Source organism: Panthera uncia, chromosome F1 (assembly GCF_023721935.1).
Source record: "Panthera uncia isolate 11264 chromosome F1, Puncia_PCG_1.0, whole genome shotgun sequence".
In the NCBI taxonomy this organism is placed as follows: domain Eukaryota; kingdom Metazoa; phylum Chordata; class Mammalia; order Carnivora; family Felidae; genus Panthera; species Panthera uncia.
In genome coordinates this window covers 5,735,003-5,807,091 of record NC_064813.1, presented here as the reverse complement: position 1 = coordinate 5,807,091, position 72,089 = coordinate 5,735,003, and the positions used below count along the sequence as shown (strand labels likewise).

At 40.3% G+C, this 72,089-nt stretch overlaps 1 non-coding gene across 1 annotated transcript; it reads left to right on the top strand.

The window, feature by feature from the left end:
• The first annotated feature begins 37,809 nt into the window (after positions 1 to 37,809).
• LOC125926096 (U6 spliceosomal RNA) lies at positions 37,810 to 37,913 on the top strand. The gene has a single exon (XR_007459017.1). It is a non-coding gene; the product is annotated as a U6 spliceosomal RNA (small nuclear RNA).
• The last annotated feature ends 34,176 nt before the right edge of the window (positions 37,914 to 72,089 follow it).

Here is a 72,089-nt window from a genome sequence, read left to right as displayed (position 1 = left end):
GGCCCTACTGTTCTCAGCAGGGTTTTGATAGCATTTTTGTGGTTAGGATGACGTGAGAGTTGGGGAATGTCCATGTGCCTTCTCTGCAGAGGGACAATGCTTACTGGGAAGAAGCTACATGGTAATCACATCCAGAGTGCAAAGCTGGTGACACCCAGGCTGCTGTGGCACCCCTGGTTCCAAAGCTGTTTCCTCCACATTGGTAAATGTTCAGAGGTGGGCTGTCCCTTCCTTGATGTACTTGGTGGAAGGGCTCTTGCCACTGTTCCAGGGCTCTTTGAATTCCCCTCATCCTTATTTTGTGGAGGCTCAGAGCTGAACTGGTCTGGCTCTGTGGGAGAAGCGACTCAGCCTGGCTCTGCATGGGCCAGCAGTGTGGATGGACAGATGTGATTCATGAGTGTCCCGCATTCTGGAATGGCCTGAAGAGCCTGCACTTCAGTGGGAAACAAACAAATAAACAATAAACAAAGAAGTAAATGAGAAAAATAACTGTTAGTGAGGTGAAACGCCAAGATGATTTTGAGCAGATGATCCTCAGCCCTATCAAACACAGAGCTCTTCAAAAAAGCTTATAACACTCCATTTACTATCTTGACATGAAAGTTGTGTTAATATATCAGCAAATGTAATTTTAAAAGAGCACAATATGGGGTGCCTGCGTGGCTCAGTCAGTTAAGCATCTGACTTCAGCTCAGGTCATGATCTCATGGTTCGTAGGTTTGAGCCCCATGTCAGGCTCTGTGCTGACAGAGCAGAGCCTGGAGCCTGCTTCCGATTCTGTGTCTCCCTCTCTCTCTGCCCCTCCCCCACTCACACTTTCTCTCTCAAAAATAAATAAACATTAAATTTTTTTTAAATAAAAGAACACAATATAATACACTTTATTATTTTCATTTTATTTTTTTTAAATGTTTATTTTGAGAGAGAGGGTGGGGAGGGAGAGGCAGAGAGCTAGGGAAAGAGAGAATCCCAAGCAGGCTCCATGCTCAGCGCGGAGCCTGACGCAGGGCTCAATTTCACCACTGTGAGATCATGACCTGAACCAAAATCAAGAGTTGGTGGCTTAACTGACTGAGCCACCCAGGGGCCCCTATAATGCACTTTAATAGAAATATAGTGCATTTATAAATGCATTTTATGTAAATATATACCTAGAAAATATTTTAGTTTATGGTAAATATGAAATAGATTTTTATTTATATATAAAATATACTATATTTACTAAATACAAAGAGGAAGTAAGAGGGAAGCAATTGTCAAAAAATAGTATGTATTGCAATATATATGTATATATAAACAATTGAACTCAACTATACTTGATATTGTTCTTTCTCTGGTGGTTACTTCCAACTTTATTTAGATTTTTATTTATGTTTATTTTTCACTATTAATGTTTAAAGTGTGTGCATATTTATGTCTTCCCATTGAATGAAAGAAATGCTTAGCATGCTTTCTGGTTTCTTCTTCCTCAACCCTCTCTTCCTGGCACATTGCTATTGTCTGGAGTTTTAAGTCTGAAATGCTATAGATAGTTTTTGGCAGGGGACAGGGATAGACCATTGCTTTTTTTTTTTTTTTTCCTTTAACTGACTTTCCTAGTACCTTTTTTTGAATTTATTTAAAATTTATTTTTAAAAGAGTACAATTTGGTGTGTTTTTAGTATAGTGGCAAATTCATGCACCCGTCACTACTAACTCCAGAATGTTTTCATCGCCCCCAGAAAGAAACCTTGTACCCATTAGCAGCCACTTCTCACCTTCCCCACTTAGCCCCTAGTGATAACTAATCTACTTTCTGTCCCTGGATTTCCTATTCTTAACATTTCATGTAAATAAAATCAGATAATATGTGGCCTTTTGGACTAGTTTCTTTCAGCTAGTATAATGTTTTCAAGGTTCATCCATGGTATATCATATATCAGTACTTTATTTCTTTTTATTTCCTAATATCTTAAAGTGTATACCACAAGAAGTCCTGCAAAGAGGCATAAATCTATGGCACAAATTTTTGTTAGGCTCAGGATGCTTCATAATATCCTCATTTTGTCCTCACATTTAAATATGATTGACTGAATGGAAATATTTAGGTTCAAAGTTCCTTATCTTCAACATTTGGCAGATACTTCTTTACTACTATCAAGAATCCTGATTCCAGTGTGGTTCCTGTTCCTTTGAAGGCCATCTTCTCTTTCCCTCTGTAACCTTTTAGAATGTTCTCTTGGCTTTGACGTTCCTAAATGTCACTATGATGAAAAAAACACATAATTGTGGCTTTCCCCACCATCTTTGATCTTATTTAGCACTGAATAAGACCTTGCAATGTAAACATTCTTTCTCTAATTCTGGGAAAGTATTTCATTAAATATTTTTCTCTTTATTTATTTATTTTTGCCCCTTAGAGACCTTACTATGCAGAGAGTGATGGTTTTAACTCTGCTTTCTATGCCTCTTTGCTCTCATTATTTCCTTTCCTGGTGCTTTCTCTGGGAGTTCCTCAACCTGATCTTCCAGATCATTAAGTCTTTCTTCAGCCATATCCATTCTGACATTTAATGTACCCATGGAATCCTTTACTTGGAAAATTATATGTTTCTGTATATAGTATTTCTAATAGCTTTACCTTCATAGTTACTTGTTGATGCTCCTTTATGTTGGGGGCTACTAATTATGCCTGTGTAAAATTATTGTTCTTTCTTTCCTATTAATTTTGCTCCCTCTGGAACAGTTGTTTGTTATTTTCTCTATGAGTTCATCTTTTCTTCCATTGGAACTCTGAGCTGCGTTGACGACTGATGTTTGCCTAGACGAGGGGAGAAAATCTTGCTTGTGCTTTCCAGGTTAATGTAGGTTTGGAGGGTAGGGCTGCTCCTCAAGGTATACAGACCCTTGTATTGCTGACTTGCTCAACAACTCCCTTTGTTCCCTTCTGTAGACATCATCTGTCCCCCAAGGAACCCCCCAGTACTTCTGTCCCAGGAGAGGTGTTTGCAGGTGGGTGCCACGGAGAAGATGCTCAAGCTCCTGCCTGCCCCTCTGCCATGTTTCTTATTCTGATGGGCACTAATGTTGGCCTCATGTGGCCTTTCCAGCTCCACTTTCCCAAGGTGCTGGGCTAATGTTGCTGCACAAAATGATTTCCATGGGTAAATGCAAAAGAGGGAAAGAGAACTGTAGGAAGGAAGGAATCCAGTGGTTTAGGCCCTCTCCAACTCCAGACCACACTGCTCCCATGTTAGTTGTTGAGCTTAGCTCTGGAGTCCTACAGCTTCAGCCTCTTGATCACTTCTGTGGTGTCTCCATCAAGGGTTAGATTTAGGGGAAGGGGCCAGCATGCTGTGCTACTTTGTTATTATTCAGTCTTCACATGTCATCATTTGTCTTTCCCAATATGAAAGAAACATTAATTTTACTTCAACCAAGGCTATTCCAATGTTTGAGCAACAGGACATTCGGAATAAAATGTGCAAGCCATTGGATTTTATTTGTACCCAAATAGTGTATATATACAAAAAGAGATCATTTCAAAACTTAATCAAATGTCTGATTAATATTTCATCTCAGGATCCCAGGCACTGAGCCCAACCCAGTAGTCAGTAAGGATTCAGTTGGTTGGTGCTTGGCTCCGAACTTCCAAATTCAGAAAATGGCATGCTTGTGAGGATGTTTGTCTGTACAATTGCCAGCTCTAATTTCAAAAGGCAATCTAGTAGTACAACTTTTGGAGAGGACGATTTTTGGTGGGGAAGAGTGCATTTGAATCATTTCTTCACTCAAAAAATATTTACTGATCACCTATACTGTTCCAGACTCTATGCTAATATCTTCATAAGATATTCTTCTGTGTGAGTGATAACTGGAGTTTTGAAGTATAAATTGATCATGTATTTCCTGGCAATGAACATATAGTCTGAAGAATGAGTCTTATTGTCTACTTGTTCTATTAAAATTCTGGCCTATGTTAAAATTTGGGCAAGTTATCCATGAAACTTTGTTCAACAATTTGATGGCTCAGGAAATACTGTATCAGACATATGGCTATTTCTTTAGACTGTCTAATTAGACACTGGTATAGAAAAAGTTAGCATCCAGGTCTACAGACACAGCTGAAAGCAGAGAACCAGCAGAGGACTCTTGGCAGATATGAGGGTAGGCGCAGCGGCCCAGAAGCAGCACAATAAATTATCCAGAGAGCTAGTAAGTCTGGGATCTTTCCAAGAGATACTGAACTTGTGTCTCTAGGGTTCATGACCCTGACATCCAAAAAAACCTCATGATCTTGCCTGTCTGTGGGTGTCTCCTGTAGTTCAAGGGCAGACTAGATGGCAGCCACTCATGTGAGAAGAAGACAAGGAAGGCCCGAGGAACAGGCAACATCGGTGGGCATAGGGGCCATAATAGAAAGTGAAATTGTATTCAGAAGATAGCTCAGTTATTAAGTCCTGAGAAATGAGATTGTGTGTCAAGATAAGTGCATGAGGTGACAGAATCATTGCCAGGATGGGTTGTGAAAAGGAAGCCAAGAGTTAGGTGTGAAATTAGTGTAGCAAATTGAGACTGTCCAGAAGACTGGACAGTGGTAAAACCTAACCTAACTTAGAGCTTCATGTCTGTTGTCACCCCTTGAAGATTCCACTGGTGGATAGAGAGATTATTTTTCCAAGTCCTAAGAGAAAGGTAGCTATTCACTTATTTATTCGTTCATTAATTTGTTCACTTAATCAACAGCTAGATGTGGCATATTTATTACTCAACAAATATTAAGGGTATCCTACATACCAGGCACTGTGTGGATGGTAAGATAGGAGAGGTAGGCAGAGATCAGACCGTCCAGGGCTAAGTGAAGTTCTGTCTTTATCCTAAAAGTAAATGTAAGTCATTGAAAAATTCTAAGAAGAGATGTGATGCAAACAGGTCACATGTTGAGAGGCTACTCTGCTGCAATGAAGAGGGGAGATTGGAGGGCATGGACATGGCTGCAGGGCAAGTCCAACCGGAGACTGTTGTGATTGATGCTAGACAGACTATGGGGAGGGTTTGAGGGAGAGGGATGTGCCAGGAGTCATTCCTGGATTCCTGGCTTGACCAAATAGATGGACGATGGTGCTATTCACTGAGAACAAAGGCTGAAAAAGGTAGGTTGTGAATTATGGTGCTATGCTCAAGCTATGTCCTCTGGCTACTCCTGTTGCCTCTAATGGGCCACTTGGGTTACCTCCACAGAGCACTGACTCACTGCGCTGAAGAGAAATGTTTTCTAAACTAGTTGGTGACCAGTATGGGAAGGCCATAAGGTAAAATAACTGGGAGGGTATGCAATAGTACCGGGTCCCACCCCAGCGACCGAGGGGAAGGAAGAACCTGGATGGTTTCATCTTGGAAATTCTTCACTATGGTTATGAAGCCACTGGAATCCACCTTTCTGGCTTTTGTGAGCCCTTCCACCCCCAACATTCATCAGAGTTGGCTAACAAGTACTACCTGTTTTGAATGTCCTTTCCTTTAGTTTTTTTTCTGACTCCTCTGGAGCTTGTAAACAGAAATATGTCAGAAAGGCAGACAGAAGACATTATTCAGCCAGACGATGGTATTTATTGAGCTCCCTGTGTACAAAACATTCTACTGGTTTTTCTAAGAGGTAAAGAAGAAATGGCTCCCAAGAAAAAGAAGAAGTAGAAGCAAACCATCAAGGTAGTTTGCAAACTGCACAATCAGCTCTTAAAAAAACTGAAGAGGAGGAGGTTGGTTGTCAGGAGGTTCCATGGACAGAAGCTGGGAGCTCAATAGAGGCTGGTGACTGAGCCCCTTGCTTTACTGTTTTACAAGTGGGGACCGGCAGGCAGTTTGGAACTACTGGGGTGTATTCAGGCTGGTGTGATAGACTTTGGCCACTTCTCTCTTTCTCACTTTGTCACTGGAAAGGACCCCTAAATGTGCTGCTGATGTAAATCACAAAAGTTACAAGGCGATATTCCTGGAAAACATACCCTCTGTGTGTAATTTTAGAGAAAATGGAGTTAATTCCCTCTGTCTCGTGGGTGAGTTGATCACAGAAAGCTACCAAAGTAGGAAATAATGTTTATAGAATGTTACAGTGTAAATTAAGAAAGTAATAACTTTCTCTCATTTCTAGACTCAGAAATAGGAAAGATGTCGATCCACATATGGGGTCTAGTGCCTGCATATTTTCTGAATAATGTCATAAAATGGTATGAGGAAAACTCATGGGAAACCAAGGCCGGGGAATGAAATACCATTTCTTGGCCACTTACTATAACCCTGAGTCAGGCACTGCAGGACCTTCCTCGACATTACCTCTAGGTAATTCCTGAATCTTTCCAGCCATCCTATTACATGGTTATTGTATCCCCATTTTTAGAGAAAAGGAGGCAGAAATTCAGAGACATCGATCCCGCAGCCAGTATAGGACAGAACAAGACCCAAAAGAGTTCTGTTGGACTCCATAGTCTGGGATATTATATTGTCACCTGTTCTTGGTTCCTTTCCTCACCTTTACTCTTTACTTTTAATTTTAACCTCTAGAGAATTACTCATCCCAAACTACACGAGCTACAGAGGGAGCTTCCCACACCTTCCATCTCCCCAAGGCATCAGACACTTGGAGCAGTGGCTGTGCAGGTGACCTCAGGACCAACAGCCTCGGCGTCACCTGGAACTTCTTAGTCACGCACATTTTCAGGCTGCATCCCAGAGCTACTGAGTATGAAAGTCTGGGGTGAGGGCAGCAATCTGTGTTGTTATAAGCCCTCCAGGGATTCCGAGGTAACCAGTGATGCAGAGGGATTCCCTGGGGATCTTTGCTAGGGCATCCCCACGAAGCACCCTGGAGTAATTCAAGGAAGTGAGCAAGAACTCTCCAGGGCTCCATGGGTGGCAGATCATTTCCTGGGGGCCTGCAAAGGGGTCTGTGCTTCTGGAGCTTCTGCATGGATGGAGGAGGCCACGCCTGCAGTCTTTCCCTGGCAACGTAGGAAAGCCTCCTAGAGATGTTCACTTCACAGACCATCTGGCTACAAGACAGGCCAGCCTGGTGGTCCCTTACCCTGGCAGGACGTGGCCCAGGCAAGGCTCTCTCTGGCACATTCTCCTCTGTGTTCCCGTCCTCTTTCTGGCAGGGAGGCTGGCATGGTGGCGGAGAGCAGGCTGCTTTGGAGAGAGCTCCTCTGGGCCACCGCTGGGGGGACGAGGGTCTCATATTTGAAGATATTGTGATCCCACCCCTGGGGAAGATGTGCACCTGCTGAGAAACAGGTAGGGATCCAAAAATGGTAAGCTAGAGAAGAGACTCAGGGCAGACACCAACACGTAGGGGCTGAGAGCAAAGTGGGGCAGAGACCTGGGATGAGTATTCTGTTCCAGAAGCTGCACCACAGAATTATCTGGATAAAATGACAGATGTTACAGGCCTTCCAAGTTTTTTTAAAAAGCTTCTTGGCTGGGAGCCACCTAGGTGGCTCAGTCAGTTAAGCATCTGACTCTTGATTTCGGCTCAGGTCATGATCTTGTGGTTGGTGAGTTCGAGCCCCATGTCTGGCTCTGAGCTGACAGCACAGAGCATGTTTGGGGTTCTCTCTCTCTCCTCTTTCTGCCCCTCCTCTGCTCTGTCTCTCTCTTTCTCTAAATAAATAAAATAAAATAAAATAAAATAAAATAAAATAAAAATAAAAGGTCCTTAGCTGGCTGACTCTGAAAGAGCTGATCCATAGACCTTTATCTGGAAACCCTTGCTGACTTTCACAATACGATATGAGCCCACTCTGTGTAACATCCAGAAGTAGGGTGGGCTTCTTGGGATCTGTGTGCACTTTAATCATTGTTACAGCCTGAACTTTGTTTTTATTAGTTAGGATGTTGGCTTGGCTGTTTTCACAGAGATGAAAAACAAGAGGACTAAACCATGTAGAAGATTTACTGCCCTTCTGTATCAAAATCTGAGCTGGCAGGGCATCCGGGGTGGTACATTGACTTTGCTCCACAGTGGTATCCCAGAGCCCCAGATGCCTTCTTTCTTGCTGCCTGCCTCACCTTGGGGTGCTGTTCCCATCCACATGATCAAAACCTGCTCACAAGTGCCATGTCAGTGTTCCAGCCCTCAGGAAGAGAAGAGAAGGAAGCAGGGTGCATTAATCTGCATGGGCTGCTCTAACAAAAAACTAAACTAGAAGCCTGAGACCAGGAGGCCAGCAGGACTGGGTGCCGAGGACAGCCCTCTTCCTGGCCTGGAGATAACCACCTGCTTGCTGTATCTTCATGAGGCAGATAGAGCTCTGGTCTCTTCCTCTTCATATAAAGGCCTTAATTCCAACATGGGGTCTCCACCAACATGATCTCATCTAAACCTAATGACCTCCCAAAGGCTCCATCTCTGAGAACCATCACATGTGGTCATGCCTTCAACATAGGAATTTCAGGGGGGACACAAGCATTCAGTCGGTAACCTGGAGCAAATGGTTTCCTTTTAACAATGGAATCCAAAAGCTGCAAATGTCACTTTCACTCACAGCCCATTGGCGAGAATCTGTGCATGTGGCCTTACCTATTGCCAGGGAGGTGGGGAAATAAAATCTTTAACTGGGAAGCCATTGCCCACGTAAAATTTTGGGAGTTTGGTTATTAGAAGGCAAAGGGGATAATGGATACTGAGGGTTAATCAGATGTCTTTTTAAATGTCCTGGAGTCACTATACCTCTCTTCCCCAAGCTAACACTTTCTAGCACTATGCTCTGTCTCCTATCTTTCCCTTGTATGTCACTCTCCCATGACCTTAGCCATTATGGAGGTCCCTCGAAGGCTGTGACCAGTTCTGTATCTGCCACATGGGATGTTATATTTTAAGCTGCCTGGGGTTTTGCTTTCTAAGGAGGAAGTAGAGGTGGGAGGGGGATGGGGCTCAATAAATGGCAGGGCCAGTGGTCCTGAGCTCACTTCTAGCAGCTGCTTACGCATTGATTTAAGACTCTTCCTTCAATTCTTAAAATGGGGATTCCCAGTTTTGTTTGGCTCTTATTGGGTCAGTGCACATTTGCCTATACTTCTATATCATACACATCTATGTCACTACATAATAAAATCCTGTGTTTGCCCTACAGCACCTTATCCATCAGATATCCCTCACCCATCAAAAATCCTCAAATTTAATGGACAAACCAGTTTTTTTTTTTTTTGACAAACCAGTTTTTAAAATGTATAGGTTGTGGGATATGAAGCAAGCAGTATTTATGTTTGAGTGTTTAGCATCTAATACAAAATGGGCACGTAGTAGGTATTTTTTAAATGAGCAAATGATTAATTGTGGGGATCCGGAGGTGAAGTAAACTGTCCTGAAAGAGTTCATCATTCAGTGGGGAAAATGAACACAAGAAGACCTCATAACACCACTCTGGGAATCTTCTGGTCCCTGACTTTGCCTTCTTGTCCCAGCACACCATACCAGCTTCCCTGTGTTGGAGGGGGCATTGTCCATCCCCCAGATTGGGCCACTCACCTCCTTACACACATTGCCAAATGTCTCCTGAAAGGCAGAATCCACCCTGGTGGAAAAACTATCAGACATGTCCTTTACAAAGCGCACTGCCGACATTGACTGAGATCTTGCACAAGTACTCACAGAGGATTCAACAGTTTTTCTCAGGGACACTGGCTTTTCCCAAAGCTTTCATCTCATTGAAGAGGTTGGACTTCAGTCTGGGGGGCACAATACACATCTTATTCTTAAACTTTCCACAACAGAATGATAACTCTTTTCTCACATCTGGTTTTAAGTCATATGGTTCTTGTTCCAACCGAGACACCAAATATTTGCACGGAGGCAGTGGGTAGAAATTCATTCCACTCACATGTGGAATTAAAGAAACAAAACAAACAGAGAAAAAGAGAGATAAAACAAACTGGTGGTTGCCAGAGGGGAGGTGGGTGGCGGGGTGGGGGAAATAGGTGAAGAGGATTAAGAGTGCACTTGTGATGAGCCCTGAAAATGTATAGAATTGTTGGTCACTGCACTGCACACCTGAAACTACTATGACACTGTATGTTAACTTGAATAAAAAACAATTAATGATTACCAGGGATTGCCAAGCTTTACTACAGACATCTGGTATTTGAGAGGCAGGTTAATCAACATGTTTATGTTCTTGGACACATGGTCATGCACAAACTTTACTGTGCATCAGAATCTCTTGTGGGGGGGGGAGTGTTTAAATACATGTTTTCCAAAGATTTTGATTCAGTGGTTTTGAAGTAAAACTCAGAAGCTACCTTTTCTGAAAGGCCCTTCCAGATAATCCCTGTGTTCCACTTTGAGAAATGGAATTTATTTCTCCAAGTGCTATTTCTGTGTGAAATTAGGCAGTAAGAAAGAAAAGCTCTTGAATCTTATTATCTCAGCCCCCTTAAGGGATGCCTTCAGTAACTCACACCTTCATGCTCTATGTTCAAACTTTATAATCCAAGTTGATCTAAAAATTTATCTTTAGTGCTTGTTTGTATTCAAAATCTATCCATGGTGTCCATAAAGACACACATGATGAATTTCTTCTAGGGCTTAATTTAAAAAGCATTTTTTCAGGGTGCCTGGGTGGCTCAGTTGGTTAAGCCTCCCACTTCGACTCAGGTCATGATCTTGTGGTCCTTGAGTTCGAGCCCCACGTCAGACTCTGTGCTGACAGCTCGGAGCCTGGAGCTGCTTCAGATTCTGTGCCTCCCTCTCTCTCAGCCCCTCCCCTGCTCATGCTCTGTCTGTCTCTCTCTCCCAAGAATAAACATTAAATTTTTTTTAATTTAAAAAGTATTTTTTCTACAAAAGGTGTGTGTGTATGTGTTTATATTTTTATATTTTGGTGGGGATGGGGCAAGGAAATACAACTAAAAGTTTGTAATATAACGTGTGTTCCTTTTTGCTTGAGTGTCTATCAGCCTTTTCTTGGTATTATCTGGGGTCCAGCTGACACTCCCAGATTCTCTGCTGTGCCCAAATCTAGAAACATGGAATCCCACCTTGGCAGAATATTGGAAACTACTCCTCTAACACTGAAGGAATCTGATATTGTCATAACTGAGATCCCTTAATCAGAACCCTAACTTATATCACACTTGACCTTATTGTCTCCTGCTTGGGTTTCAGCCTTCATTCCAAGTCTTACTAGGACCAAACCTGCTCCCAACCCCAGTCTGGCTTCCCTTTCACCTGCTTCTTGTGAGCTCTTCACCCTACCCTTTGGGAGCTGGTTCCTGTTTTTTTTGTTTTTTTTTTTTTTTTTTTATCATTCCAGGTGTATTACTGTCTCCAGAGTAAGATTCACTGACAACCATGAAGCTTCAATCCTGATATTCGCCAACACCAAAAATTACTATGGCCTAGTAGAAGTCCCAACAAAGCTGGGATGGAGGGCAGCACCATCTCCCTCATGAACCAAAATTTATGGAAAATTTTCAGTCATTGCAATTAATTTATAAGGTAGCAGTTTCCCCTGTGTATTAGGGTTCTCCAGAGAAACAGAACCAATAGGATGCATATTTACCTATCATCTATCTATCTATCTATCCCTATCATCTATTTATTGATTTATTATAAAGAATTGGCTTATTTGATTATGGATGCTGAGAAGTCCAAAGATCTGTGGTTACTGAGCTGGAGACCCAGAAGAGTTGATGGTCTAATCTCCAAGTCCAAGTCCAAAGGCAAAGACCCATGACCCAGCTTGAAAAGTCAGGTTGAGAGAGAACAGTTTTCCCTCACTCACTCTCTTTGTTCTATTCATGTTTTCAACAGATTGAGTGAGGCTCACCCACACTGGGGAGAGCAATTTGCTTTACTCCATCTACCGATTTAAATGTTAATCTCATCCAAAAATAGATAAATAAGTAAATGTTAACCTCATCCAGAAACACCCTCATACACATACACAAAATAATATTTCACCAAATTTCTGGGCACTCTGTGGTCCAGTCAAGCTGACACATAAAATTAACCATCATATCCAAATACTTTTAGATGATCTGCTTTTCTAATTGCCTTATTTACCAGTTTATTAAATTTTGTAAGGCACTTAATTTTTTTTCATTCATTCAGTGAACAAATATTTATTGAGCAATTATTTCACGCAAGGCAATGGAGATATAATAGTGAACAATATAACTACAGTCCTGCCCTTGAGGAGCTTATAAATTAAAAGGGAAAGCAACTTGAGGCTCCTCAAGTGTGACAAGGTAAGGGAAGAGAGACAAATGTTCAGAGGGATCACTAATCTTGTCTGAAGATGGGGAAGAAAGGACCGAAGTCAAGATTTTAGATATCTAGGGAAGATAATGGTGAGATATTTAGAGAAATGTTGAGAACACAAGATGGTCTAAAAACCAAGACATGACCAACATGGTAGGAGTTGAGATGAGTCCTGAGATACAGGCAGAAGCCAGATGGTGGGAACCCTTGTAATCATTTTGGATATCACCTTAAAGACAATTAGAAGCTACAGAAGGGTTTTAAGAAGAAGAGTGACATGATTAGATCATTCTGGATTCTGTGTCTACAGGTCCTAAATAAAAAGTGAAAAGATACTGGTCATGTACCAAAGTCCAGTTTAAGTGTAATTTTATTGAACAATAACCTTTACCTTTCTCCTAATCTCCTATCTTATTAGAACAGCAAATTGGTGCTCCATTGTAGTCATTTTTCATTAACCTTCATAATATGGGGTGATTTGATTAGCCTAATGCAACGTAGAGGGAGGGTTTGTAAAGGGCAAACCATAAAGACTACCTCTGACAGAAATGCAGATTCACCAGAATGCCTGGGTGGCTCAGTTGGTTAAGTGTCTGACTTCGGCTCAGGTCATGATCTCATGGTCTGTGAGTTTGAGCCCCACATAGGGCTCTCTGTGCTGACAGCTCAGAGCCTGGAGCCTGCTTCAGATTCTGTGTCTTCCTCTCTCTCTGCCCCTCCCCTGCTCATGCTCTGTCTCCCTTTCTCTCAAAAAATGAATAAACATTAAAAAAATTAAAAAAAAAGCAGATTCACCAAGATGCCAGTGTGCTACCTAAGATGTGTGTTACCATCTCTTTCTTCAAACACACTACTAATTTACCTCTTCTTGTCTAGCACTATTTCCTGAATCACCGCTAGGACTTCACAGCTCCAATATAAGTATTAGTCAGGACTCTTTAAGTTGCAAGTGAAGTAAGTGCCAACTCAAATGGCTGGTGCAAAGATAGGAGTTCAGATTTCACACAGGGGAGCTTGATGTCAGGTATGATGGGATTCAGGGATCAGTTGATCTCCTAAGAGCTCCTGCTTCCTTTGCTGTGGGTCAGTTTGGTTCCAGGGAAGCACTTTGGTGGCAAATGGCTGTCAGTAACTACACTCTTACCAAGTTTTACTTTCTCAAGACAGCCAGTAGGAAGAATTTTCCTTCCCCAACAGTCCCAACAGAAGTCTTGGAATTGAGTTTCATTCGTTCTAGTTGGCCTGGGTCACACACCCACCTGGAACCAAGGTGGGGCCAGTCCCACGAAACACAGGGGATCTGAGCATGAGGTGAGGGGTCAACACAGGGCAGGAATGGCTAAAAATGTCCCCATGGGCACCAAAGGGGGACCGAGGTGGCAGCCTTTCAAAGGTCAAGCCTGAGAAGATGTCACGGTGGGTCCACTCAGTGCTGTGTTTGCCCACATACTGAGCTCTGGCTCACCTGAACCCCTAGGAAACACCTAGTGTTAACAGCTTCCTGGATCCAGACCTTTGGTTTTAATAGTGATCTTCCATTTGCTCCTTTGCTGTGACTTTCAGGTTCCCTCCTGTTTTCTCTTCCAACTGTGGCTCCAGCAGCCACCCCACCATTTACTTGACATCCTTTAAGTTTTTCATACACTTCTCCCAACCTGTGTACCTACAGTTTCAAATGTAGCCACACTACACTTGTGGTGACAGTATGCAATGTGTGAGATCTGGACGCAGCTCTGCTGGGATCCAAATGCCATCAAGTGGATTCATTAAACGTTGCCACACATCTCCATGCAGAGAAAACAAAAACAAAGTGGAGATTTGGAGATTCCAGGAGAACCTTACCCACCCCACCCCCTTCTCTTTGGGTTCATTGTAGGCACATCCTGCTTTTGGAGGGCCATAATGGGAAGTGTTGTCCCAGTGGCCATGACCTTCCATTATTTTTAAATGACTGGAGCCAAACAAAAGACAAATGAAAACTTTCTCTGCTTGACATTGAAAAAATTACTGGCATGTCATATGGTAATTCATTAAAGAATTCTCATTCATCAAAACAATTCATTTTTGTTGGAAGGGCTGAATAAGCAGTTTCTTGCTGATTTCACTGTCAGCCTCTCTGGCCACATGTGGCTCCAGTTCATTTGCAGTTATTTTGTTCCTAATATTAAGAGATTTGGGGGCATATGTGGAATATTTGAAATCAAATTGGGCTATTTTACTTAGATACCTCCATGTAAGTTTGTTTCTCCCTTTTATATTCTTCTACAATTCTAATACACAGGATAGAATGTAATCATTTTTTTTCTTTAGATGGAGAGATTCACACCAACTAGATTCTTTCTTTCTCAGAAATTGAAGTATACCTGACTGATTTGAATCCACTGCTGAACTGAGCATAGGAAACTGGTCTCAGGGTAATTTTTAAAAATTTTTATTTAAACGCCAAAATTAAAAATAGATCTACCCTGTGACCCAGCAATAGCACTGCTGGGATTTACCCAAGGGATACAAGAGTGCTGATGCATAGGCACTTGTACCCCAATGTTTATAGCAGCACTTTCAACAATAGCCAAATTATGGAAAGAGCCTAAATGTCCATCAACTGATGAATGGATAAAGAAACTGTGGTTTATATACACAATGGAATACTACATGGCAATGAGAAAGAATGAAATATGGCTTTTTTGTATGTGGATGGAACTGGAGAGTGTTATGCTAAGTGAAATAAGTCATACAGAGAAAGACAGATACCATATGTTTTCACTCTTATGTGGATCCTGAGAAACTTAACAGAAGACCATGGGGGAGGGGAAGAAAAAAAAAGTTAGAGAGGGAGGGAACCAAATCATAAGAGACTTAAAAACTGAGAACAAACTGAGGGTTGATGGGGGGTGGGAGGGAAGGGAGGGTGGGTGATGGGTATTGAGGAGGGCACCTGTTGGGATGAGCACTGGGTGTTGTATGGAAACCAACTTGATAAATTTCATATTAAATACATACATACATACATACAAGTTAGTTAACGTATCGTGTAATAATGGTTTCAGGAGTAGGATTTAGTGATTCATCATTTACATATAACACCCAGTGCTCATCCCAACAAGTGCCCTCCTCAGTAGCCATCCCCCATCTAGACAATCCCCCTGCCCAATACCCCTCCAACAACCCTCAGTTTGTTCTCTCTATTTAAGAGTCTCTTATGGTTTGCCTCCCTCTCTGTTTTTATCTTATTTTTCCTTCCCTTCCCTATGTTCATCTGTTGTGTTTCTTTTTTTTTATTTAAAAAAATTTTAATGTTTATTTTTGAGAGAAAAAGAGACAGAGCACAAATGGGGGAGGGGCAGAGAGAGGGGGAGACACAGAATCCGAAGCAGGCTCCAAGCTCTGAGCTGTCAGCACAGATCCCCACGCAGGGCTTGAACACACAAACTGCAAGATAATGACTTGAACTGAAGTCAGCCGCTTAACCTACTGAGCCACCCAGGACCCCCACATTTGTTGTGTTTCTTAAATTCCACATATGAGTGAAATCATATGATATTTGTCTTTTTCTGATTGACTTATTTTGCTTAGCATAATACATTCTAGTTTCATCCACGTTGTCGCAAATGGCAAGGTTTCATTCTTTTAAAAAATTTTTTTAATGTTTATTATTTATTTTTGAGAGAGAGAAACAGTGAGAGCAGGGGAGAGGCAGAGAGAGGGAGACACAGAATTCAAAGCAGCTCCAGGCTCCGAGCTGTCAGCACAGAGCCCGATGCGGGGCTCGAACTCACATACCGTGAGATCATGACCTGAGTTGAAGTTGGAAGCTTAACCAACTGAGCCACCCAGGCACGCCCAAGATTTCATTCTTTTTGATCACCAAGTAATATTTCATTGTGTATATATACCACATCTTCTTTATCCATTCATCAGTCGATGGACGTTTGGGCTCTTTCCATAATTTGGCTGCTGTCAATAGTGCCGGTATAAACATTTGGGGTGCATGTGCCCCTTTGAATCAGCATTTTAGTATCCTTTGGATAAATCCTACTAGTGCAATTGCTGGGTCATAGGGTAGCTCTATGTTTAACTTTTTGAGGAACCTCCATACTGTTTATAATATCGCAAACTAGGGGGAATTGTTTTAAGGTTTCTCTGAGTCCTGAGCCCTAGTGAAATTTTGTAAATGAGTGCTTTATGAAATCCTTCATGACAAAGAACATCTAGTTCATTCTCTATGTTAGCCACATTTAAGCACCACAGGAAGGTAGCTGCTGGATTTGCCCCAATTTCTTCTCAGAAATTGTTAGTCAGGAGTATTTTCCAATATGGAATTCATATTATTCGTCCAAAGGATTTTATCTTTGAAAAGACTTCTGTTTCCCTTTCTTTAGCCTTTGAGCTGATCCAGCTGTGAACACAGTTCCCCTCGCCACTCTCCTCTAGCTTCCCCTTACTCTTCCTCATGGCATCTTCCCCTCCTGCAAAGAACAGGGTTGGAAGCTTAAAATGCTAACCAAGGTCACACACACAGGTATTTTAAAATACCCATTTAAATTCACCCATTTGAAAGAAGTGAATAGGTTGGGGACAATAGAAGGGTGTATCGGGACTCTGGGAAACCAGACTCTCTGGCTAAAGGAAAAGGCTACCACCATTCAGCCCCAGCTGAGTCCCCAGGAGAGAATTCAGTACTAGATTTGCCAGATCTCACACCCTTCATGAGAAGCCAGAAGTGGGTTTTATGTGAAATGTTCCAATTTTAGAAATAGCCAGTTATTTAGAAGATTTATAATAACTCCTCCCCAAAGCCTGGAAATGTCCCATAGACCACTAGAAATTATTTTTTTCGTGCTTGAACCAAACTTGCTTCCATCATAATCTGATTATGCCAAACTGACCTCGCACCTTCCCCACCCTCTTCATCCTTGGCACTGAGTTTTGCAGTAACTTGGCAAAATCCTGGTGAGGGAGAGACCTTCTCCCTAAAGGTCGTTTCAGGAGTTGCAACCAGAGTTCTTCCTGAGAGTGAGTTCTTCTTGGCTTTGCCCTTGCCACCAGACTGAACAGTGATTTCGGATGTGGTTGGGGAGGGAAGAGAAGGCTGTGCCCCTTGATCCTGGAGAATTTTATTCACCACCTGTGCACTTCTTTTTTATCACTTGTATCCCTTCCCTTATCCACTGTTAGTCTAGCACCTCCCCTGCCAGTCCATACCAGGCAAGGCTGGATATGGGCTCCTCCCTATACACCCACATCCACACATGGACTCACATAGATATGTGCGTGCCCACACACATATCCACACATCTAGTCCACACATGGACTCACACAAATGTGCACACATGCATACACATCCACACACGGACTCACACAGATACGCGCATACACACACACACATCTACACACAGACTCACACAGATATGCACACACATCCACACATGGACTCACACAGATACATGCATATGCACACACACAGACTTACACATATATGTGCTTATGCACACACATCCACACACAGACACACAGATACATGCATGTACACACCCACACCCACACATGGACTCACACAGATATGCACACAGGCACACATATCCACACACGGACTTACACAGATATGTGTACATGCACACATATCCACGCACAGACTCACACAGATACATGTGTGTGCACACACACATCCACACAGAAACTCACACTGATACACACGTGCACTCACATATCCACACACAGATACACATGTATGCACATACACATTCACACACAGATACACACACATGCACACACATGCACAACTACACAGCCATACATACCCACATACACACATACCACTGTCATTTTGTGACTTGTTTTCCCCTTCTTACCTTGAGGTTCATTTACTTGATTTTATCTGTTCAAACACTGTGGATCTGAGATTTGCTGTGCAACAAAGACTGAAGAAGTGGTAGGTACCCAATTATATCAACACCCTTGTCAGTCCACAAATTTGGATAATTGGGAATTAACTTTACTGCAATAATTACACCTCAGATTTATATAGTACTTAAATTTTTAAGAACATTTTCACAGTTATTTCATTTTTATCTTTACAAACCAACCCTGTGACTCAGTACTGAGACACGTCATTGCCTTTTCCTAGATCAGGAAACTCCTGGCAGAAAGGCCAGAGACTTGCCTGATGCTGGGGTCAGACCCATGAGGCTCTCCAAAGAAATTCTCACAGCAAATATTAAAATAGAATATTAGCTGACATGTACTTTCAATGAACTGTATCTTTTTCCCTGTGATTCCACTCTTTTTAGCAAAAGTAATTTATTACCAATGGGATCCATACATACGGTTGACTGTAGTGACCCAATTTTTGGTCTGGTTAATCTGATCACTGTAATTATGAGCCACCCAGCCAGGTAGGAGGAGGTCAAGGACCAGTATTCATTTCTTGAGTAGGATGATTTGTTGATTTTTTTCTAATTAGAACAGGCCAAGCAATACAAAAGGAAGGGTAAATGTGAAGTTTTTCAGGCAAAGTGCCTGTTTGTACATACCTTGCTAAAATTTTCAAAAGCACTACACAGCTAACTCATTGTTAGCTTGTGCTCTAGCAAGATCTTTTGGAAAGACATATCAATTAGGATTTTTTGGTTACAAACAAAAGAAAACAAAATGGAAAACCCAACTGAATACAGCTTTAAAAAACATGCTGTCTCCAGGGCACCTGGGTGGCTCAGTTGGTTAAGTGTCCAACTTCGGCTCAGGTCATGATCTCACAGTTTGTGAGTTCAAGCCTCGCGTCAGGTTCTGTGCTGACAGCTTGGAGCCTGGAGCCTATTTCAGATTCTGTGTCTCCCTGTCTCTCTGTTTCTCCCCTGCTCATGCTCTGTATCTCTTTCTCTCAAACATAAACATTAAAAGAAAAAAGCATGCTATCTCTTCCAACGGCCAAAGTTGAAAGGATCTGAGCAAAAAAATAGAGTAGTATTGGATCATAACACAAAGTATAAAATAAATATCCATGAGTCCATACTGATATAAATCAATTATTAAATAAATAAATAAATAAATAAGGTTACCAAGACAGACCTCTTGTGTGGAGGAATTCTAAATAATCAATGTAACTGCTCTACCTTCAAGGAGGGTGAGTGTAACTCTCCACTCCTTAAGTGTAGGCTGCTCATTGTGGAAAGGGGGAGAAAGTAAATCTAGAGTGGAAGAACTTTTTTTTTTTTTAGGAATTATATATTGTTTTGAGAAGTATTTCTCTTTTTTTATAAAATATAATTTACTGTCAAATTGGTTTCCATACAACACCCAGTGCTCATCCCAACAGGTGCCTTCTCAATGCCCATCACCCACTTTCCCCTTAGATACTGAGAACAAACTGAGGGTTGATGGGGGGTGGGACAGAGGGGAAAGTGGGTGATAGAATGGAGGAACTTGACAAACACTAAGTTAGGCAGATGGTCAAGGTTAGTATCAACTGGCCATGCTTCTTTACAAGCAAAAGCAAAGCCAATGACCTTCCTAGCTGGACTGTGTGAAATCTATTTCCCCAGCTTGAATATACCACTCTGCTCCCTATTAAACTCCATCCTCTTTGTGTGTCTATTTCTCTGAGTCATTTTGAAGGTTAATCCTTAAAGATTCTATGTTAAGTGACAGGCACTTACTTTTCTCTTCTCTTTTTAGTAGCTGCTGGCTGGCTTTACCATTCTTTATCGCTACTCATCTCTCAAACTAACCAGGGAAAACTGCTTGGCTCTGTTCCCTGCATTGGGCTAGATTGGGGGCTCTTAACTTGCAGTGTTTCCTGATAAGCTCTGAGAGGGCAAAAATATTTCCCCCCTGCTTTTCATCAGAAAAATGTAGATGATGTGTGCATATTGCTCCTTCCACCAGAATCCCTGAACATCTCTCCAATGCCTCAATCCCATTATCTTACTATGTCCTGCCCATTTCAGCTTCTCCAAATGGTGTAAGTGTTCTTAAGATGTTAGATTTTCTGCTTTTAGTGACATGGTTTTTAATAGGTTCTGCAATAATTATTTGTAAATAATTACTACCAGCAAATGGGGTCCCACAGTCTTTCTTCAGATGTGAGGTGGGAGGAAATCCTTAAAACAGGCAATGTTTTTACATATCCAAGTGAAGACAAGTATTGACAGAAATCAGGTTCCATCTCTCCTAAAACCAAGAAAAGGAAAGAAATAAGAATGAGAATAGGAGTTGGAGACTGAGATCCAAAAGTGTACTTTGTTCAAGAGACACAAACAAAGACATTGAAAATCATATATTTTCTGGAAAAGAGTGTAAGCTGAATGTGGTGAATAAACGTGGACCCAAGGAAACCACTAGGGTAAAATTGCTGTTTCCCCCACCCCCCACCACCTCTTACTTCTCCCCTTTATTTGTCAACGTAGACAGTAGCAAAGAATAAAACCAATAACAAACAGTTGTCTAGTGATCATTTCTGAACATTTTCTGCCCCTCTCTCTTACTGAAATCCCCAAGAGGCAACAGTGTGGGCATGAGTCTTATGCTAGTTGAGGGCTTGAATAGAACAAAAAGGCAGAGGAACAGCAAATTTGCTCTCTTTGCTTGAACTGAGACATCCATCTCTTCCTGCCCTGGACTTTGGTGCTCCTGTTTCTCGGGATTTGGGGTTCCAATTCATACTATTGGCTCCTCTGATTCTCAGACCTTGAGACTCGGACTGAATTACATTGCCAGAGTTCTTGGTTCTCCAGTTTGCAGATGGCAGATTGTGGGATTTGTGAGCCTCCACCATTGTGTGAACCAATTCCTATAATAAATCTCATATATGCATCTGTGTACATATATCCTGTTGATTTTATTTCTCTGGAGAATTCTGACTAATACAGATTTTGGTACCAAGAGTGGTTTTAAAGGAACAGAATTTTAAGGAAGAGCTTTCTGAATTAGTCTGTTGTTTCTGAAACTGGATCTCTATTCTAATTAAAAATGTCAAATAAATCTGTTTATAAAAATATGGAAAATGTTTGCATTGGATACTCCTGATTGGCCACTTATAAGAAACAAGGGGCTAAGTAACTCTGTATATGATCCTTTAGAACATTTTTGGAAGACTGTGGAATGACATCTGTTGGTTTTTCTTAGTATTTCTGGACAGAATAGTGAAAGAAAAGGATGAACCCAGCTCAAGTACCACAGAGATGACCTAAGAACTTCTGTGTCCTAAAGGAGAGTTTTATCTCCTATAGCAGCAAGACTCAAGTTACTAAAAATAAAATGTAGGATCTCATCCCATAACCACTGAAATTACCATGCAAGATGAATTCTCAGCCTTGCAGTGTATTTACTGTTAAAGGCAGGGAATTGGTTGGGAAAGAATGAGATCCTATAAGTTGGTGTGGCAATGTGTGGGAGGACCTTGATGAAGCTGGAAACATTGAGCTTCTAAATCCTGATGAGTCTCCTTGCCAGTGAAAGAGGTCTCCCCAACCGCAGAGGAAGTGGCCTTCCCATAGTGAGTCCCTTGATCAGAAGCAATGCTTTGTGTGTGATCAGAAGTAAAGGAAAAAATATGAAGATATTTGTGTGTCATGTGAATACTCACCAAAGGATGATCTCAGCAGAAGAGGATTTTAATAATCAAGTAGATGATTTGACCCATTCTGTTGATACTGGTCAACCTCTTTCCCTAGCTACCCTATCATTGCTCAATAAGATCATGAACAAAGTGGCCACCATGGTAGCAGGGATGGAGGCTGTGCATGGGCTCAGCACAATAGACTACCACTTACCAAGGCTGGCCTGACTATGACCACTGCTGAGTGCCCAATCTATCAGCGGCAGAGGCCAATACTGAGCCTTCAATATGACATCAATCCCTGGGTTGACCAGCAGGTTGAGTACGTTAACTGCTTCTATCATGAAAGGGCCAGTGTTTTCTTCTTACTGGAATAGATTCTTATTTTAGATACACATTTGCTTACCCTGCACACAATATTTGTGCCCAAACTACCATTTGTGTACTTACAGAATGCCTTACCCTCTATCATAGTGTTCCACACTGCATTACTTCTGATCAAGGAACTGATTTCACTGCAAAAGAACTGTGGCAATGGGCCCATGCTTATGGAATTCACTGATCTTCCCACCATCTTGAAGCAGCTGGCTTGACAGAATGTTTTAATAGCCTTTTAAAGATTCAGTTTCAGTACCAGATACATGGTAATATCTTGCTAGTCTGGGGCAAGGTTTTCTAGAAAGCTGTATATGCCCTGAATCAGAATTCAATATATGGTGCTTTTCTCCAATATCCATGATTCACAGGTCCAGGAATCAAAGGGTGGCAATAGGAATAGCATCATTCACTATTATTTCTAGTGACCACTAGCAAAATTTTTGCTTCCTGTTCCCATGACTTTATGCTCTGCTGGGCTAGAGGTCTCAGTTCCAGAGGAAGAAATGCTTCCACCAAGAAATATAACAATGATTCCACTGAAGTAGATGGTAAAACTGCTACACAGCCACTATGGGCTCCTCAGACCTTTGAATTAACAGGCAAAGAAGGAAGTTATGGTGCTGGCCTGACTACCAAGGGAACATTCAACTACTACTCCACAATGGAGGTAAGGAAGAGTATGCAGGAAATACAGGAGATCGTCTAGGGCATCTCTTAGTCTTACATGTCCTATGATTAAGGTTAATAAAAAACTACAACAACAAAATCTAGACAGGATTAATAAGGTTCAGACCCTTCAGAAAAGTTTGGGCCACCCGAAAGAAATAAAGAACCATGAGCAGCTGAGGTATTTGCTGAAGAAAAAGGGAATATAGAATGGATAGTGGAAGAAGGTGGTTATAAATACCAGCTATGACAATGTGACCAGTGATAGAAAGGAGGACTGTAATTGTGAGGAGTATTTACTTTTTATTTTGTTATGAATATATTTGTGTGTGTGTGAATATATATATATATATATATACACACACACATATATACACACATATATATATGTACATGTACATATATAAAGTAGATATCTTTGTTTTCTTTCCTCTTTTAGTCCCATATCATGTAACATAATTTTATATCAATATTAAATATTGTTAATGTTAAACAATAACATTTAAGTTATGGGATATCAGAAGAAGAGTAAACATCACTCAATGACTACTTTCTTCTGGGGAAGGGATTAACAATTTTCAGTTGTACATAGGATAGTGGTATCATGTTAGGTGAGATTATGACTTTCACACTGTCTTTATTTGAAGATTAAGTATGGTTTAAGGAAATATGTATAGGTGCCAAGTTGACAAAGTGTGGACTTGTGATGGTTAATTTTATATGCCAGCTTTACTGGGCTAAGAGATGCCCAGGTAGCTGGTGAAACACTGTTTCTGGGTGTGTCTGTGAGAGTGTTTCCAGAAGAGATTAACATTTGAATCAATAGACTGAATAAAGAAAATTTTCCTTACCAATGTGTGTAGGTATCATTCAATCCTTTGAGGGCTGGAACACAATAAAAAGACAGAAGAAGGGCACATCTGCTCACTTTGCTTGAGCTGGAACATCGATCTTACCCTGCCATTGGACATTTGTGCTCCTCGTTCTTGGGTTTTCAGACTCAGATCAGAACTTTCATCACTGAACCTTCTGCTCTTGGGCCTTTGGACTCAGACTTACACCATTGGCTCCCCTGGTTCTCAGCTCTTCAGACTCAGACTGAGTAACACTGCCAACTTTCCTTGTTTTCCAGTTTGTTCCTCAGCCTCCATAATTGCATAAACCAATTCCTATAATAAATATATTATTGTCTATCTATCTACTGATTCTACTTCTTAGGAGAACCCTACCTAATACAGTATATATGAGCCTGGACCCTAAAGTGTTAGATAGAGAGGAATAGAATCACAGTTGGATAAGGGGGAGTTTGTTGATATGGGAATGTTCTCCCATGCTGCAGAATTATATACCCTGTCAAGGACCCTGAGAGAATATATTTTGGGATACACCATCAGGTTGGCTCTCAAAATCATGGGAAGAGTGATGAGCCGTACTAAGCAAAGTAAAACCATGAGAATGTCCATGGAAAATGATGGAGGAGGGGATCAAAAGGAACTAGAAAGTGGGCATGCTAGAGTGGATACACTATGAAAAGCCCCAAAACCCAGTGTTACCTGAAGTGCCTTGGGGGACAGTCTATAGAGTAGGAGATAAATCTTATGATAATCCAAATCCACATCAATGGATATATAAAAGTCTACTCTGAAACATGCCAGGACATCCTCTGAAAGCAACACAGAAGAGGGGAAGGCGGTGGCAGAGTAGAAAGACAAGGCTTCCCTTGTCCCATAGATACAACTAGTTAACTATAAAATCACCCTAAATACCCCAGAAATTGACCTGAAGACAAAACTCCACAACTAAACGTAGGGAAGAGGCCACATCAAAGAAGGTAGGAAGTGTGGAGATGTGGTTTGGAAGAGAAATGGATTGTGGCCACTGCAGTGGGGAGGGAGCCATAGTCACAGAGAAGGGCCAGAGACAGACTAACACACAGGGGAGTGCACAGGAAAAATGAATCCCCATAGCAATTGGCTTGGGAAGTGAGAGGGTCTGAATTTCATGAGTTCTTGAAACCAGTGGGAGGATTAATGCCTGAAGTTTTAAAGGTCAGTGTGCTTGGCTCAGGGAGAGCTCAGAAGACATTGGGGTTGCTCTTGGAGAGAAGACAGACAAACAGCTGGTAGACATACAGTGTGGTAACAGCGATCTGAGGGCCCCTCACCTGGGTGACACACAATGGGGAGGTTAGTTGCTCTTCTTAGAGCATGTCCCAGAGAAGTAGCATGCATGGAGAGACCCCTCCAGGAACAAGGAACTGGCAGGCAACATTTCACTCCCTCATTCTTCAGCATAAGCACAGAGCCAACTGTGGGAACAAGTGCAGTGCCCATACTCACTACCTACCTTGCTTACACTAAGCTCTACCCACCCATGTTCCAGTGGAACTGCCCCTCCAAGTCACACTTGCCTCAGTCCCAGTGCAGTGCTGCCCACCCCCACCCCACCCCCCAGAAGACTGGCCCAAACCCCTGCATAGACTATTTCCAGACTTGGGAGTTTTATGAGGCCTAGATTCCAGTGGTTGTGGCAAGAAGTCCCATTTCACAAGTAGACCAGAGCACATTTACTTAAAATGCACTACATTCAGCCTGGGAACAAAACATTGCCCACAATAGGCAAAGAGAGTTTCTGCAGATGACTAGCCTGAAGGATAAAGTGGCTAAGGCACAATAGCACATGTATAGCACACACTGGAGACACTCCCAGAAGTACTAAGCCCCAGGAACCAAGGACACTACACTGCAGGGCACTACAGGACCTCTTCTTCATAAAGCCATTACCCTCAAGAACAAGAGTTGTAAATGACTTTCCTAACACAGAGAAACAGGCACAGAGACTTAGACAAAATGAGAAGACAGAGGAATTTGTTCCAAACGAAAGAACAGGACAAGGCCATGGCCAGAGACCTAAGCAAAACAGATATAAGTAACACTTATGTAACACTCTCCATAACCTGATGGAGAATTTAAAACAATAATAATAAATACACTCACTGGACCTGACACAACAGTGGAAGACATCAGTGAGACCATTAACACAGAAATTAGGAATAACATAGCAGAGATAAAAGGACTCAAAAAACAAAATAAGAAACACCCTTGATAGAATGAACAGCAGGCTGGGAGAAGAGAGGAACAAATTAATGACCTAGAGGACAGAGCAATGGAAAGCAATCAAGCTGAAAGAAAAAGAGAGAGAATAAAGAATCATGCAAAATATAAACAGACTTAGGAAACTCAGTGACTCTGCCAAATGTAATAAATAACATTTGTATTATAGGAGTACTAGAAGAGGAAGAGAGAGAAAAAGGGGCAGAGAATTTATTTAAAGAAATAATAGCTGAAAATTTCCCTAATCTGGAGTAGGAAACAGATATCTAAATCCAGGAGGCAAAGAGAACCCCCAACAACGTCAACAAAAGCAGATCCACACTAAGAGATATTGTAATTAAAATGGCATCCTATAGTAGTAAAGAAAAATATTAAAAACAGCAAGACAGAAGAATAGTTATGTAGAGAGGAAACCCCATAAAGTTATCAGTGAATTTTTCAGCAGAAATGTTCCAAACCAGAAAGGAGTGGCATGATATATTCAAAGTACTGAATGTGAAAAATCCAAGAAAACTCTATTCAGCAAGGCCATCATTCAGAATATAAGGGGACATAAAGAGTTTCCCAAACAAAAACTGAACTAGCCCTGAAAAAAATATTAAAGGGGACTCTTTAAGTGGAAAGGAAAGACCAAATGTGACAGTATGATGGTAGGAAATGTGAAATGAATGTTTCTGTAAAAAAAATCAGTCAAGAAACTCACAAAATAGAAGAATGTAAAATATGATACCATATACCTAAAACATAGAGAGGACAGGAGAGGAAAGGAGTAAGGAATGGATTAAAACTTAAACAATCATCAACTTAATATAGACTGCTGTATGCAGAAGATGTTATACATAAACTTAATGGTAACAACAAATCAAAACTACGAATAAATAAAGAATAAAGAGAAAGAAATCCAAATATATCAGTAAAGAAAACCAGCAAATGATGAAAGAGAGAAAGACAAGAAAGTATCAGAGAAAATCTTCAGAAACAACAACAAAATAAGTATTAAAATGGCAATAAATATGTACCTATCAATAATTACTTTGAATGTAAATTGGCTAAATGCTCCAACCAAAAAACAGAGAATGACAGAATAGATTAAAAAAAAACAAGACCAGGGGCGCCTGGGTGGCTCAGTCGGTTAAGCGGCCAACTTCGGCTCAGGTCATGATCTCGCGGTCCGTGAGTTCGAGCCCCGCATCAGGGTCTGTGCTGACAGCTCAGAGCCTGGAGCCTGTTTCAGATTCTGTGTCTCCCTCTCTCTGACCCTCCCCCGTTCATGCTTTGTCTCTCTCTGTCTCAAAAATAAATAAACATTAAAAAAAAAACAAAAAAAAAAAAACAAAAAAAAACCCAAGACCCATCTGGGGCACCTGGGTGGCTCAATTGGTTAAGTGTCCAACTTTGGCGTAGGTCATTATCTCACAGTTCATGGGTTTGAGCCCCACGTTGGGCTCTGTGCTGACAGCTCAGCTCCTGGAGTCGGCTTCAGATCCTGTGTCTCCCTTTCTCTCTGCCCCTCCCCTGCTCATGCCCTCTCTCTCTCAAAATTATACATTAAAAAAAAAAAAAGACCGATCTATATGCTTCCTACAAGATACCCTTTTTAGACCTAAAAATACCTGAAGGTTGCAAGGGAGGTAATGGAGACACATTTATTATGCAAATGGATGTCAAAAGAAAGCCAGAATAGCAATACTTACATCAGACAAAATAGACTATAAAACAAAGACTGTAACAACAGACAAAAGACATTATATGATAATAAAGGAAGCAATCCAACAAAAAAGATACAATTGTAAATACTTATGCACCCAATATAAAGCACTCAAATACATAAAACAGTAACAAACATAAAGGAACTAACTGATAATAATACAGTAATAATAGGGGAACTTAATGTCCCACTTACATCAATGGAGAGATCATCTAAATAGAAAATCAACAAGGAAACAATGACTTTGAATAACACATGGCACCACATGGACTTACCAGGTGTATTCAGAACATTCCATACTAAAACAGGAGAATAGACATTTTTTTCAAGTGCACATGGAACATTCTCCAGAATAGATCACGTTAGATCAGAAAACAAGCCTCAACAAATTCAAGAAGATCCAAGTCATACCATGCATCTTTTCTGACCACAATGCTATGAAACTAGAAATCGACCATAAAAAAAAAATCTGGAAAGAGCACAAATACATGGAGGTTACACACATGTTAGTAAACAATGAGTGAGTCAACCAGAAAATCAAAGAAGAAAGAATAATTACATGGACAAAAATGAAAATGAAAACACAACAATCCCAAACCTTTGGGATGCAGCAAAAGTGGTTCTGAAAGAGAAGTTTATAGAAATACAAGCCTACCTCAAGCAGCAAGAAAAATCTCAAATAATGATCCTAAATGTACCCCTACAGGAGCTAGAAAAAGAGTAAGCAAAATCCAAATCCAGCAGAAGGAAGGAAAAAATAAAGATTAGAGAAGAAATAAATGCTACAGGAGCCCCCCCCCCCAAAAAAAATAATCCCCAAAACCAAAGCAATAGAAGATATTGATGAAACCAGGAGCTGGTTCTTTGAAAAGATCAACAAAATTGATATATCTCTAGCCAGACTCATCAAATAAACTCATCAAATAATAGATAAATCAGACATGAAAGTAGAGAAATAATAACTGAAACCACAGAAATACAGAGGAGTGTAAGAGAATATTATGAAAAATTATATGTCAACAAATTGTATAACCTAGAAGAAATGGATAAATTCCTAGGAACATACAAACTACCAAAATTGAGGCAGAAATAAATGTAAAATTTCAGTCTGTTCAATACTGATTACTAGCAATGAAACTGAATCAGTGATCAAAATCTCCTAGTGAACAAAAGTCCAGGACCAGATGGCCTCACAGGCGAATTCTACAAAACATTTAAAGAAGAGTTAATACCTATTCTTCTCAAACTATTCCAAAAAAATAAAAAAGGAAGAGAAACTTCTAAATTCATTCTGTAAGGCCAGCACTACCTTGATACCAAAACCAGATAAAGACACATGTGCGCGCGTGCACACACACACACACACACACAAAGAGAACTATATGCCAATATCTCTGATAAACATAGATACAAAAATCCTCAACAAAATATTAGCAAACTGAACCCAACAATACAATAAAAAAATATTTTACCATGATCAAGTGGGATTTATTTCTGGGTTGCAAGTGTAGTTCAATATTCACAAATCAATCAACATGATACATCACATCAATAAGAGAAGGGATGATCCTTTCAATAGATGTAGAAAAGCATTTAACAAAGTACAACATCCATTCATGATAAAAATCTTCAACAAAGTAGGTTTAGAGAGAACATACCTCAACATAATAAAGTCCATATATGAAAAATTCACAACTAATGTCATCCTCAATGGGGAAAAACTGAGAGCCTTTCTCCTAAAGTCAGGAACAAGACAAGGATATCCACTCTCACCACTTTTATTCAACATAGTACTGGAAGTCCTAGCCACAACAATCAGACAATAAAAAGAAATAAAAAGCATCTAAATCAGTAAGGAAGAAGTAAAACCTTCACTATTTGCAGATGACATGGTACTCTATACAGAAAACTCGAAGGAAAAAAAAAGAAAACTTGAAAGACTCCACCCAAAAACTGCCAGAACTGATAAAAAAATTCAGTAAAGTTGTAGGATACAAAATCAACGTACAGAGATCTGTTGCATTTCTATACACCAAAAATGAAATAGCAGAAAGAGAAATTAAGAAAACAATCCCATTTACAACTGCACCAAATATAATAGGAATAAATCTAGCCAAAGAGGTGAAAGATCTGTACTATAGAAAACTATATAGAAACACTGTTGAAAGAAATTGAAGACAACACAAAGAAATAAAAAGACATTCCATGCTCATGGGTTAAAAGAATAAATATTGTTAAAATGTCTATTACTACCCAAAGTAATATACACATTTAATGCAATCCCTATCAAAGTACCAACAGCATTTTTCACAGAACTAAAACAAATAATCCTAAAATTTGTATGGAGGCACAAAAGATTCCTAAGAGCCAGAGCAATCTTGAAAAAGAAAATCAAAGCTGGTGGTATCACAATTCTGGACTTCAAGTTATATTACAAGGCTGTAGTGATCAAAACATTATGGTACTAGAACAAAAGTAGACACATAGATCAAAGTAACAGACTAAGAAATCCAGAGATAAACTCAAACTTTCATGGTCAGTTAATCTTTAACAAAGCAGGAAAGAATATCCAATGGGAAAAAGACATTCTCTTCAACAGTGGTGTTGGGAAAACTGATCAGCTACATGCAAAAGAATGAAACTAGACCATTTTATTACACCATACATGAAAATAAACTCAAGATGGAATAAAGATCTAAATGTGAGACCTGAAATCATAAAAATCTTAGAAGACAGCACCAGCAGTAATTTCTCTAACACTAGCCACAACAACTTTTTTCTAGATATGTCTCCTGAGGCAAGGGAAGCAAAAGTGAAAATAAACTATTGGGACTAGATCAAAATAAAAAGTTTGTGTATAGCGAAGGAAACATCAACAAAACTAAGAGGCAAAGGGAGAAGATGTTTGCAAATTATATATTCCATAAAGGGTTAGTATCCAAAATATATAAAGAACTTATAAAACCCAACACTCAGAAAACAAATAATCCAATTTAAAAATGGGTACAAGGTATAAACACACATTTCTCTAAAGAAGACGTCCATATGGCTAACAGATACATGAAAAGATGCTCATTATCACTTATCAGGTAAATGCAAATCAAAACTAAATGAGATATCACCCCATACCTCTAAGAATGGCTAAAGTAAAAAACACAAGAAACAACTGGTGTTGGTGAGGATACAGAGAAAAAGGAATACTTGTGCACTTTTGGTAGGAATGCAAAATGGTGCAGCCACTGTGGAAGCAGTATGAAGGTTCCTCAAAAAGTAGAGCCATCCTACTATCATCCAGTAATTGCACTATTGGGTATTTACCCAAAGAATACAAGAACACTAATTCAAAGACATACCTGCACCCCTATGTTTATTGAAGCATTATTTACAGTAGCCAAGATATGGAAGCACCCCAAGTATCCACTCATTGATGGATGGATAAAGAAGATGTGGTGTACATAAACAATAAAATATCATTCAACCATAAAAAAAGAATGAAATCTTACCATTTGCAATGACATGGGTGGAACTAGACAATATAAGGCTAAGTAGAATAAGTCAGAGCAAGGCAAATACCATATGATTTTACTCATATATGGAATTTAACGAACAAAACAAAGAGGCAATGGGGGGAAAAAGACAGAAAGAAAAACAAAAAACCAGACTCTTAACTACAGAGAACAAACCGATGGTAACTAGTGGGGAGTTGAGTTGGGGGGAAAGGGTGAACTAGGTAATGGGGATTAAGGAGTGCCCCCTGTCATGATGAGCAATGGGTGATTAAAATAAAAAACTTTAAAAGGATTATGTCATTTACCCATTCCCCAAAAGCAACATGGAATACACCGATGTATGGGTCTTTGCGAGACACTCAGTATTGACTCTTCTCTGCAGACCGAGTGTGATGGTAGGAAATGTCACAGAACTTGGCTCCCTAATAGCAAGGATGACAATGTCCCCAAATAATACAGGCCAGGTGGTGGATTTAACCACCAGAATCAAGGTCAGTACAATTATTTTTTTTTAAGTTTATTTATTTATTTATTTTTGAGAGACAGGGAGAGACAGAGAGAGAGAGCGAGCACAAGGTGGGGGAGTGGCAGAGAGAGAGCGAGACATGGAATGCAAAGCAGGCTCCAAGCTCCTGGGTGTCAGTGCAGAGCCTGACACGGGGCTCAAACCCATGAACCATGAGATCATGACCTGAGACAAAGTCAGACACAACCAACTGAGCCACCCAGGTGCCCCAAGGTGAGTACAATTATTAAAGTGAGCATCAAGGACAGATAGGGAAAAAGATTATCTGCAGAAATTGACATTCTAGGAGCAAGGTAAATGGGCAGCCAATGAGGGTATTGTTTGATCTATACATCAAAATAATCAAGGATGGGTGATTAGGAGGCAAAGACAGCCATCCCAATAAAACATCATGATGCCTTGTCCAGTTTCTATACTGGGAATCCACTGACTAAAGAAGATAGGTCTTGAGGAGAAATGACCTAGCATTACCACAGCAATTGTATATAATGATGATTTGCTCGGTCTTTCCCCAAAGAGACCTATAGCCATTTACTCAGAAAATCATACAGCAGGGAAAGGGGAGTACCCTGGCATTTCCAGTATTATTAGCCATGGAGTCTGAGTGTACATTGATAACTGAGGATCTGAAGCATCATGATGCTCCTTCTATTAGAATAGGGCATATGGAGGCCAAGTAATAAATGGAGGCCCTGACCTGGGCTGATTCACAGTGGGTCCGCTGGGTCAGTGAACTCATCAAATGGTCATTTCCTCAGTCTCTGAATGTGTAATCGGAATGGGTATACTTTGTCATGGACGGAACCTCACGTTCTTTTCAGTTTGTGAGCTTCTGGAACAATAACTACTGTAATAGAGAAGTCTGAAGAGGGAGCTCTGAAACACTAAATGAAACACTAAATGAAAACAGTATTGTACCTGGCCGAAATACTAAATGAAGACAGTATTGTACCCTAGGGAGAACAGAAGAGATCAGCGCCACCCATAAAGACCTAAAGTAGCTGGAGAGTAGTGGCTGTAACCATAGACCTCATTTGATCCATCATTGTGGGCTCTGTGAGAACCCAACAGATTCTGGAGGATGTAAACTACTGTAAACTCAACCAAGTGACCAATTTCTACTGTTATTCCAGATTTGTTATCATTGTTGTTAGAGAAACACAACCTGGGGTACATGACATGTGGCTTGATCTAGTCTTGATTCTTTTTCATTCCCATCAGAAGAGGGTTCTAGAAACAGTTACACTCACATGGAGTGAACAACAACGTACACTCAACAGTCTTGCCCTACACCTGTTAACTCTTAGGCTCTTGGGGCGCCTGGGTGGCTCGGTCGGTTAAGCGTCCGACTTCGGCTCAGGTCATGATCTCATGGTCCGTGAGTTCAAGCCCCGCGTCAGGCTCTGGGCTGACAGCTCAGAGCCTGGAGCCTGTTTCAGATTCTGTGTCTCCCTCTCTCTCTGCCCCTCCCCTGTTCATGCTCTGTCTCTCTCTGTCTCAAAAATAAATAAATGTTAAAAAAAAATTAAAAAAAAAAGTCTTATGCTCTCGCAATAATTTAATTCAAAGGTAATGTGGATTGTCTGGGCATTTAAAGAACATCACGTTGGTCCACTAATTTGATGGCAGCAAGTTAAAAGGTCCACATGAGCAAGACATGGCAAGTAACTGAAGACCTTGATAGCACATGTGCTCTGGAGGATTCAAGAGCTTGTCATATCTATGGACATTTAGTAAAGGACAAGTTATTGCACTGCACGCCTCTCTTCACTAAGAAGGAAGTGCATCACCTGGTAAACCTCTTTGGGTTCTGGAAGCTGCATTTACCACTTGGAATACTACCCTGACATATTTATCAAGTAATATGTAGGACTGTCAACTTTGAGTGGGGGCCATGTCTGGAAAGAGCTCTGTGTCAGGTCTAGGTTGTGCTACAAGCAGCCTTGCTTCTTGGACCATATGACTAGCAGACCCTCTGTTATCAGAGGTATCTGTGGCGGGAAAAGATGCCATGTGGAGTTTATGGCAAGCCCGATAGGAGAGTCACAATGTAGACCCCTAGGGTTCTGGAACAAGGCCATGCCATCTGCAGCAGACAATGATATACCATTGAAAAAAAAGAGCTCCTGGCATGCTGATGGGCCTGGTTGAGATGGAGTGCCTGACCGTGGGACATTGAATGACCATGTGGCCAGAACTGCCCATGATAATCTGGGTTCTGTCCAACCCACCAAGTCATAAGGTCAGGCAGGCCTAGGAGCGATCCATCATAAGATACAAATGGATTGTCTAGCATGAACAGGGAAAGTGGGCACAAGAAAGCTCCATGAGCAGGTGGCCATCCACTCCTGTCCCACCAGCTCCTCCTCAGCTTTCATCTGTTATGATCACTTATATCCTCACAAGATCCCTTGTTGATCAACTAAGGAAGAAAAGTTTCAAGCTTAGCTTATGGAAGAATTAGATTAGCTTGTGGGGGTAAGTTAAGAATAGACAGTGACTGTATTATAGCCCCTCCCAGGAGTGGCCTTGAAAGAGGTAAGGGGAAGTCCTCCTCCACTGAGGATCTTTGGACTATGCATCTGATCACCTACTTTTGAGGAAAAAGAAGTGGCATGTGCAGAAACTCATGAGCAAACGCGAGGGAACCAGGAAGCGGCAAACTGGAAATATCAGAGTCAAGGACTCTGGGGAAGAGGCACATGGCTATTATGGGAGTAGGCACAACCGGTGAAGACCTTTGCGTCACCTTTTAAATGCCCGCCATAGAACACCTACCACGGGGGAGGCACCTGCCCACCCAAATACAAAATGCCTCCCCAGTGGATGCGAACGAGCCCTTACGATTGGCCACCCAAGGGCTGGAACCCTAGTGCATCAACGTCAGGGTTTGAGGCTGTGTCTGGGTTCACCAAAGCTGGAGGAAGGAGTCGCCACCCTGGAGGAAGTAATGGATCATCAGGAGGGCGGGGAGGGCTGCAGTCATACGGTGGGGCTGGGGAGAATTTGCTGGCCTCCAGGTGATCTGTGCTGATGTCTGTTGGCGCTCCCAGGGCAGATTCTGATGATGGACGCGCGCAGCAGTTAAAGCCTGAGAAGCGCAGGGTGGCCGGGAGCTGCGGGATGAGACTCAGGGTCACCCCACCAACTAAGCAGTGTGTGAATGTGGAATGGGCGGAGGGGGCGGGAGGAGGTGAGAAGCAGTTGCGGTCGAGACCACCTGCAGCCACCGGGTGGTCGTTCATCCCACTCCCCTTCCTCTTGCGGTTTCTCCAGGAAAAGAGACGGAGAATCCCGGCCGCGTTCCTGGCGGTGCGAAATTACACAACGTAAACGGACCCGAGTGTGCAGGGCGGGACTGCAGGTGCTGTGGTGGAGGCCCGGCCAGGATCCCCCATCGGGCTCAGGTGCTCTTTCCCCAGCCCCCAGGAGCGCCCGCTGCAGACCAGCGGCCCAAGGCCGAGGCCCCGCCCCGGGGGCCCCTATATCTGATGCCCACCTGATGTGGGGGTGCAAAGGCCTGGAGCCTTTGCCCCACTTCCCTCCAGCTCTGCAGGTCCTCGTGGTTGGCTGAGGCCTTGTGACACCACGCGGGTGCCCAGTCCTGGTGCCCTTGTCTCCCTCACGGGTGGGCCTGGGGCACCCCCATCCCTCTACTGTTGCCCCCACCCACCCCCTTAAACTTCCTGCGAGCACCGCCCTGCCTCCCCGTCTGCCTCCCGGGAACCTTCACCCAGGACATCCTGAGACTGGACCCTCAACAGAGAACCAGGAGGAGCCGCACACGCTTCTGGTTCAATCCGAACATCGACTGCATGCTTCTCGGGGTGTTTCAGCCTAAACTGGAGCGTTCAGCTGAATGATGACAAATGATATTTGCAGTCATTTTACAAAGTTCCTCCAGAGCGGGCCCGACACATCTCCATCGGGCCCACACCAGCCCCGTGCGCACGGGAGTCATTAATAGAGCACGTGGCTCAGCGCATTCGTGCTGAGCACAGGCAGAAGGCAAACCAGAAAAACAGAAACAAAAACCAAACACTTTCCAGCCAATCACGTAAACATCCGTGGCAAACTCCTCTCTTCGCATACAAGTTACGAATATTGATCTTTAAACACCCATCACAAAGAAGTGACTAGTGCCCTCCCTGAAATCTAAAGAAAAAGCTCAAATTTCATTTCATTCAAACACATGTCCAATTCAAATTTCCGTGGTTTTGTCAGAAATTAAATGTGGGGGAGAACAGAGAAGAAGGATATTATTGGGTTTACATGGTGGGCTCCATGCTAACAGGTGCTTAAAATTCACTGCTACATAAACTAGACTCCCATTCAAAACTCCACTTTTGTTGGGTGATGCATATTCCAAACTTTTACTTTTTTTTTGCTGACAGAACCTTGTTTCTCCCCCCCTCTTTTTTTTTTTTTCTTCCAGCAGGAAGGCACAATCATTCTACAATACTGCCAAATATAACAAACATCTACAGATGGGTTGGTCTGCAGCTGGAGGCTTTAACTTTGTAGTATTTATTTGAAATACCCAAGCCAGCAAAGCAGGGCTAAGGCACTGTGGGCACGATTCACAATGTTTTGGCTCTGGAGCAAATAGCAGTTGAACTTAGTTTTTCCAGCTAAAATGGAATTTATGCAGATGCGCTTTGCACTAAATTCATTAAACAATTACATCCTGGTGCAGTTTTCACATTTTTGTAAAGGATCTGCATAAGCACTAATTAGATCTAAAACAATGTTACTGAGCAAATTACAGTCCTGATTGTTTGCCTCGTCTCTGCGTTCCGCATCTGCTTCGCAATGATGATGATAATTTAGGTGCAAGCCATACAAATGCCGGTTTTTGTTACATTTACCAGAAATATTTATTTAAAACATACTATAGATTAATTGATCATGTAACCGGCTTTAAAGAGCCTCCAAATGTTTTCTCATGGACAGTGAGCGGTGAAAATCGAATGTGGATGTACAGTGACTGAAACTTCTCACGAGTGCGAACTGGCATTTCCTCCTGGAGGTTTGCTATTGAAAGGCCACTTTGCTTGTCATCTGGCTGCAAGTGCAAGCTGGGTTAGCTGAATTTCAGCGGTGCCTTTCAGAACGCGGCATTGGACCTAGAGGCATAAAGACTGCCCTGAACAGCTCCCAGCCGCTGCTACCCACACCACCCCTCCTTTAGGCACTGGTTTAAAAGGATAACTTAGTATGGGAAAAGTATTCAGTTCTCAAGTATTCCAGACCTCCGAGTATGTTTTCTTTCTTCTATGTTTATCTGCTTTCTATTTCACATATCACGAAATGTAAGAAGGCATATTAACATTTAAACATCAGCTCAGTTCTGCAGAAGGGAGGACATTCAGGGAGGGTTTCTATGGCAACTTTGAATGTACCAACTTAATTCAGGGCTTGCCGCAGCGCGGTCACCTCCATTATTGCTCTAGTCCCAGACATTCTTTAACTCGCCTGACCAGCCATGCGGTTGGGAATCCTGAGTGTCACCCAGGATAACAGCTACGACAGCTACCTAGCATTTTCTTTATTCCTGGGAAGGGGGCCAGCTTGGTGAATCAGTCTGGCTGCTGGTCTCCCTAAGAACTACTCCTGTTATTTGACTTTACAAATGGTTACTTTTATTGTTGGTCGGAGCCAGCCATAAAAGAGCAAACTGGGTGTCAGCACCAACCAAGATTAAGAGGCAAAATGTCGCTCCAGATTTTAATCAGTGCAAAGTGCAAGTTGGGAAATATCTCGTCTCCAAGCAGGAAGACTAGTTACTAATGCGAAACACAGCAAGTATGAATGGTGCTTTCAAAATTTCACATCCAGTTTCCTTCACTTTGCTGGATTGCCTCCCTAACCTTTATACGGGACTTTGTTTCATTCCGCAGTTCCTGCTAGGCACGAAGGATCATAACTAGAAGGATGATAATTCCTTCTACACACTTAATTGGTAAGCCTGAAATTGCTGTGCTGGTTGAATATGAAATTATATCCTCCTTGAAGGAAAACATAATTTAGCACTGGAGCTTTGGGTCATTTAAAGGTAAAATATCATTATGCCTATGTACAAAGGCAAAGTAAAACTTGTATCAAAAATGTTATTTTGGTGCTGGCTTCAGCAGCACATATACTAAAATTGGAATGGTACAGAGATTAGCATGGCCCTTGGGCAAGGAAGACACTATAATTCGTGAAGAGTTCCATTAAAAAAAAAAGGTTATTTTGGGGGCACCTGGGTGGCTCAGTCGGTTGAGCATCCGACTTTGGCTCAGGTCATGATCTCGTAGTTCGTGAGTTTGAGCTCCAAGGCCGGCTCTGCGTTGACAGCTCAGGGCCTGGAGCCTGCTTCAAATTCCGTGTCTCCCTCTCTCTCTCTCTCTGTCCCTCCCCCGCATGCACTCTCTCTTTCTCTCAAAAATAAATAAATAAACATTAAAAAAATTTTAAATATTATTCTTGATTAGAAAAAGAGAATAATAGGTATTTCCTAACTTGAACTCCAAATTCTTCTCTCTCGCTCTCAAAAATAAATAAACATTAAAATCTTTTTCAAATGCTATTTTTGATTAGAAAAAGAGAATAATCAGCATTTCCTAACTTGAACTCCAAATTCTTATTGTTTCACCTTAGGGAGATATTTGATTCTATATTTTACTTCTATTGTGTGTGTTATTGTAAGGGGGAAATGATGAGGATTTAATTTTTACCGAGTTAGAAATAATGTGACAGTTTTTTCCTCAAACTTCCAAAAGTTACCTTTGGACTGATAGCAAGTGGAAAAAACACTAGCCAAAACACTGAAATTTTAGAAAGTTATGAACAATTGGGACAAGGTTATTATGACAACTTTATTATTACAGTTTTTATTTCTCCTGTAGCTGATAAAATATACACTAGTCTTTACAACTGCTAAAGAGATAGTGAAATGAAAGAACAGAGCTCTTGGTAAAACTGATTTAATTCAACTGTTGTGCTTTTGGCCACAGAGGATCCCATTTATGGTTGGTTGGCATGGATGAGACCATTTACTGTTTCTGAGTGTCCCTGTAAGTCCCTGGGTAGTGGCCATCTTTGACCCTAGGGAGCCTCAGATCATTCTTGTTTCCACTTTATCTCTCTTTCTTTCCTGGCCTTCTTCCTGCTTCTACTCAACGAGAAGTTCCAGGTTCTTTCTCTGGGCCAACCACCATATTAGCATTATGCATCCAGAGCTGAATGAGCCTGAGTCTCTGCCTTCATGGAATTCTTGGTGTGGTGGGAAACAGTCACTTATCTTTATCTAACATGGCACATGTTTGTCGTTCTTGATTATCTTAGTCTGTATATTGGGGAAGCCCCAGAGGTTGAGTGTCATGTAGCTATAGTTATTATGAAGTAACCTTAACTATCTGTGGGACAGAACTCCTGAACTGTCTTTGTCAGAATATATTATCCAATATAATATTAGATACTACTTACCTGATATAATATTACATACATAATAATTGACCCACTAATGCCCATCCAGGAAAACTACAAGTTGCTATTACTGAGGATGCTGTAAGGTTCCACTGGCCCCGAGAATGTCTTTCCATACAGTCTTGTCTTTCCATATGGCTGGCAATTTCTATTTCCAGCATTCAAATGTCCTCTTAAATGAATCTTCTTTAAGAAGCTTATCTCTTTAACCAATTTCACTTTATATTACCCAGATTATCTTTATATCGCCAGCACTATGGCATACTTCTGGTAGAAAGTTGTTAGTCTAGGGGCACCTGGGTGGCTCAGTCTGTTGAGTGTCTGACTCTTGATTTCAACTCAGGTCATGATCTCATGTTTCATGGGTTTAAGCCCCACGTTGGGCTCCTCACTGACAGCACAGAGCCTGCTCAGGATTCTCTCTCCCTCTTTCTCTGCCTCTCCCCCACTCACGTGTGTGTGTGTGTGTGTGTGTGTGAATAAATAAATATTAAAAAAATTGCTAGTCTAGATGCTGTTTCTGCACTGGACAAGGAGCTAATTCTCTGTTTGTAGTAGTGCCTTCTCTGTTCCCAGATAGGGCAGTGAGAGTTCTTTGTTCTATATATGACAAGAGACTTTTACATTTGGATTTCTGTATCAGAAAGGCTGATGCACTAGGAAAAGGAGCATAGGCTAACCTTTAAGCTATCAACTGTTACGTGAGTTTTTTTTTTAATCTTTAAGATTAAAATCTTAAGATTAAATTAATTTATTTAATCAAACCTCTTCTATCCATTGCTTTCCAACAGAAAAGAGGAAATGGGTGTGGTGGAAAGAAATCTAGGAGCCTATGGGTCGCTGAGACAATGCTGGAGGGCTGGTGTCCTCACAAAGGACGGGGGGAGGGGGACTTTATGTGCCTGAGGGACAAGCATAACATCACCTGGAATTTTCTCTGCTCATTCACTGCAATTCCTCCTTTAAAACACTCAAGGAACCTCATTGGGAGGAAGTTAGGTGCTGGGCTAGGCGGTCCTTTCTCTACACATCAGATTCTGGCTGTTTTGATAGTGTTTTTACGTACTTATTGTGTGCCACACATATGCTAGGCTTTGAGAATATAAAGAGGCACTAGAGATATGGTCCCTCTCTGTTTTCAAACTCTGCTTAGTGGGGGCAAGAATGTATTTGTTATTCCTCCTTATACCCTCAAAGCATAACATAGCATCTGACACTTAGTGTTTTCTACTTATTGGTGGAGACAGACCCCTAACCAGATAATTTCAATGTAAAACAGTAGGTGAGGGGGCACCTGGGTGGCTCAGTCAGTTAAGTCACCAGCTCTTGATTTCAGTTCAGGTCATGATCTCATGGTTGTGAGGAGTTGGGCTCCACATTGGGAGTGGAGCCTGCTTAAGATTCTCTCTCTCTCTCTCTCTCTCTCTCTCTCTCTCCCTCTTCCCCTCTCCCACTTGTGTGTGTGCATGCTCTCTCTTTCTCAAGAAAACCCACCACTACCACCACCACCAAAGAAACCCCCAAAATAAAGCAGTAGGTGAGAAAGCAATGGAAGTCCTCCAAAGAGTCTCCTAACCCACTGTCGTTGAGTCCTAAAGAATCATCACATGTTAACTGGGCCAAGAAGACTGTAGAGAGCTTCCAGACAGAAGGAATGGCATGAGCAAGTTGTGGAAATCTAAAATGGCATGCCTTCTGGAATAACTGCAAGCTGCATGGTGTTAATAAAGCCAAGAGTCCCAGGTGGATCATCGAGAGAGAAAACTTGAGTGGTAAATACAGACAAGACTTGTGCCCTATGGGACATATGGAGAATCTTGGGTTTTACTCTATAGGCAATGAGAAGTCATTTCAAGGTTTTTAAGTACAAATCAATCTTCTGTATGATATTATCTCTCCCTCTTGTAATAATAATATCTAATATGTATTGAATGCCTACTATGTACTAGATACATGTCTAGGTGCTTCATATGCTTTTCCTTTTCTCATTTTGCAGAAGAGAGAACCTCTACACAGAGAGATTAAGTAACTTGCCCAAGGTCACACTTGTAAGTGTAGAGTTTGAAGTTGAATCGGGTCTTTGTCACTGTAGCCAGAGGCAGGGAGAGTCTGCAGGATTTTACAGAGAAGTGTTATAACACCGTGTTTTTTTTTTTTGTTTTTTTTTTTTTTACTTTTTATAAAGAAATGGTTTTTCTTTATAACTAACACTAGATTTTCAAAATCCTGAATCTCTAGAATATACAATTCTTCTTTTTTCTTTCTCCATTGTTCATATTTCTGCCTTTCTTAAAGAGTACAGGGAAAACATTAATTGTGAATTCCTTTTTCTTCCAACATATATGTAAAAGTTATAGATAAGGCATTAATTGGATCAGCTAACATACTGAATTTGCTTTTTGTGAATCATTTAAGGATGGAAATACCATTTGCTTCTTTCTTATGTCCCTCCAACCCAGTGGCTTCTTTACTGGAGACTCTAGGTCAGCACTCTCCAATGGAACTTTGTGTGATGATAGAAATATTCTATTATCTGTGCCATCCAATACCATATATGTAGCTAATGAGCACTTGAAATGTGGCCAGTGTGCCTGAGGAACTAAAATTTAAATTTTATTTTAATTATTTTAAATTCAAATTTTATTTAATTTTAATTATTTTAAATGTAAATATCCACATATGGCCAGGGGCTACTGTTTTGGACAATATAGGTATAAGACATTTCCATTACAGAAAGCTGCATTGGATAGTGTTACTCTGAAGCATCTACCTTTGTTAAGCAACAGCTGGCACCTGTAATCCTAATATTACTGAAAATGAAAGCCTCCTCCATAATGACCTATTAACTTCTATCTGAGAGGTCTTGCTGATAATTTTCCAATTTTTTTCACCTTTTCAATTAGATTTTGGATCTCATCCATTGTCTCCTGGGGTAGTAAATTATTCTCTGAAAGCAAACCTCATGAGATCAGTGATTCTTCCACAAGATGTAGAAGTTTTAGAATTCTCATCCTAAAGAATCCACTAAAAAGTCTGCTAGGACTAGTGTTAAAAAGAATAATAGTGTTAAAAAGTGTTAAAACACATAATAGTGTTAAAAAGTATAAAATCCTTAGGGATAAGTTTAACAGAAGAAGTCCAAAATTTATATTTAAAAGTTACAAAATATTGAAAGATGTAAATAAATAGGAAAACATCTCATGCCCATGGACCAGAAGGCTTAATGTCGTTAAGATGACAATATTCCTCCAGTGAATCTGCAGATTCAAAGCCATCCCTCTCCAAATCCCAGCTGAACTCTTTGTAAAAATTGATAAACTGATTTTCAAATTTATAGGGAATTGCAAGATACCAACCAACGTCAAAATAATCCTGAAAAGAACAAAGTAAAAAGACTCACTCTTCCTGATTTCAAAGCTTACTACAAAGCAGTGGTAATCAGGAAAATGTGGTACTGGCATAAGTATAGACATATGGATCAGCAGGATAGAATCAAGAATCCAGAAGTAGTTCATGTATCTACAGTCAGGTGTTCTTAAACAAGTGTGTCAAAATCATACAATGGGGAAAGAGCAATCTTTTCAACAAACAGTGCTGACACAAGTAGATAGCCCTGTGCAAAAGAATGGAGTTGGACTTATTTCACACTAGAGATAAAAATTAAATCAAACTGGATCGAAGACCTATATGTAAGGGTTAACCTATAAAACTCTTAAAGTAAATCTTTCCGACCTTAGATATGGCAAAGAATTCTTATTAATGACTCTCAAAGCACCAGCAACAAAAGAAAACAGGCAAGTTGGACTTCACCAGAATTAAAAACTTTTATGCTTCAAATACACCATCAAAAAATAAAAAGAGCCCAAAGAATGGAAGTTGTGGGAAAATTATATATCTGATAAGGGATTAGTATGTAGAATATATTAAGTAACTCCTAACTCAATAAAAAAAAAAAGCAAATAACTCAATTTAAAAATGGGCAAAGTGTCTGGATAGAGATTTCTCTGAAGATATACAAATTGTTAATAAGCACAAGAAAAGATGCTCAACATCTTTAGTCATCACAGAAATGTAAGTCTAATCATGAAATACCACTCCAGACCCCCTAGGCTGGCTAGAATTAAAAAGTCAGATAACAACAAGTGTTGGTAAGGATGTAGAAAAAACAAGAACCCTCACATGTTGCTATTTGGGATATAAAATGTTTCAGCTGCTTTGGAAGACAGTCTGGAAGTTCTCCAAGTGATTAAATATAGAGTTACCATATTATCCAGCAATTCCACTCCTAGATATACATTCAAGAGAAATTGAAAAATATGTCTGCACAAAAATTTGTACACAGATATTTATAGCAGCATTACTCATAATAGCCAAAAGGTGGAGGTAAATCAACAAACAAATGGATAAACAAAATGTTTATGCAAAATGTTTATATTGTATATATATATTCCATTATATTCACATAATGGAATTTTATTTGACAATTAAAAAAGAATGAAGCACTGATACATGCTACAACATGGATGAACCTTAAACATATTATGCTTGTGTGCAATCAACCAATCACAAAAGACCATATATTGTATGATCCTATTCATTTGGAAATCCAAAATAGGTAAATACAGACAAAAAAGAGGTTGCTTAGGGCTGGGTGGGAAGGGCTGGGGGATAAGAGGTGATAGCTTACCAAAACTAAAGGAGTTCTTGACCACTAAACCAGCCCTGCAAATAATTTTAAAGAGGACTCTTTGAATGAAGAAAAGACAAAATAAAACAAACAAGACCCAAAGCAACAAAGACTAGAAAGGACCAGAGAACATCACCAGAAACACCAACTCTACAGGCAACACAATGGCACTAATACCATATCTTTCAGTAGTCACTTTAAATGTAAATGGACTAAATGCTCCAATCAAAAGACATAGGGTATCAGAATGGAGAAGAAAACAAAACCCATCTATATGCTGCTTACAAGAGACTCATTTTAGACCTAAAAACACCTGAACATTGAAAATAAGGGGATGGAGAACCATCTATCATGCTAATGGTCATCAAAAGAAAGCTGGAATAGCCATATTTATGTCAGACAAACTAGATTTAAAAGTAAAGGCTGTAACAAGAGATGAAGAAGGGCATTATATCATAACTAAGGGGTCTATCCGCCAAGAAGATATAACAGTTGTAAATATTTATGCCCCTAACTTGAAGGTACCCAAATATACTAATCAATTAATCATAAACATAAAGACTCTCATTGATAATAATACCATAATAGTAGGGAACTTCAACACCCCACTTACAACAATGGACAGATCATCTAAGCAGAAAATCAACATGGAAACAATGGCTTTGAATGCTACACTGGGCTAAATGGACCTAACAGATATATTCAGAACATTTCATCCTAAAGCAACAGACTACAAAGTCTTCTTGAGTGTATATGGAATGTCTTCTAGAACAGATCACATACTGGGTTACAAATCAACCATCAACAAGTACAAGAAGATCAAGATCATACATGCATATTATCAGACCACAATGCTGTGAAGTTCGGAATCAACCACAAGAAAAAATTTGGAAAGACCATGGATACTTGGAGATTAAAGAACATCCTACTGATGAATAAATGGGTTAACCAAGAAATTAAAGAGGAAATTAACAAGTACATGGAAGCCAATGAAAAGTGAAAATGCAACAGTCCAAAACCTCTGGGATGCAGCAAAGGCATTCATAAGAGGGGAGTATATGGCAATCCAGGCCTTCTTAAGGAAGGAAGGAAGGTCTCAGATACATAACCTAACCTTACACCTAAAGGAGCTGGAAAAAGAACAGCAAATAAAGCCTAAAACCAGCAGAAGAAGGGAAATAATAAAGATTAGATAAGAAATCAATGATACTGAAATTAAAAAAAAATAATAGAACATATCAACAAAACCAGGAGCTGGTTCTTTGAAAGAATTAACAAAATTGCTAACCCCTTAGCCACACTGATCAAAATGAAAAAGGAAAGGCCTCAAATAAATAAAATCACAAATAAAAGAGGAGAGATCAGAGCCAACATCACAGAAATACAAACAATAATAGAATATTATGAGCAATTATATGCCAACAAATTGGTCAATCTGGAAGAAATGGACAAATTCCTAGAAACATATAAACTACCAAAACAGAAACAGGAAGAAATAGAAAATTTGAACAGACCCATAACCAGTAAAGAAGTTGAATCAGTAATCAAAAATCTCCCAGAGCCGTATGGCTTTCCAGGGGAATTCTACCAAACATCTAAAGAAGAGTTAACACCTATTCTTTTGAACCTGTTCCAAAAAAATAGATATGGAAGGAAAAATTCCAAACTCATTCCATGAGTCCAGCATTACCTTGATTTCAAAAACAGACAAAGACCCCACTAAAAAGGACTACAGACCAAATTCCCTAATGAACATGAATGCAAAAATTCTCAACAAGATACATTGATGTAATGTATTACAACAATACATTAAAAGAATTATTCACCACAATCAAGTGGGATTTATTCCTGGGATGCAGAACTGGTTCAATATCCACAAGTAAATCGATGTGATACATCACATTAATAAAAGAAAGGATAAGAACCACATGATCCTCTCAATAAATGCAGAGACAGCATTTGACAAAATACAGCATCCTTTCTTGACAAAAACCTCAAGAAAGTAGGGATAGAAGAATCATACCTCAAGATCATAAAGGCCATATATGAAAGACCCACAGCTAATATCATCATCAATGGGGAAAAACTGAGAGCTTTCCCCCTAAGGTCAGGAACACAACAGGGATGTCCACTGTCACCACTGTTATCCAAAATAGTGTCAGAAGTTCTAGCCTCAGCAATCAGACAACACAAAGAAATAAAAGGCATCCAGATCAGCAAGTAGGAAGTCAAACTTTCACTCTTCACAGATGACATGATACTCTATAGAGAAAACCCGAGAGATTCCACCCCAAAACTGCCAGAACTGATCCATGAATTCAGCAAAATCACAGGGTATAAAAGCAATTCACAGAAATCGGTTGCATTTCTATACACCAATAATGAAGCAGCAGAAAGAGAAATCATGGAACAGATCCCATTTACAATTGCACCAATAACCATAAAATACCTAGGTATAAACCTAACCAAAAAGTTGAAAGATTTATACACTAAAAACTATAGAAAGCATATGAAAGAAATTGAAGAAGACACAAAGAAATGGAAAAAAATTCCATGCTCATGGATTGAAAGAACAAATATTGTTAAAATGTCAATACTACCCAAAGCTATCTACATATTCAGTGCAATCCCTGTCAAAATAACACCGACATTCTTCACAGAGCTAAAAAAAAAAAAACCAATTCTAAAATTTGTATGGAATAAGAAAAGACCCTGAATTGCCAAAATAATGTTGAGAAAGAAAACCAGGGGCTCCTGGGTGGCTCAGTTGGTTAAGCTTCTGACTTCGGTTCAGGTCATGATCTCACAGTTCATGGGTTCAAGCCCCGATTGGGATCTATGCTGACAGCTCAGAACCTGGAGCCTGCTTTGGACTCTGTGTCTCCCTCTCCCTCTGCCCCTCTCCTGCTCATGCTCTGTCTCTCTTTCTCAAAAATAAACATTTTTTTAAAATAAAAAAAAAAAAAAGAAAAAGAAAGCCAAAGCTGGAGGCATCACAATTCTGGACTTTAAAGCTGTATTATAAAGCTGTAATCATCAAGACAGTATGGTACTGGGACAAAAACAAACACATAGATCAATGGAACAGAATAGAGAACCCAGAAGTGAACCCACAAACATATGGCCAATTAATCTTTGACAAAGCAGGAAAGAATATCCAGTGGATAAAGACAGTCTCTTCAGCAAGTGGTGCTGGGAAAACTGGACAGTGATATGCAGAAGAATGAATCTGGACCACTTTCTTACACCATACACAAAAATAAACTCAAAATGGATGAAAGACCTAAAGATAAGACAGAAGGCCATCAAAATCCTAGAGGAGAAAACAGGCAACAACCTCTTTGACCTCGGCCGCAGTAACTTCTTACTTGACACGTCTCTGGAGGCAAGGGAAACAAAAGCAAAAATCAACTACTGGGACCTCATCAAGATAAAAAGATTCTGCACAGTGAAGGAAACAATTGGCAAAACAAAAAGGCAACCAACAAAATGGGAGAAGATATTTGCAAATGACATATAAGATGAAGGGTTAGTACCCCAAATCTATAAAGAACTTTTCAAACTCAACAGGCAAAAAACAAATAATCCATTGAAAAAAAAATGGGCAAAAGACATGAATAGACGGTTTTCCAAAGAAGACATCCAGATGGATGTTCAACATCATTCATCATCAGGGAAATACAAATCAAAACCACAATGAGATACCACTTCACACCTGTCAGAGAGGCTAAAATTAACAACTCAGGAAACAACACATGTTGGTAAGGATGTGGAGAAAGGGGAATCCTCTTGCACTGTTGGTGGGAATGCAAACTGGTGCAGCCACTATGGAAAACACTATGGAGGTTCCTCAAGAAATCAAAAACAGAACTACCCTATGACCCAGCAATTGCACTACAAGGTATTTGTCTAAAAGGTACAAAAATGCTGATTCGAAGGGGGCACGTGCACCCCAATATTTACAGCAGCACTATCAACAATAGCCAGCAGCACTATCGACAATAGCCAAAGTATGGAAAGAGCACAAATGCCCATTCACTGATGAATGGATAAAGAAGATGTGGTATATATATACAATGGAATATTACTTCACAATCAAGAAGAATGAAATCTTGCCGTTTCCAATATAGTCGATGGAACTAGAATGAACCACCCTAAGCAAAATAAACCAGTCAGAGAAAGACAAATACGTGATTTCACTCATATGTGGAATTTGAGAAACATAAAAGATGAACATAGGGAAGGGAAGCAAAAATAAGCTAAAGACAGAGAAGGAGACAAACCATAAGAGATTCTTAAATACAGAGAACAAACTGAGGGTTGCTGGCAGGGTTATGGGTGGGGAGATTGGCTAACTGGGCAATGGGCATTAAGAAGGGCACTTGTTGGGATGAGCACTGGGTGTTATATGTAAGTGATGAATCACTAAATTCTATTCCTGAAATCATTATTACACTATATGTTAACTAACTTGGATTTAAATTAAAAAATAAATTAATTTTTTTAAAAAGAGTAGAAAGGGTTTTTTTTCCAGTCCTCAAAATAACTTGTAATAAAAAGAAACAATTTTTTCCAGACTTTTTGAGCCCTGATATCCAGTTTGAGAGTGAAGTTGTCAGCACTGATTGCATTGTTCAGAATGACCATGGAGCCAAGGAAAAAAAATAGCAACAAGTCTTCCACTTCTGTTAAAGTAAGAGTCAAATTTGGGGCAGTCGGTTGAGTGTCTGACTTGGTTACAGCTCAGGTCATGATCTCGTGGTTTGTGAGTTCAAGCCCCACACCCGCATCTGGCTCTGTGCTTTCAGCACATTTTCCCTAGATGTGGTCCACAGAATATCTCCTTTGGGAAATGTTATTTGGAGAAAATAAGATTTATCTTTTTAATTTTTTAATATATTTTTTTTGTTTTTTTTTCCTTTTTTTTAAATTTAGATTTTATTTTTTAAATTTACATCCAAATTCATTAGCATATAGTGCAACAATGATTTCAGGAGTAGATTCCTTAATGCCCCTTAACCATTTAGCCCATCCCCCCCCCCCCCAACCTCTCCAATAACCCTCTGTTCTCCATATTTAAGAGTCACTTATGTTTTGTCCCCCTCCCTGTTTTTATATTATTTTTGCTTCCCTTCCCTTGTGTTCATCTGTTCTGTGTCTTACAGTCCTCATATGAGTGAAGTCATATATTTGTCTTTCTCTGACTGACTAGTTTCGCTTAGCATAATACCCTCTAATTCCATCCACATAGTTACAAATGGCAAGATTTCATTCTTTTTGATTGCTGAGTAATTGCTGAGTAATACTCCATTGTGTGTGTGTGTGTGTGTGTGTGTGTATCTATCTCACATCTTCTTTATCCATTCATCCATCAATGGACATTTGGGCTCTTTCCATACTTTGGCTATTGCTGATAGTGCTGCTATAAACATTGGGGTGCATTTGTCCCTTCGAAACAGCACACCTGTATCCCTTGGATAAATACCTAGTAATGCAATTGCTGGGTTATAGGGTAGTTCTATTTTTAATTTTTTGAGGAACATCGATACTGTTTTCCAGAGTGGCTACACCCGTTTGCATTCCCACCTGCAGTGCAAAAGAGATCCTCTCTCTCCACATCCTCACCAACATCTGTTATTTTCTGAGTTGTTAATGTTAGCCATTGTGACAGGTGTGAGGTGGTATCTCATTGTGGTTTTGATTTGTATTTGCCCGATGATGAATGATGTTGAGCATTTTTTCATGTGTCGGTTTGCCATCTGGGTCTTCTTTGGAGAAGTGTCTATTCATGTCTTTTGCCCATTTTTTTCACTGGATTATTTGTTTTTTTGCATGTTGAGTTAGATAAGTTCTTTATAGATTTTGGATACTAATCCTTTATCTGTTTGATATGTCATTTACAAATATCTTCTCCCATTCCGTTGGTTGCCTTTTAGTTTTGCTGATTGTTTCCTTCGCTGTGCAGATTTTTATTTTGATGAAGTCCCAATAGTTGATTTTTGCTTTTGTTTCCCTTGCCTCTGGAGACGTGTTGAGTAAGAAGTTGCTGCAGCCAAGATCAAAGAGGTTTTTGTCCGCTTTCTCCTCTAGGATTTTGATGGCTTCCTGTCTTACATTTAGTTCTTTCATCCATTTTGAGTTTATTTTTGTGTATGGTGTAAGAAAGTGGTCCAGGTTCATTCTTCTGCATGTCACTGTACAGTTTTCCCAGCACCACTTGTGAAGAGACTGTCTTTATCCACTGGATATTCTTTCCTGCTTTGTCAAAGATTAATTGGCCATATGTTTGTGGGTTCACTTCTGGATTCTCTATTCTGTTTCATTGATCTGAGTGTCTGTTTTTGTGCCAAGGGTTTTTTTTTCCCTTAAATTCAGATATAATTGACATAAAATATCCTATTAGTTTCAGGTGAACCACACAGTGATTCAGTATTCTTATACATTGTGAAATGATTCCCATGATAAAGTCTAGTTATTATATGTCACCAAAGTTATTATAATGTTATTGGCTATATATTCCCCATGCTCTACATCACATCCTCATTAGTTATTTATTTTATTGTTGTATGTCTGTACTTCTTAGTCCCCTACACCTATTTCACCCCCCCACTCCCCCCACTCTGACCCATCCCTGCTGTGGTCACCAACAGCTTGGTTCCTGAATCTTTTAGTCTATTTCTGTTTTGTTTTATTTGTTTTGTTTAGATTCCACATGTAAGTGAAATCATATGTTATTTCTCTGTCTGACTTATTTCACTTCCCTGTAGATCCATCTCTGTTGTCGTAAATGGCAAGACTTCATTCTTTTTTATGGCTGATCAATTATTTATAAATAAAATACATAAATATAAATATATGTACACACATATATATATATGCCACATATTCTTTATCCATATATCTATCAATGGACACTTAGGTTCTGTCCATATCTTAGCTCTTGTAAATAATTCTGTAGTGAACATAAGGGCACACATATCTCCTCAAATTGGTGTTTCCTCAGATAAATACCCAGAAGTGAGACCGCTGGATCATCCGATAGTTCCACTTTTAATTTTTTGAGGAATCTCCCTCTGTGCTGTTTTTGTAAATGGTGTAAGATGGTGGCCCAGTTTCCTTCTTTTGCATCCAAGTGTCTAGTTTTCCCAGCACTGTTTATCGAAGAGACTGTCTTGTCCCCATTGTGTATTCTTGCCTCCTTTAATTGACCATATATGTGTAGGCTTTTTTCTGGGCTCTCTATATTCTATTTCTTTTATTGTCTATGTCTGTTTTTGTGCCAGTACCATGTTATTTTAATAACAGTGCCATGTACCATGGTTATTTAGCTTTGTAGTAGAGTTTTAAATCAGGGAGCATGATATCTCCAACTCTGTTCTTCCTTCTCTAGGTTGCTTTGAGTATTTGGGATCTTTTGTGCTTCTATAAAAATTGTAGGAGTCTTTATTCTAGTTCTGTGAAAAATTCTGTTGGTATTTTGATGGGGATTGCATTGAATCTGTGGATAGCTTTGGGTAGTATGGACATTTTAACAATACTAAAATTGTGTTCCAATCCGTAAGCACATTGTATCTTTCCATTTATTTGTGCCATCTTTCTTTCATCAATATCTTATAATTTTCAAAATACAGGTCTTTTACCTCTTTATTTAAATTTATTCCTAGGTATTTTATTTCTTCCTTTTGATGCAATTGTAGATAGAATTATTTTCTTAATTTCCTTTTTCTAATTGCTTCTTATTTATGTATAGAAATGCAATCAATTTCTGCATGTTACTTTCGTATCCTGCAACTTTACTGAATTGATTTTTAGTTCTAATAGGTTTTTGGTGGAGTTCTTAGGGTTTTCTATACAGGCATACCTTGGAGATATTGTAGCCTTGATTCATGACCATTGTGAAAAACAAATATCGCAGTAAAGCATGTAAACTTCTTGGTTTCACTGAATATAAAAGTTATGTTTACACTACACTGTAGTCTATTAAGTGTGCCATAGCAGTATGTCTGAAAAAGCAATGTTCATACCCTAATTTTAAAAATGCTTTATTGCTAAAAATAAGTTGAGTATCATCTGAGTTTTAGTAAGTGATAATCACTGATCATAGATCATCATAAGAAATATAAGAACAATGAGAAAGTTACCAAAAGGTGACACAGAGACATGGAATAAGCCAATACTCTTGGAAAAATGGCACTGATAGACTTGCTTGGTGCAGGATTGCCACAAATCTTCAATTTGTAAAAAACTCATCTGCAAACTGCAATAAAATAAAGTGCATTAAAATGAGGTATTCCCACATACAGTACTGTCATCTGCGAACAGTGACAATTTTACCTCTTCTTTTCCACTTTGAATGCCTTTTATTTTCTTGCCTAATTGCTGTGGCTGGGACTTCCCATACTACATTGAGGATAAAAGTGACAAGAGTGTGCATCCATACCTTTCTCCTGATCTTAGAGGAAATGCTTTCAACTTTTCATGGTTGAGTATGATGTTAGCTGTATGTTTGTCATGTATAGCCTCTATTATATTCAGGTATCTTCCTTCTATACCCACTTTGCTGACAGTTTTTTTCATAAACGGATGTTGCCTTTTATCAAATGCTTTTTTTGCATCTACTGAGATAATCATAGGATTTTTAATCCCTTGTTTTGTTAATGTGGTTTATCACATTGATTGATTTGTGGATGTTAAATCATTCTTGCATCCCTGGAATAAATCCTGCTTGATCATAGTGTGTGATCCTTTTATTTATTATTTATTTATTTGTTTAAACATTTAAAAATTTTTTAATGTTTATTTATTTTTGAGAGAGAGAGAGAGAGAGAGAGACAGAGCATGAGCGGGGAAGGGGCAGAGAGAGGAGAAACAGAATCTGAAGCAGATTCCAGGCTCTGAGCTGTCAGCACAGAGCCCGACGTGGAGCTTGAACTCACTATCTGTGAGATCGTGACCTGAGCCAAAGTTGGACTCAACCAACTAGTCACCCACGTGCCCTAGTGTGTGATCCTTTTAATGTATTGCTAATATCATGTTGAAAAATTTTACATATTCATCAGGGATATTGGCCCGTAATTTTCCTTTTTGGGGGTGTCTTTGGTTTTGGTATCATGGTAATGCTGACCTCATAAAAATGAGTTTGGAATCTTTCCTTCCACTTCTCATTTTTGGAATAATTTGAGAAGAATAGGTACTAACTCTTCTTTACAAGTTTTGTAGAAATCACCCGGGAGGCCATCTGGTTGTGAAGTTTTGTTTTTGGGGGGAAGTTTTAAAATTACTGATTCAATTTCATTACTTGAAGTCAGTCTATTCAGATTTTCTGTTTCTTTGTGATTCAATCTTGAAAGGTTATGTGTTTATAAGAATTTATCCAGAGGTGCCTGGGTGTCTTGGTTGGGCATTGACTCTTGATCTCAGCTCAGGTCATGATCTTATGGATTATAGGATCTAGTCCCACTTTCAGCTCTACAATGACAGTGTGGAGCCTACTTGGGATTCTCTCTCTCCCTCTCTCTCTGCCCTGCCCCTGCTCACTCTCTCTTTCTCTCTCAGAATAAATAAATAAACTTAAAAAAAATTCATTCATTTATTCTAGGTTTTCCAATTTTTTGGCATATACTTGTCCATAGTAGTCTTTTATGATATTTTATATCTCTGTGGTGTCAGTTGTAACTTCTCTTTCATTTCTGATTTTATTTATTTGGTCTCTCTCTCTTTGATAATTCTGGCCAGAGGTTTATCAATTTTTAAAAATCTTTTCAAAGATCTGGCTTTTAGTTTCAGCAATATTTTCTATTGTATCTCCAGACTTTATAACATTTATTTCACTCTAGTGTTGATTATTGCATTCCTTCTACTAACTTTGAACTTTGTTCTTCTTTTCTTAGTTCCTTTAGGTGTAAAGTTAGATTGTTTAGTTGGTATTTTTCTCATTTGTTGAGGTAGACCTACATCACTACGAACTTTCCTCTTAGAAATGCTTTTGGTATTTCTCATAGATTTTGGAAAGTTGTGTTTCCATTTTCATTTGTCTTGAGATATTTTTTCTTTCTTCTTTAATTTCTTTATCGATGCATTGGCTGTTTAGTGGCATGTTGTTTAATCTCCACGTGTTTGTGTTTTTAAAGTTTTCTTCTTGTAATTGATTTCTATTTTCATAACATTGTAGTCAGAAAAGACACTCAATACATGATTGCAATATTCTTGACTTTATTGAGACTTGTTTTGTGGCCTAACATGTGATCTGTCCTGGAGAATATTCCATGCACACTTGAAAAGAATGTGCATTCAGCAGTTTTTGGATGGAATGTTCTATATGTATCTGTTAAGTCCATCTGGTCTAATGGGTCATTCAAAACCACTGTTTCCTTGTTAATTTTCTGCCCGAATGATCTATCTATTGATGTAAGTGGGGTGTTAAAGTCCCCTACTATTACTGTATTATTGTCAATTTCTCTCTGTATGTCTGCATATTTGCTTTACTTATTTAGGTGCACTTTTGTTGGGTATTTAAATATTTACAAATGTTATATTCTCTTTTTGGATTGACCCCTTTATCATTGCACAATGAATGCCTTTTGTCTTTTGTTAAATCTTTGTTTTCAAGTCTATTTTGTCTGATACGAGTATTCCTACTCCAGCTTTCTTTACATTTTCATTTGCATGGAATCTTTTTCCATCCCTCCACTTTCAGTTCATGTGTGTCTTTAGACCTGAAATGAATCTCCTATAGAGAGTATATAAATGGGTGTTGGTTTCTTTTTAATCCATTCAGTTACCTTATATATATATTTTTTGGAGCATTTAGTCCATTTACAGTTAGAGTAATCATTGATAGGTATATACTTATTGTTATTTTGTTCATTTGTTCTTGTTGTCTTATAGTTCTTCATTCCTTTCTTCTTTTGGTCTTTACCCATATGGTTTGATGGTTTTCTTTGGTGTTATGTTTGGGTTACTCTCTCTTTATTTTTGTGTATCAATTATAAGTTTTTGGTTTATGGTTACCATTAGTTTCATATATACTGGCCTATATATACATAGCAATCTATTTTAAGCTGATAGTAACTCAAGTTTGAATGCATTCTAAAAGCAATACGTTATTACTCCCCCCAACCCCAACATTTTATGTCTTCAACATTATATTTTAAATCTTTTTATTTTATGTGTAACTGCTTATAGTAGATAAAGTTTACTATTTTTGTCTTTTAACTTTCATACTAACTTTTTAAGTGACAGATCCATTGCCTTTAGTATATATTTGCCTTTACCAGTGAGATTTTTTTCTTTCACATATTTTCTTATTTCTAGTTACAACTTTTTTCCCACTTAAAGAAGATGCTTTAACATTTCTTGTAAGGCCAGTTTAGTGATGATTAAGTCCTTTAGGTTCTGCTTGTCTGGAAACTCTTTATCCTTCCTTCAATTCTGAATGATAACCTTGCCAAGTAGCATATTCTCATTTGGAAGATTTTCCCTTTGGGCACTTTAAATAGATCCTTGCTACTCCCTCCTGGCCTGCAAAGTTTGTACTGAAAAAGATAGCTGATGGTTTTATAGGGTTTCCTTTGTGACTATTTGAGATTCTATTTGTGACTATGTAAGGTTTTCTCTTTATCTTAATTTTTTCCATTTTTAAAAGTGTTTATTTATTTATTATTGAGAGAGAGAGAGCAGGGGAGGGGCAGAGAGAGAGGGAGACAGAGAATCCGAAGTAGGCTCTGCACTGTGAACACAGAGACTGATGCAGGGCTCAAAATCACAAACTGTGAGCTCATGACCTTAGCTGAAGTTGAACCCTTAACCAACTGAGCCACCCTGGCACCCCTAATTGTTGCCATTTTAATTATAATATGTCTTGGTATGGGTCTCTTTGGGTTAATCTTATTTGGTACTCTGGATTCCTGGACCTGGATGTCTCTTTCCTACCCCAGATTAGAGAAATTTTCAGCCATTATTTTTCAGCCATTATTTCTCCAAATAAAGTTTTCTGCCCCGTTCTCTTTCTCTTCTCCTTCTGGGACCTCTATAATGCAAATGTCAGTTGTTTGATTTTATACCAGAGGACAGAAGTCCCTTAAACCTTTCTCATTTTTTAAATTCTTCTTCCTTCTTGATGTTCTGATTGAGTGACTTCCACTATTCTGTCTTCCAGAACACTGATGCATTCTTTTGTATCATCTAATCTTCTGTTGATTCCCTCCAGTATATTTTTCATTTCAATATTGTATTCTTCAGTTATGATAGGCTCTTTCTTGTATTTTATAGCTCATTGTTGAAGTTCTTACTGTGTTTTTCCATTCTTCCCCTAAATTTGGTGAACATCTTTATGATTATTATTTTGAAGTCTTTGTCAGGTAAATTACTTATATTCATTTCACTAGTTTTTTTCTGGGTTTTATCTTGTTCTTTTATTTGGAACATATTTCTCTGTGTTCTCTCTCTCTCTCCCCCCCTCTCTCTCTCTCTCTCTCCCTCCTGTCTCTCTGTATTTGTTTCTATGAATTAGATAGAACATCTGCTTCTCCTGGTCTTGAAGGAGTGCCCTTGTGTAGGAGCACCTCTTATTTAGATTGCATGTGCCTGGTAGCTTTGGCAGGTTATCTGGAGCTAGAACAGTTGTGGACTAAGTCCCAGAGCATGTTGTGCCAGAGGTGCCTTGGAATGATGACTGGGGCTGGAGCAGGCACAAGCCAGGGGCTCTGAGGTCCACCTTGGCAATTTGGCTGGAGCTGATGTGAGCATGCTCTAGGAGGTCCAGTGGTGAGCTGTGTTGGGGCATCCCTGGTGAGATGCTTAGAGTTGGAGCAGGAATGACCCAAGGGATTCCAGGACATGCCACACTGGGGCCACATTAGTAGGATGGCTGGAACTAGGGCAGGTGCAGGCGATGGGATTTTGGGGGTAGGGAATGTCTCTCTAGGGCCATCTCGGGGAGATGGTTGGAGGTGGTGTGAACAGGAGTCTGGAGCATGGTGGAGCAGTCTTAGCAGGCTGGTGAGAGCATTTGGACCTGCCTCCAGCCTTGTGCTATCAACATGGAGGTGAAATGTAAGAAATGGCACTCCTGGGTACTTCCAACACTGAGATAGTCCCAGCAGTTCCCAACATATTTGGTTGACACTCTAGGGTTAGCAAAGAGATCTCTTCCACTTATAGTCTAGTTGCCTTTTAACTGATTTATTTTCACTGTGCCTAGTGAAGGGGTGCTGAGTCTCTACACAAGCCCCTCAGGGACATTGCAAGTTTCTATTACAAGTCAACATGTTGGGGGTGGGCTTTCCTTAGCTACCATATCTCCCTCTCTGCTACCTTTCTCTATGTGGTCTTGCTATTATTTGTTGTGCAGAAGCTGTTCAATCAGCCCTCAGTTCTTCTTCAAGAGGAATTGCTCTATATGTGGGTGTACATTCAGTGTTTCCATAGGAAGAGGTGAGTTTAGGGTCTTCCTATGCTACCATCTTGGATCAGCTTCCCCAAAGTTTCTTTTAGAGGGATAAAAATGTTCTAAAATTGACTGCGACGATTGTTCCCTAAATCTGTGAACATACTAAAAGCCATTGAGCTATATGTACACTTTAAATGGGTGAATTTTATGGTAGGTGAATTATATCTCAATAAAGCTGTTTTTTTATATTAAAAAAAAGCTTTAAAGTACTTTGCAAAGAGTCATATTTAAAAGATCCCATGATTCAGCAAATTTTTCATTCCCCCTCAAATGGGTCAGATTGATTTGAAAGAAGTTTTTCTTCTCAAGATCCACCAAAAGATAGGGACATAAGGAGGAGTCAGATTTTCTGTATTTATGAGCTTTATAACAGCTTCGCAAGCTTTGTAACATTGGACAAGATACTTAACTTCTCTCTCTAAGCATCTTTTTCTCACTTGTCAGATGGAACCAATACAGTAAGAATCTTCTCTGTGGTATTGTTGTGAAACCTGGGCAAGAGAGTGGTTGTGCAGCACTCAGCAAATCCCTGCTCAGTGCTCACTGGTCATTATAATTAATAATAACTGATTATATTAGTGTTAATTATAGTAACAAATAGAATAAGTTGGTAAAACAGCCTGAAGATTCAACAAAACAAATAAATCAGTAAAAATATCAAGTTATAATAGTTTTTATTTGATTTTATCATGGAGACTAAAAGCAATGATTCCTCGCATTTATTATAATGGCCACAATAGACAAACAAACAAGCAAATAAAACTCCAGAAAATAACAAGTGATGCTGAGGATGTGGAGAAATTGTGACTCATGTACACTGTTGGTGGGAATGTAAAATCGTGCAACAGCTGTGGAAAACACTATGACAGTTCCTCAAAAAAATTAAAATAGAACCACCGTATGATTCAGCAGTTTCACTTCTGAGTATACACCCCAAAGAACTGAAACAAGGACTCAAACAGATATTTGTACACACGTTAATAAAAGCACTAGGTGGAAGCAATTTAGGTGTCCTTCAACAAACAAAAAGATAAAATAAATAACTCAGTGAAGAAATGAGCAGAAGACATGAACATACACTTTTCCAAAGAAGACATCCAGATGGCCAACAGACACATGAAAAGATGCTCAACATCACTAATCATCAGAGAATTATCAATCAAAACCAGGATGAGATACCACCTCACACCTGTCAGAGTGGCTAAAATTAACAACACAAGAAACAATAGTTGTTGGTGAGGATCCCCTGGAGAAAGGGGAGCCCCCTTGCACTGTTGATGGAAATGCAAACTGGTGCAGCCACTCTGGACTACAGTATGGAGGTTCCTCAAAAAGTTGAAAACAGAACTATGCTATGATCCGGCAATTGCACTGTTATTTACACAAAGGATGTAAAAATATAGATCCAAAGGGGGGTACATGCACCCCAATGTTTATAGCAGCATTATCAACAATAGCCAAACTATGGAAAGAGACCAAGTGTCCATTGACTGAAGAATGGATAAGGAAGATGTGGTATATACATACAATGGAATATTACTCAGCCATCCAAAAGAATGAAGTCTTGCCATTTTCACTGACGTGTATGGAGCTGGAGAGTATTGTGCTAAGTGAAATAAGTCAATCAGAGAAAGACAAATATCATATGATTTCACTCATATGTGGAATTAAAGAAGCAAAATAGATGAACATATGAGAAGTTGGGTGGGGGGAAGAGAGAGGAAAACGAGCAATAAGAGACTCTTAATGATATAGAACAAACTGAGGGTTGATGGAGGGAGATGGGTGGGGGATGGGCTAGATGGGGGATGTTGTTGGGAGGAACAGTGGGTATTGTAGGCAAGGGATGAATTGCTGAATTCTACTCCTGAAACCATATTGCACTGTAAGTTAACTAACTAAAATTTAAATAATAAAAAAGATAAACAAAATGTGGCATATACATAAAATGGGAACATACACAGTCTTAAAAAGGAAGAAAATTCGGACACCTGCTACAACATGGATGAATCTTGAGGACATCATACCAAGTAAAATAAGCCAGTCATAAAAAGATAAATACCTTATGACCTGCTTATATGAGGAAACCAGAATAATAATCTTCATAGAGACAGAAAATAGAATAGTGGTCACAGGGGCTGGGGGAGGGGCGAATGGGGAGATGTTTAATGGGTACAGAGTTTTAGTTTTGCAAGATAAGAATTTTGAGGTTTGGTTGCACAACTCTGTGAATGTATTCAACACTACTCAGCTGCACCCATAAAAGTAATTAAGATGATAAATTTCAGGTCATGTGTATTTCACCAAGATAGTAACAAGAAAAAAAGCAATGGTTATCTGTGTTATCCACTCAGTGTTTGAGAGGTGGTGCAAGGTCATGGAGAAGAGCAGGCTTTGGACTCCCACAAACCTGGGTCTGGATCTTAGCACCGCTGCATATTAACAGAGTGACCCTGGGAAACTTCCTCCATTTCTCTAGGATGAAAGCTATAAGGTTAGGAAAGTTCTCTTTCTCTAAGTGTGATATGGTAGCTAAAGAAGTTTGTGCCTATGGTACGTCTTTGTTATCTTTTTCCTATTAATGCTAATTCAAAAAAATATATATATAGCCCAGTGACCCTACAGCCAGGACTGCCAGATAAGGTACAGGACACTCAGTTAAATTTGAATGTAACACAATGAAAAGTTTTAAATAATTTTCTAGCATAAGTGTGTCCTAAATGTTACATTATATCCCCTGCAATATTTGGAATATAGCTGTATACTAAAGAGCTATTTATTTTTTTACCCAAAATTCAAAATTTTCTAAGTGTCCTGTATTGTATTTGCTAGACCAAACAACCCTGTGAACAACATTATTGTTTTCATCACTCAGATAAGTAACAATGGTTGGCTGGATGGGTGAGGAAAACTGCTTTTCCCCATATCATGGCAGTTCACTCTTGTTCTAATTCCAGTGTCCAGCTATTGGCAAAGAGTCACAATGGACTAAAGTGACCACTGGGTCTTATTTATTAATTGTCTGTTTCGTCTCCTAATTACAGTTGCTTTGAAACAAACACAGACATGCATGGGTTAACTGCTCTCCTGTTCTATTTTCTTCTCTGCATCTCATTGCAGTAAACATCTGTGAAATACCCTTTCCTCTGTGTTATGCTCCCATTTTCCTCCAAAGCAGAGCTTTATCTGTGAAGGTGGTGGCCCTGAGTCATTATCTAGAAGCTCTGCTTTGATAAAAATTAATAACGGTTAACACAGTCATCTAACAAAACTTTCATTAGGGAGTTCTCCTCCCATCTTGGAGTGTCTATGATGTCTAATGTGATTTAAATACTGTTGGCCCTACTTGCACTCACCAGACAGTCTCCTGCTGGGGACAGTGCTGTGTCATTAAAATGGAATCCACTGAGAGAGACAATAGTCACATTCACTGAATAGAAGCGCTAAAGCCATGGTTAAGTATTTTCCAGGCCTTATCTCAGGATATCCACATAATATATGCTTATGGACTTGTTCAGTGTGCTAGATAGGACCCTCTGGCTCTCCATTTAAGTTTGTATTTACACCTGGGCCACCTGGGTGGCTCAGTCGGTCGAGGGTCCGACATCGGCTCAGGTCATGATTTCACAGTTCGTGGGTTCAAGCCCCACATCAGGCTCTGTGCTGACCGCTTGTTCAGAGCCTGGAGTCTGCTTCGGATTCTGTGTCTCCCTCTCTCTCTGCCCCTCCCCCACTCACGCTTTGTTGCACTCTGTTTCTCAAAAATAAATGTAAAAAAAATTTTTTTTTTAAAAAGTTTGTATTTACACAAACCTTGTGTTTGATTTCTACAGATAGTGCAGTGTACAGACATTAGAACCAGGAGCTGGGAGGCACAGATCTCAGTTTCTGTCACCCTTGTCCTGGGACTTGAGTGAGCCTTATAGAATGAATGTTTATGTCCCCTCAAAATTCTTATATTGAAACCTAATCCCCAATGCAATGGTATCAGGAGGTGGGGCCTTGCAGAGGTAGTTAGTCATGAGGGTGGAGCCCTCAAGAGTAGGATTAGTGCCCTTATAAAAGAGACCCCAGGGAGCTATACTATGAGACACAGTAAGAAGTCAGCTGTCTCTGAACCAGAAAGCAGATCTCACCAGACGTCAAATCTGCTGGTGCAGGCATCTTGCACCTCCCAGCCTCTGGAACCATGAGAAATAAGTGTTTGTTGTTTAAGCCCCCCAGGCTATGGTATTTTTGTTATGGCAGCTCAAATGGGCTAAGGGAGCATGTCATTGGACCTCACAGAGTTTTGGGTGGCACTTCTGTACAATCAGAGGTAATGAGTGTCCTTGAGAGCAGATGAGAAAGACTTACAAAAGGGCTCTGAGGACGACACCAAGACTCCGCATGTGGAGAAAGGGCACTTTGGATAAAAGCTTCTTTCCATTTTCTGGACTCCAGCCCCACTAAAGGTTGAGGGGGACGGGTTGAGTGGCCAATCTTCCTCTGCTCCACCCCCAACTCTCTGCTCCTTGCCTTCCTTCCTGCAGCATCACCGGACCATCATTCACACCAGAAACTTCTTGACTGTGGCCCTCTTGGACAAACTCAGACATGTAGAGGCCCCATGAGGGACCATCACGGACATTTAAAATATTGAGAATCTGCCCACTCCCCTTCAAAGAACACAACAGACCTGGGGTTTAAATTCAATTCAGTTTGTTAAAATTACCCATTCAGAAGCCCAGCTTCCTAAAGGCTTCACGTTTGTGTTACAAACCTCATTATTCTCTTTATAAATGTAGTACATTTTATATAAAATAAGAGGAGACACCTTTGATTAGTTTTTGGATGACTCAATGTGAAAGAACTAAATTCCCCTTGAACCACGAGTGTCATTTACATTAATTATTAGTTTCTTTTAAACTGCAGTGATAAATTTAACACAATTTTCTTCCTAAGGAACTTCCTATGCCTGATCTGGCACGCCAATCACACAGGCATGAAAAGTATTCCAATGATCTTAACGTTTTGTAAATCTAGTAAATTGGAAGTCATAAAAATGTTGCGACTCTTCAGGTTCTATCGGACATTCGAACAGTGTTTACAAACTTAATAAAATTATCTTGGAATATTCAGCTTCTGGTCAGAAGTCTTAAAATTTTTTTTTAACATTTATTTATTTTTGAGAGAGAGAGAGAGAGAGAGAGGTGGGGGAGGGGCAGAGAGAGAAGGGGACAGAGGATCCAAAGAGGGCTCTGTGCTGATTGAGCCTGATGCCCGGCTTGAAACCATGAACCATGAGCTCATGACCTGAGCTGAAGTCCGATGTTCAACCAACTGAGCCCCTGAGTTAGAAGTCTTGAAATCACACTTTTAAACTTGTATTCAGGGGACCATGGTGACTGGAAGGATGTGGGTTTGGGAGGTCCTGGACAAAGGTGCCCCAGGTTAGGGTTGATAGAAACAATGGCTTCAGAGGAGCTGGTGTGTGTTCAGGGCAAGGAGGCAGGGCTGTGAAGGGGAAAGTGGTCAGGTAGGCGGCTGGGATTGCAGGCTGAAGGCAGGACTAAAGTTTCAACCACAAGAGAGAGTGTAGGGAAAGAAAAGAAAAAAGGTCTCACAGAGCCCAGGACCTTGGAGCCTGACAGAAGCTAGTGATGGACCCAGAGAAGGAGTCAAGAGAACAAGTCATTGGTCTAAGGTTCTGGGTCCTGAGCTCTCAACTTTCAGAATTGGAAGGAGATCCTTCAGGATGAGTCATGGGTTCACCCTGTGCTGCCACAGTCGTACTGTGTGAAGGTGATAAATCTTCAACTTTTTGAGTTCAGTTTTCCTATCTGTCAGATCTTGAAGGCAATAATAATTTCTGATATTAGTGGAGAAACAAAACAAAATTACCAATGAATGCTCAATTTCTAAGGAAATAGACTCTTTTAAAATAGAAATTGGGGTACCTGCGTGGCTCAGTTGATTAAATGACTGACACTTGATTTCGGCTCAGGTTATGATCTCGAGGTTCATGAGATCGAGTCCTACCTCGGGCTCTACACTGACAGCACTGAGCCTGCTTGGGATTCTCTCTCTCTCTCTCTCTCTCCCCCCCTTCCCTGATCTCTCTCTCTCTCTCTCTCTCAAAAGTAAATAAATAAAAAAACTTAAAAAAATAAAATAGAAATTGACCAAGGAGAAATAGGCCCTGGGGGAAGAAGCTGGGGAAGGGCTTCATACAAATAACAGGAAGTGAGAATCCCCTGGGACCACCGGGAGGCAGTGAGGATGTGGTTGGGAAGAGAGATGAGGCCTAGAAGGAGCACCAGGGTCACAAGGTGGCCATGGCCACGTGTGGCCACTAAGCACTTGAAATGGGGCAAGTCTGAACAGAGACGTGCTGTCAAGTATAAAACACACACTGTGTGGGAGACCTTCTGGAAGAAAGAATGTCAAATATTTCATTAATAGTTTCAAGACATTGACTACATATTGAAATCCCAATATTCCCCATAATAATATCGGGTTAAATAAAATTTATTAAAATCAGCAAATTAATTTTTGAAGTTTTTTTTAAATTTATCTTTTTTGAGAGAGAGAGAACACAACCAGGGTAAAGGCAGAAAGAGAAGGGGAGAGAGAGAATCCCAATAAGACTCTGCACTGTCAGCACAAAGCCTGATATAGGGCTTAAACTCACGGAACCGTGAGGTCATGACCTGAGCCAAAATCAAGAGTTGGATGCTTAACAGACTGAGCCCCCAGTAGCCCCAGCAAATTAATTTTTAAATGTGCCCAGTAGAAAATATGTGGTTGTGTATGTGGATTTTTTTTTTTTTCTGTTGGACAGTACTGGGTTAGAGTTCTTAGCCGGGTGGAAAGGATCAGCTAAATATGACCCTACAGTAGGATGGATTTTTTGTTTTTTTAATGCATTATGGTGTCTAACCTTCTATCAAACTTGTTTGAATTGTTTAGATCCCCCTTGCCTTCCTCCAGGTCTTTATAAACCTGCTGCATACTTAATTTTCTCTGTGTGAGTGTGATTTCTGTGAATAGAAATTGTGTTGCACACATGGGTTACTGGAACAGGGAGGACACGACTGTAGGGGAAGAGGCTACCATGAGAAAGACCTACTCCAGCAGGGATTCATAGATGCCTTGGGGAGCAATTTTGACTCCTACAGGGTATGGCTTTGAGGCTCTGAGTCTCAATCATCTAGATTTCAAGAGGTAGCAGGGCCCCTGGGGTCACCAGGGTTATATCGTTTTATAGAGATTGTGAGGTCATAGATAGAAAGCTCAGAGGTCCGACCCCTAAACATGATCAGAGATAACAGGGTGCAAATCCCCATGATGAGCAGGAGGAATTGACTGCCCACTGCTTTAACTACCTGGCTTCTTTCTGGAATGTTCCAAGTAAGCAAGGTAGATGAGATTAGGGGAGAACATAGTGACCAAACACAAACATGGGTGACAGCAGACTCTTTCTGTTAGACCTCCATGTGGCTGTGTCTAGCCAGGGCTCTAACACTCCCTCTGGAATGGTTCTCTTACTCTTTAGGGGCCAACTCTCAACCCAAGCTTACTGAGGAGGGAATATTCCTGCTGCCGAGCCTCTTGAGTTTGATTGTCCATGCCTTCTGTGTCCTGGTCCTCATCTAGCCACCCTTTGTAAATCTTTTTTTTTTTTTAACATTTATTTTTAAATTATTCAGAGAGAGAGAGAGAGAGAGAGAGAGCATGACTACAGGAGGGACAGAGAAAGAGGGAGACACAGAATCTGAAGCAGGCTCCAGGCTCTGAGCTGTCAGCACAGAGCCTGAAGGGGGGCTCGAACTCACAAACTGGGAGATCGTGACCTAAGCCAAAGTCAGACCGCTCAACCGACTGAGCCACCCAGGCGTCCCCCTTTGTAAATCTTTATAGCAGCCCTCCTGGCACCAGTTCCTGGGAGAAAAGACATTCCAGAATGATTCTAATATTTTGTCAAAGACTCTCTGTTTCATTGGAGGCTCCATCCTTTTACTCACTTCTTCTGGCCGTGAGGAGGTGAAAGATTCCATGGAGCTCACATCTCCACACTGGAGACAGCATAGAGTTGTCCGTGATCCCCAGCTCCCCATTTCTAAACAGAAAGCATGACATGTAAGAAAGTCGGGGTCCATAATTCCCAATCTGAGATCCTTTGGGCCACAAAGGGTTTCGAATTCAGGCTTTTTTAGATTTTAGGAAGGTAACATGGTGCATGAAGCATAAAACATCCTAGCAAGTTCTTGGGAAACACCCATAAACAAATGCGTTATTGTTTCTGTAGCAAAACATAAGAAGATTCACACTATGAGAAATAAATAAAAAACTCCAGATAGCCTCCTCTCCACTCAGGATAAATTTTGATGCCAAGTGAGTTCGATCTTCACTTATTAAAGACAAACAAACTTTTGGCTCTCAGAGCTGTCTGGATATTCTGTAACTGCAGCATGTGAGTGTAGACCCAGACTCTCAGTGCCAGGTCTCAGTGGGTACCCGTGCTGGGCTTGCTGGTGTGGGCTGTACTGTTACCAGCAGGGCTCCAGGAGACTCTGCTGGCCCTACAAAACCTTTCATGCAACTTTGGCATTTTTGAGGGAATAGTTCACCATTACCCAAAGATTACCCAAAGTCTGAGTGTTCTCTGAATTTGAGTTCCCCAAACAGCCAGTTTCTGTTCCCATTGCTTTTGGGGGGTATTATGAGGGGTGGCATGGGAAATTTTTCTTTAATGCTTTCAACTCTGGAGTATTATGGAGAACAAAGACTGGTATTTTTTTTTCCATTTTTCTACTTCACGTCTTGTTTATAGGTTCATTTTTATTTTTATTTTTTTATTTTATTTTTTATAAGTTCATTTTTAATAAAATATTTATTTTTGAGAGAGAGTGAGCAAGAGAGTGGATGAGGGACAGAGAAGTGGGGGGACAGAGGATCCCAAGCAGGCTCTGCACTGACAGCAGAGAGCATGATGCAGGGCTGAAACTCACGAACCGTGAGATGATGACCTGAGCTGAAGTCTGACACTTAATCGACGGAGCCACCCAGGTGCCCCTCTAAGTTTATTTTTAATCAACAAACATTTTAATTGTATGTACTATGTCAGATACTGCTGCAAAGTAGGGACTACTATAATCATTTTGCAGGTAAGATGCAGCCCGGGAGGATCAAAGAATGCGGTCAAGGTCACACAGCTAGCAAAATGGCAAAGGAAGAATTGAAACCCACAAGTCTAACTTCAAAGTCTCTGCTCTTAACCACCATACCACACCCCCTATTAAACACTGGGTTTATAGGAGGTTAAAGCATAGTACACACACAAAGAAAGGCACTTAATTTTTTTAACGAGAAATAAATGTGATTTACTTCTTCCAGGGAGTTAAACCATGCCCTGAAAGCATTAACTCTCCATCTGTGGTCACTTATCTCTCACCCAAAGTAAGAGTCAATATGGTTTTCTTTTGGAAGAATTGGCATTTAAATATGGAGCCTGTTGTCCCAACAATTATAGATTTTAATAGAAGAATTTAAGATTGAGTAATGCTTGTGAGTGTAAACTGAATTTCCAGAGCTTAGGAATAATTTACATTATAAAGAACTTCCCTACTCTCTTCTGTGCATGAATCAGCTTAAAATATGATGATGGCTATTCTTGTTCACAGTACTATAGTTATGAATTTAAACATGCAAAGTGCTTTAAAATCACAAATTGATTATTAATGAGAATATTGCTCTTGAAGGCTTATATTGTTTCAAAGGAATGCGATTGTTCTATAGGAAGGAATATGTTTTGTACATTGTCATAATTCGGGGTGAGTAAACAAAGCTAGTGTCTGGCCACGTCACTAGGTATTTCAGATCTCCCCTTTTCTGCCTTGGTTATCCCTTCACTGGATGGATTCAGGGTACAAGGATCAAAAATATCCTGCCAATGTTTTGGAAAGTGAGGATCAAATACACTTTAATTAGAAATCCACACTCAGCAAATCTACCTGTTTCTATACATTTGTACTTACTTTACCTTTGTTTCTTAGTAATGAGATTTCCCTTGGCAAAATCCCCATATTGCCTCCACTGGGCAGAGAAGAAAAGAGATATGGGCACCCCGAGGCTGGAATGCTTAGAGGTCTCAGGGGGCCCCCAAGAAGACAGGCATGAAGGAGGCAGCAACTATCACAGCCTAGCATCCTGGGAAGAGTTAGTGTGACTGGGGTTGGTTGAGAGGGAAAAACACAGGGGGGAAAATTGATTTTTTTTTCCATTGGGAGATTTATTTGCACTGGGTGAGTCTATTATTAGTCCATAAAGTTCCTTCCATTTCTACCAAGGCAGTGATTTCTCATCTCCTCTAAAAGTCCTCAGCAAAACAAACACTTATTAATGGTATTAGGCTGGATAAGCTATGTTGTCGTGCAGTAAAAAATACACTCCCATGTCTCAGTGACTTCACACCACAAAGGTCTCTTTCCCATTCGGAAAGTCCACTGTGGGTTGGGTGGCCTCCCAGGAGTCTATGCACCATGCTGTCACTCTACCAGGCTGATCTTACAGGTCTGCCATGTTGCCATGAGCCCTCCTTGACAGTCCAGGCCAAGGGAGACACAGCTGGGGGACTGAGCATCGCCTCTTCTGAGTCTCGACCTGTAAGATTCACATGGTCACAGCCCATAGGACAGAGCGAGTGATGTAGCTCCCCTTGAAGGAGAGCGTGGCCAGAAACCCAGTTTCTATTGCGTTGGGTGAAATGAGAATCATTACCCAAAACTGAGTATCAGTGACACATACAGATAGACATTTCAGACCCTTTCTCTTAAGGGAGACCCAGGGAACACATTTGTTGTGTGAGGTATTTGCTAATATGATAATAACGATGATGACGGTATGAACGAAGGCTCCTAGAAGGCAGGGACAGTGTTAGGCATCTTGGTACCCCTCACACCTGGCAGGTACGTGCCTTGGGAAAAGGGCTCAACGAAGCCTTATTGGGGAAATAAATGTAAGAATGAGGCATCCTGTATTCTTAACTTCACGAGGCATTTCTTATTGCTGTTCTTTCCCAGCAGACCCCAGTTATATCACATTAAAAAGGCATTCTTTGAGCCTGAAATAGCTTTCTACTTGCCATAATTCATCTTGATGAGAACTGGAAGCCATGGCCTTGCTCTGGTAGCAGATAGGAAACAACAGGAACCAAGTCAATTGCATTTCAGTTGTAGACGTAATTGCCACTGTTGTTTGTCCCCTTACCTAAATCTCTTTCCAAAGAAGCGCATTAGCCTTCAGATGCATTTTGCACATTAGACCCCTTGGACAGGTCTTTATCCAAACCAATCCAGGAGCCATTCTTTCAACATCCAACGCTCCGACCACCATCGGCATCCATGCTCATGGTTGATTTTCTCATAACAGTAATGGGCCCGCATTAACCACACGTTGTCTCTCACCTAGTTTCCTGTACGGTCGACGGTGTTCCCCTTGTGAGGCAATGTGGCCTTGCAGCCACTGCCCAGATAATGCCTGTCTTGATATTTTGGCTTTGGCCTTCTTAGAACCCACTCATGAATGAGCAAATGGTCCTTGGCTGGACTCCTAAAAATAACTTGTTTTGCCTGCTGCCTTGACATCTGACTGCGAAGTCAGTGATAGGCAGAATTAAGTCAATGTGAATTAAAAAAAAATGTGCTGTGGTTTATGCACTGTTGTTCCTTCTGCAGTGGTTTGAAACAATGTCAGGATTTCTACACACTCTTTTGGGTTTACATATGAACTTGGATATGCCCAAGTACTGCGTTCTTTCATTTCTCTTACACCTGAACACTGGGTTCTTTTATTTCTCTGAGTGAAATCTTGTATGCAGGCTTTGGTTTTCTCCTCTAGGCCTGGTGTCATGCAACAAAACTGTGTATGTGCATGGTCATATTTTCATCTGTGTGCAGGCTGCCCCCTTGGGGTTTGAATATTAGCATTTGCTGATTTTTCCTGCCATATACATTTAAGTGCAAAGAGTTTCATTTAGATGCAGAACGGCCTGGAGTGTTGAGGCCGTGTAAGTTTTCAGTAATGACCTTAGTATGTACGAAAAGGTAATGGGCAGTTTTATATGGACTACTTATAAACTATCAAAGGGGAGGGGCACCTGGGTGGCCCAGTCAGTTAAGAATCTGACTCTTGATCTCAGTTCAGGTCACTTGATCTCACAGCCATGAGTCCAAGCCCCGAGCTGGGCTCTGTGTTGGGAGGCAGTCCCACTTAAAGCAAGCAAGCAAACAAACAAACAAACAAAACTATCAAAGCAGGAGAAAAAAGCACATGTAATTCTTGTTTCCAGGATAACGTAAACTGGACAAGAAGACTGTATTCATTCAAGTTTAACTATTCTCTATCAAAAAGCTTGGAATGGATGGAAATCAGTATTTCAAAAAGACAGCAGGCTAAATAAAAGTAACCATACAATATTAATCCCAAGTAGTTCTATTTTTCTTTCTCTTTGCAATTTATTAAAGTCTGGAAATAATAAGAGAAACCTGAAAAATGAGGAGGGGAATGATCCCAATTTATTTTTAGTTATTTGATAGACTTGTAATTGCAATCCAATATTTTGACTTTGGCCTCTTGTTCAAACGTGTCTTTGGTTATAGACCAGATTGTTCATAACTGGATATAATCTACTTTCTGGATTTTCTAATTGAAAAAAACAAACAAACATTAATCATATGCCATCGTGCTCTAGCCTATTTCTTATTTACTAACAAATGCATTAATTCTTTTAATGGTTTTAAATGAGTGTCCAGACTGTCAGTTATGGTTTTCTAATTGCTAACAGTCCACCTACACTTACTCAACCTTTCTTTTTTCTAGTGCTCGTATGTTCACAGGAACACAGTCCAAATGGTTAGAAGTTAGGTAAGTTGGTGAGTGTTTAACACAAGGGTATCTTATAAAGATGCCCATGCTGTACGCTGCCTCCTAGAGGTGGGGACCGAGACTGCAGGGATCTTGCAATCATTTAGGAGCGAGGACATAATCCAGTCCTTTGCTATTAAGCCCGTGACCAAAAGCTGTGACAGCTACATTTGGAGTCCCAGTTAATGCTGAGTTTCATTCAACTGCAGAGGTGAGACGTTTCTCGGTCTGACAGGTAACAGATTCAACAGGGAAGCTTTTAAGACACACATCCCCAGATCCCACGCCCAGCCCTTCCCCTTGGAGATTTGGCTTCAGTAAGGCTGAAGTGGGATCCTGGCAACAGTATTTGGTAAAAAAGTCCCCCAGGTGGTTCTAATGAGCACTTAAAGTTTGTGAGTTAGTGACCAGTGCCTGTGGTTGGACCTCTAAGCCTGAATACACGAAGAAAGATTCGAGGGAACGAAGGGATGAGCCCAGTTCTGGCTCCACACCACAAGGTCCTGGAACGCTGGAGAATTCCTGATGTTTTCCCCAAACCTCAGAGCCAGGGGCAGAGAGCAGAAAAATCTCTCCTTTCCTAAGCCACAAAATTCTGGCAGGCGCTTGGTGATTTCTTTGTAGCAGATAAGAGTGGAAGAGTCACTTCATGCAGATTGGGAACCTTATTCATTACAACTGTTTAGAGATGCTGGGGCCCCATTTGTGCAGGTGTGTCTCCTGCTGGAGTTGCAGGAATGGGCATCCTTGGGCATCTTCTCATTTCTCATGAAGGTGAAGACCCCTCCCCCCAAGTCTTGTGTCCTCTATTCACCCTCTTCTCCCACTCCTCTGGGGTCCCGGTCATTCACATACCTTCCTTCCAAAATTATTGGAATGCCCATGTGGCCCAAGTGATCCTAAAGCCAGTAATACTAAATTGGGGCTTCCTTGAAACACACATAAATCAGTTAGAAGCCTTTCCATTTTTAACTTAAAATTCATCCTGGTTTTACAAAAGCATTTTTGTATAATTTCCTCTTTTTATTCTATATGAACATTAATACTTCAGATTTCTTTCGTTAACACAAAAATGTTTAATTCACTCTTACATTTCAAGTGAACAATCCAAAACATTAAAGCTTGCTTTTATTTTTCACTTGGGAAATAGTCTGAAATTCACCTTCTGTCTACCAGATACCTCAGATCTCTGGAAGACAGCTAAACTTTAAAACCAAACCGTGGAAGGCAATAGCAGTTAATAGTAACAACATCTTCTGAACAGTTCTGAAAATGGAGGTTGCAAGCTGTTTACACAAATGAAGGAAGGGGCACCTGGGTGGCTCAGTCGGTTAGGCATCTGACTTCGGCTCAGGTCACAATTTCACAGTTTGTAAGTTCGAGCCCCACGTCAGATGACAACTCAGAGCCTAGAGCCTGCTTCGGATCCTGTGTCTCCTTCTCTCTCTGCCCCTCTCCTGCTCATGGTCTCTCTCTGTCTCCGTCTCTCTCTCAAAAGTAAATAGACATTAAAAAAGTTAAAAAAAAAAACAAATGAAGGAAGGATTCTCAAGATAAAAGGTGATGGACAATAACGTCCTATTTGTAGGGTGCAAGCTGGTAATTCAGTTGAAATGGAATCTTGGACTTTATTCCTCTTGAATCCATTATCCTTTATCCCAACCATGTTTCCTCAAATGGATTGCCTTTAATGATTGCCTAGAATTCAAGGGAAATGCTGGTTTAATAAAACCATCATGATAGATTTTCTAAGGAAAAGTAGAGTTTTATCTACTCATCCATCCACTCACCACCTACTAATCTAAATCTATCATCTATTTCTGTTGTCTCTCTCTTTCTCCTACCCCTCCCCATCTGTTTTTGGAGGGTCTAACACTATCAAAAA